The sequence below is a fragment of the Saccostrea echinata genome, unplaced genomic scaffold (assembly GCF_033153115.1).
Source record: "Saccostrea echinata isolate AGI-Se365-2 ecotype Australia unplaced genomic scaffold, CSIRO_AGI_Sech_v1 ptg000007l, whole genome shotgun sequence".
Classification (NCBI taxonomy): Eukaryota; Metazoa; Mollusca; class Bivalvia; order Ostreida; family Ostreidae; genus Saccostrea; species Saccostrea echinata.
In genome coordinates, this window is record NW_026889756.1 from 1,678,060 (window position 1) to 1,750,148 (window position 72,089).

The 72,089-nt window shown below is 33.0% G+C and overlaps 4 protein-coding genes and 2 pseudogenes across 4 annotated transcripts in view; 3 read left to right on the forward strand and 3 right to left on the reverse strand.

Moving 5' to 3' along the window:
• Positions 1-13,000: 13,000 nt before the first annotated feature.
• On the reverse strand, positions 13,001-22,051 carry LOC133180828 (von Willebrand factor D and EGF domain-containing protein-like). Its single transcript, XM_061315286.1, has 7 exons — positions 21,933-22,051; positions 21,547-21,762; positions 15,063-15,224; positions 14,762-14,776; positions 14,160-14,431; positions 13,938-14,024; positions 13,001-13,819 (listed from the first exon to the last, which is right to left on the reverse strand). The coding sequence occupies exons 1-7, from the start codon at positions 21,991-21,993 to the stop codon at positions 13,370-13,372; spliced, it is 1,263 nt and encodes a 420-aa protein (XP_061171270.1). The 5' UTR covers positions 21,994-22,051; the 3' UTR covers positions 13,001-13,369.
• Positions 22,052-26,343: 4,292 nt separating this feature from the next.
• LOC133180598 (uromodulin-like) lies at positions 26,344-28,465 on the reverse strand. The gene is made up of 5 exons (XM_061315075.1): positions 28,432-28,465; positions 27,888-27,914; positions 27,573-27,758; positions 26,581-26,745; positions 26,344-26,423 (listed from the first exon to the last, which is right to left on the reverse strand). Exons 1-5 carry the CDS (start codon positions 28,463-28,465, stop codon positions 26,344-26,346), a joined length of 492 nt encoding a protein of 163 aa, XP_061171059.1.
• A 1,153-nt stretch (positions 28,466-29,618) lies between these two features.
• On the forward strand, positions 29,619-38,726 carry LOC133180599 (oncoprotein-induced transcript 3 protein-like). Its single transcript, XM_061315076.1, has 7 exons — positions 29,619-29,673; positions 31,458-31,484; positions 32,304-32,495; positions 32,607-32,771; positions 34,730-34,855; positions 35,355-35,466; positions 38,555-38,726. The coding sequence occupies exons 1-7, from the start codon at positions 29,619-29,621 to the stop codon at positions 38,724-38,726; spliced, it is 849 nt and encodes a 282-aa protein (XP_061171060.1).
• An 8,757-nt stretch (positions 38,727-47,483) lies between these two features.
• Positions 47,484-49,421, forward strand: LOC133180829 (uncharacterized; annotated as a pseudogene).
• Positions 49,422-58,422: 9,001 nt separating this feature from the next.
• On the reverse strand, positions 58,423-62,364 carry LOC133180601 (uncharacterized; annotated as a pseudogene).
• A 6,879-nt stretch (positions 62,365-69,243) lies between these two features.
• The window catches only part of LOC133180831 (uromodulin-like), a 2,909-nt gene continuing 63 nt past the window's right edge, over positions 69,244-72,089 (forward strand). The window contains exons 1-8 of the mRNA XM_061315287.1: positions 69,244-69,303; positions 69,410-69,475; positions 69,611-69,640; positions 69,795-69,986; positions 70,142-70,312; positions 70,495-70,554; positions 71,656-71,764; positions 72,039-72,089. The exon at positions 72,039-72,089 is cut by the window's right edge and continues 63 nt beyond it. Coding sequence (XP_061171271.1) covers positions 69,415-69,475; positions 69,611-69,640; positions 69,795-69,986; positions 70,142-70,312; positions 70,495-70,554; positions 71,656-71,764; positions 72,039-72,063 — 648 coding nt within the window. The 5' untranslated portion in view covers positions 69,244-69,303; positions 69,410-69,414 and the 3' untranslated portion in view covers positions 72,064-72,089. The remainder of the gene's footprint in view (positions 69,304-69,409; positions 69,476-69,610; positions 69,641-69,794; positions 69,987-70,141; positions 70,313-70,494; positions 70,555-71,655; positions 71,765-72,038) is intronic.

Consider the following 72,089-nt stretch of genomic DNA (forward strand, 5'->3'; position numbering starts at 1 on the left):
ATATACATTTGTACCGAAAAAAATACGAGGTTAAATTAGCAACCTATTATTTTCTACCTTTCTGCGTTCGTTCACCGTTCGGTGTCGTTTGCTCAACATTCAAATGGGAAAGTAGAACGTTTCAGGGACTGTAATTATGCATCATACATACTATTATTTTAACATTTTTTTTTTACATATTTAGCGTCAATATTTATATAGAATTTCATTTACCATTTACTACATTTCATTCACTTGAAAATTTTTATATAAATCTGAAAAAAATATCTTCCTTTATACAAATAAAAAAATGATTGCTTTTTGTTGAATGTTTCTGCTTCGTTGTCTATAAATAATAAGAAAGAAAATAGTTGTAATACTTACGATTAATATAATTCAATAAGCTTAAAATGTGATGAAATTCAACTAATTTTCGGTTTACAGACCTTCATTAAATGACCAATGCATATTGCTTCTCTGGATATCACATATCATACAGTTATTGCTCATTTTCGTTTGGGAATTCCTTATACATTCCCCGTCAATAAAGCAGAAGCCAGCCTATAGAAGGAATGAAAACATTAATATATATATATATATATATTTCATATCTTCAATATGATCCAAAGCAACATAAAAATTGCTATCATCCATTTGTTCATTCTTTTGATTCTTTAATGAAAATGATTTTCTGAAAATTAACCAAATGATAATGGAAATTCAAATAGTTTTAGCATTCTTTTTACAGAGGGTCCAGGAACCCTGTTTTCCCTTCCTAGTACAAATTACTTACCGCTAAATAAAAACTGAATATCCCTGATTCATTCCTTGGTATCTGACACTCAGAATTATAAATATATACCCTAAAAGTCCTGCTGAATTTTTTACCATCATTGGAGATATTGAACGACAGCTCATTTATCCAGTTTGATATGCTCTTGTGGGGATTGGGATAAATCGCTTCATAAAGAGTCTGTTCATCAAGACGCTTTTCGTACGTAGCAGTGCTTTCTATTTGTCCATGTATAGATATCTGAATCAAAATAATTTTGATACGTAAGATAGTTAATCTCATGAACGTTTTCATTTCTTTGTACATTTTTTTAAAATTATAATTTCTTTATTATCGAATGAAAATCATAACAAAGACGAAAAAATCTACGAATATAAATTGATTTTATTACTAACGTCATTAACGTTGATATAGCATATAGAGTTCATTTTTTCCACAAAATATTGCCCAAATAAGGTGACAACATTGCAAGTTCCTAGACTTGTCACATAAAATACCACCAAGAATTTCATTTATTATTGGCGGTTCTGTGATGTCAAAAGAACAATCACTTCCACCAAACCCTTCATCACAGAAACAGCTTCCTAAAAATAGAAAACTATGTATATATATATATATATATATATATATATATATATATATATATATATATATATATATATATATATATATATATATATATATATATATATATATATATATATCAGAAGGAATGCCATCTATATATATATATATAGAGAGAGAGAGAGAGAGAGAGTTAACTTAAAACTAATCTTCGTGATTTTCTATCATCAACTTCCTCTATTTATGTTGCAATGTATCATTATCATCTGTATATGGAGTTTATTTTTCCCCTTTGATTCAATGCAAAGGGTCATGTACTACGTTCGATCAATTTCTAAAATGAGTCAAGCTATTGACAAATAAGTTAATGATACAAGGATATCAGCAAATTCCTTTGACTCAACATTTTGCAAATTCTACGGTCGACACAATCGCCTTGTTAGCAAATATAATCTATTTCCAAGTCCAATATTGACTGGAGACTTTGAATCAAATTAAGAGGACCTTTTTGTCACACATAATTGTCTACAGATTTTCCGTTTGTTCGACTTTGAGAAAGAGTACACGGCAGGTGTGACCGGTAGACAGGGGATGCTTACTCCTCCATGGAACCTGATACCACGTCTGATGTTAGAGGTCCATGTGTGTAAATTTGTTTTGGTCCAATGGACTTTTGAGCTTTATTTCTCTTTGTAGTCATCACAAAGATATGTTAAGGCTTCCCAAACATAATATTGCTTTGCAAGATCGGTTGTGATTTTAATATGTAAGCTTTGTACTTAACTGCAGCCAATTTATATTGAGGGTTCTCTAGGTAATATATACTGACACGCAAAAGAAACGCAACAAGCAATAATCTACAAATATTTGAATTTTCTATCTACATGTAATGATTTTCAAAAAAGAATACAGTAAGGTAAAAATCGATTTTAAAAAATCAGAGATTTGATAAAAATGTTCAATGATTATCTTTTAACTTTGGAAAGTAACACATAACTGTTAAAACACCCCCTCTCTCTTCCATTCATTTACAGCGTGCAAGACCGTAATGCACAACGATTGCAGCTTGATTTCTACAGTGCATTAGGTTCATTAATGTTGATTTCTGTGCGAAAGAAATAATCTTTGGCATTTTTAAGTGCCTGTTCTTCAGATTATGAGGTCGAATTTTCTTGAACCCAGTGCAATGAAGTAACCCTTCGACTTCGGTCCAGGGACTGTCATTCATGCTAATGATACGTATGAGCCTGTTAAGACGTGATGTAGTGCATATTTGCATCTGCAACTCTCCATCACCTTTATTTTGAGAATTTCCAGCTAGAGCAATTGAAATGCTTGTCTAAGTCATTTTCAGGAAGCCTTGGCATCGCTTCGGGAAAAGAAAGCAGAATTTATTTTTCGGAATATTGTTGCATTACAAATGAACAGATGAACAGAAACATACCCTTAAAACCCCATACTATTGCCAAATCTTTTGTTATGCATGCAATTTTTTATCTCTGTTAAGTGGATCCAAACTTAACTTCCGGTTATAGTATGAAAATCATTCAACCGTTAAAGTACCGATATTTCCAAAGCTGAAGATGTTCTTACTTTTTAGGTACAAAATTATATCCTATATATAATATTTCCCCCTAAAATAGGATGTTGCATTTCTTTTGCGTTTCAGTATATTAACATATTTGCTATGATATCACTTGAATCCGCAGATCACCTGACGGTTATTTATAATATTTTGAAGTGTTTCACGTAAATCGCTTCGGTGTAGCCTTTTAACAAAATTATTATAAACATTTTGTTATATAAAGCAAGTCATTTTCTTTGTGTACCCGAAATGTGCTTGAGAAAAGTCATAGTACTACTTGGTACAAATATTTCACGAGAAGTTCATCTTATCGACACATTTGAAGGATGTTGTCCACACGATATCGTAATCTGTATTAAAACAAAGTCATCACACATTTTTCCCAAGCAAGACTCGGTTAGAAAACAAACTCTTCTTACAGATTTGCACAAAAAATTTCAAATGAATCCTCATTAATCGCCTGCGCCAGACTCTTTTATACACACATAATAAATTCTACATCTAATCACGGGTATAAAACAGCGTACATTGCATAAGCATTAATTTTTCGTAGGCATTTTGAACACGCAGAATTTCGATCAAGGGTAATTAAATGAGTTATTTTAAAATATTCAGACATGAAATATATGGAGATAACGAACAGTATTCAAGCTCAAAAGTCAATTAAACAATACAAAACAGGAGCAGAGCAAACACGGACCTCCAAACATCAGAGGTGGGATCAGGTGCCATGGAGGAGACATATAAAATCTAAAAATACAATAAAGACATATTAATTTTGCAATAGCGTTTTGATATTTAACATGCAATTTGAAATAAGGTTTTAAGTTTATGACACTCTCCCCATCGTAATAGTTCAGGTTTGCAGTGACCATTATGACGTCAAATATTGGTAGTTCAGAGAAGTGCACTGCAAAATTCTATGGGAAGCCATAACGTACTTGTGCAAATAACCTTTCTAGATATGTTGTCATCAAAATAAATATTAAGCAGTGCTTTTCGATAGTATTTCTGAGCAAAATTCATCACAATTAACTGTTTGAAATATAATAACTTTACGACCATAGGTATAATTCTGTTATTTTTGTTTTTGAGATAAAAGTGTTGGAATGAAATTTAATTTTGCTTTCATAAGGATTCTCAAATGTAACAATAACCATTATTGCAAGATCCATGGTAGCTGCATTTATTCTGACAGATGCTTTCTATTTCTTTTGTAATTTCTGGTTGCTCAATTCGTAGAGTCTCATTCAAACCAATAAAGGCTTTACATTGGTCCATAGCACTCTCCATGTGTATAGATACCAAGGATGTATCCCCTGTTAACTGTAACGTATACAAAAAAACTCCTAATATAATAATATTATATATTTTCATTAAGTGTGTGGTTTTGAAGTGTACGATCAAGTGTTCTTACCGATACATCCAAAATGCAGCTCTGTACTGAATCGTTAGGAAAGTCAACGATAATGTCTCTACAGAATTTGTATGCATGCGATGCTTCGAAAGCGTTATTGCATATCATCGTTGCATTCTCAGTTATATAATCTGATTGTCGTTTAAATCTCTACAACATTAAGAAACATCAAAATGTTCAATACTTAAATATCATGGACGCTATTTCTTAGAGACAAATGAAAATATCAATAAAATTCTTACATTATGTAGATTGTATTCAACAGGATCTGGAGGAAAAGATTTCATAAAAACTGCGTGTCGCCTACGTCTGTTGTTACTACTATGCAGTATACACGGATATTCCTTCCCTTTCGTTATCCCTTCACAGTCAATAAATTTTTTATAGCTACAGTCTGTAACCTCATTGTCACAGGAGCAAAACTTCATCAACGTAGCCTTAAGAGATTCCAAAGTATCGAAGTCCATGGAGTGTGAAAAAAGGTCTTCCCCATTGCGGGCCCTAGTAAATACGATATAAGTTTTCATGGTTGGATGGATGGATTTTGGATTGATGGATGAGTTGGTGGATGGATGGATGAATGAATGGACGGATGGGTGGCTTCATGGATGGATGGATGAGTGGGTTGATGAATGGATAGGTGGATGGATGAATGAATGGAGGGAAGATGAGTAGGTGGGTGGTTGGATGGATGGATGGATGGATGGGTCGGTGGGTGGATAGAATAATAGAGAAATAGATACATAGGTATACCTCCATGAAATAGAAAAATCATCTGGAGGATTGTAGTAGTGAAAATCATCAGGATTGTCTTCTATGCCGGTTCTTCTTGTTAAGTCATTCCTGTAATTCCCATCCAAAATACCACACAAACCACCCGTTTTCCCAACATCAGCAACAGAAGGGAAGAAAATCTGAAATTACATTATTTAGACTACCTTAAAAATAATCAAGGGAACAGGAAAACATTGGTGAAGAAGGAGACATTTGTGAAATGATTACCTTGTACGATTTGTCCGTAACTTTTACAACTTTTAACGATTTGTCGTCACAGATTGGAAAATTTATGTACTGGCGTTTATTACAGGCATCAAACATAAACACGTCTTTCCCAGAGCGAACAGCTATTGCGCAGATACATCTAGCATTTGGATTGTAGCATTTGTGATGTCGACATGTACCTGAAAACAGTATTTCTAAGGCTTTAAGGAATGGAAAATGACATGAAAATTGAAGGGTTTTTTTTATTCTATTGCTGTGACAAATACCTGCTGATATTGTTCTTTGTTCTCAAAGAGGATGCTTGTGATTCCTTTGACACAACCAGTGTGTTGGCATTCATAGGCGCTGTGAATGAAGTTTTTTTAAGGTAGTATGAGTGTGAGATCAAAGAAAGGGAAAACAAATGATTTTGGTATCAATGGATACACATATGTATAAAGAATGCTTGATTATAAAATAAATAAAAAGAGTGTCATCTAGTGGTTGTCAAACTAAGGGAGGTAACTCTGTGTAATTTTTTTCCTTAAAAATATAGTCCGTATGTCAATTTAAATAAATAAGTCAAAGATGACGTAATTTTTTTAAATATTTATTTTTAGTAAACATGTAACATCTGTCCTAACATTTAAAACAATAAAAAAAATTGTAACAAATTCTACACTTTACTCGCAGCGCCACCTATGATGTCTAATTTTTAACAGCAAAATACATAAATTGTGGATCTTAATCAAATTGTAAAGCACAGACAGAGTAATGGAAATAGAAAAAGCAACTTATTTTCATAAAATATAATAACAATCAATCAATGTGTCCAAATGTCAGAAAAAAGAGTAGTGCCATTTTGAAAATATTCAGCCCGAATTTCCTCTGAACAGCTTTTCTCTGCAAAATGTTCATGTTTACGACTGCTCTAAATTTGTCTTTAATTACAATTCAATAAAAACAAATTAAATGGAAAATGACCTTGATACAATATTTCATGAACTATATATTACCTGAACAACTATCATTTGTAACATTTAAAAAAAGTTAATGTTTCATAATGTCCTCACAACGCCACCAATACCGTCCATTGACTCACAATGAAATATGGTAAATGTGAATCGTTATCACATATTTTACAACATACAGAATAATGGAAATAAAAAAGCATATTATTTTATGAAATATAACAACAATCAATCAATGTGTCCAAATTTCAGAAAAAAGAGTGGAGCCATTTTGAAAGTATTCAGCCCGAATTTCCTCTGAACAGCTATTCTCTGCAAAATTTTCATGTTTACGATTTACAGGAAAATGATTCCATTTATATTTCCAGATTATACATATATGTATTGAAAATGAACATGGAACAAATTGTATGAAAAATATATTATACCTAAACTTTCATTTCAAGCAATATAACAACTATTTCATGATGTATGATGAGCTTAGGCAGCATTAACTTTTTTCGAATATATTTCACAGCAAAATATAACAAGTGTGAGTCAAAACCAAGTTTGACAACAGAGTAGTGGAAACATTAAAAATAACTAATATCAGCAATTTCACATATGATACGTATCCCAAGCAACAAACTAAATCGGGTTAAAGAGGATAACAATTTAACAATTGCGCCAATTATTTAACATATTTGACAGACCACATTCCAATGAAAAGGGAAACAGTTCCGTAGCTCAGTTGGTAGAACGTCAGCTCGGTAAGTGAGAGGCCTGGGTTCGATCCCCGGAACGTGACGTACATAAGGCATGTATTGGATACATGTAGCTGCAGACACCAAGCATTTGAAGTGAACGTTGTGGGGTTGTTCGGATGAGACCATTATCCTCGAACATCTACATTATAAAAATAGGTCATGTGTCACGGTATATGTTGGCTCAAAGAAGAATTCGGAGAATATTTCACTCTAATGGAGATATGGATAAATATAAAAAAATAAAAATACCTTTAAAATGACAGAGAGATCGTATGTTTGAATTGTGGTTGAAAGCGCCAACTGAAGAGGGAGACACTTCTGGTAGGCTCGTAAGACACCAAGCTCCACAATTCTCCGACCCTCTGTCCATTCAGTACTTTTGCATGAGCTGGTACAATCTCTTCATGATCCAAAACTTGAAAACTGGGACTGCTACATCCTTCATCTATTGAATATTTATTTAAAACAAACTTGAAATTACTTTTTAAGATTTGAGATATTTTTTCAAATGTAATTTGTATAGAAAACAAAAATTGTATGCATTCCATTAGCTCAAGATTTGAGACTTAACCGATACTGATACAGAACTGATTATCTTTTTGTCATACTTGTATGTACAATTATCTGTAATGAATTTAATATATAAATATTTTAACATTTAGTATTTTGCCATTTGACCAAAAGTTTACTGATATGACCTCGAATGTGATCCTGACTTTCACTATCAATTGACTTTGATTTTTTTTTTTTACTTTCCATTCAAACTTTCCATGGAAGTTATTAATAAATTACAAGAAATTGTGTTGTCAAATGATCTTGAAATAAGACCCCTTAACGTAAAAAAATATATATATTAACTTTATGCAGAACAACATTTTTTTTCCACACCACAACCCAAACATTACTTTTTTCATATGTACATTTGTATCCCTTATCAATCCTTACAGTGTATATTAATAAAGATAAAGGAATTAATCTGAAATAAAATTACAGTATTAAAATCCTTTTCCAATGCAAGTTTAACTTTGATGGTCAATTAAAGTTTAACATTTCACTTGTCTACCAATTTTGCACTGCACTGCTGGACACTTTATTACTGGTGACGTAAATATATTTAATAATGAGGACCTTAGATCACTAATTTTAAAAGGTCCTAAATTTAGGGAACCCAGATCCTTCAACTGGAATTTCATAAATATTATGGATTCTGTAGAGGACTACGCCAAGCGATGGGCCAGACATGAAAAAGAAGACCTTGACACTTTGTCAGAATGGATTAAATGTATCAGATGTATGTTAAAATCGCGCATTAAAAGATTGAGGGGCAATATGAGAACCATCTATCCTTCTGTATTCAATAATCCAGAAGTCAAAAAAAGAATTAGATAGATTACATGATCAGTACGTACTGATCCCTGCTGACAAAGCTGGTAACAACATTGTTTGTAAGGTTCATTGTATTAAATGTATTTTAGAGGAACTTGGATTTAATTCTACAAGTGGTAATTCAACTTATACTCATAGTTCCCTTTCTAAGGAAGAAATTCTTCAAAATCATATATCAGTTTTGGATATTTTTAATATTCCAAACAACCAAAATGAATTTGAATTACCATATCTATATTGGATTCCGAAACTTCATAAAAATCCTTACAAACAAAGATACATAGCCTGTTCCAGTAAATGTTCAACCAAGCCTCTTTCTTTACTCCTCACTAAGATATTAACAGTGGTGAAGGAGAAACTTCAAGAGTACTGTGCAACAATATATTCGAGAAGTGGTGTAAATCAGACGTGGATACTTACAAATTCCAAGGAACTTTTGGAAAATTTGAAATCACAAGATTTTACCAAAATCAACAGGTTAAAAACAACTTTTCAACTTTATACACAACCATTCACCACGATAAAGTCCAGGCTTTTTGATACCATTGACAGCTGCTTTTTCAATAAAAATGGAACTCGTAAGTTTACTTACCTTGTCATTGGTCATTTGTAAAATTATTTTGTTAAAAAGCATTCTGATTGCACACACAAGTACTCTGAAGTTGACATTAAAAAGATGCTTGAGTTTCTGATAGACAATATCTATGTGGTTTTTGGAGACCAGGTCTTCCAACAATCTATTGCAATTCCCATGAGTACCAATTGCGCCCCGTTATTAGCAGACCTTTTTTTTGTATTCATATGAAGCAGAATTTGTCCAAAATCTTGAACGTGAAAAGAAGAAAACACTTGCTGTGGCCTTCAACTCGACATTTAGATATATCGACGACGTATTGTCAATTAACAATGGCTATTTCCTTTCTTATGTCAATACGATATATCCCGGTGAGCTTGATATAAAAGATACCACAGAGTCTGACACATCTGTTTTATATATGGATATTTTACTTGAAAAAGACGTTAATGGTAATTTAGCAACCAAGCTTTATGATAAACGTGATGACTTTAACTTTTCAATTGTCAACTTCCCTTACTTATGCATTAATATACCTTCATCACCTGCATACCGGGTATACATCTCTCAATTGATTCGATACACAAGAGCATGCTCTACGTATGTACAATTTCTAAAAAGAGGTAAATTATTGACAAACTAGTTGATAAACAAGAATATCAGCTGTCTCGTTTAAAGTCATCATTTCGTAAGTTCTATGGTCGATACAATGACCTTGTCAGCAAATACAATTTATCATTGAGTCAAATGCTGACTGACGTTTTTCATACTAATTGTTAGGCCATTATTTACACACTGAATTGTCGACGGATCTTTTCGTTATTTCCCGATCATGACAAGGAGCACACGGCGGGTGGGACCTGTCGGCAGGGGATGTTCACTCCTCCATGGCATCTGATCCCACCTCTGATGTTTGGAGGTCCATGTTTGCTCTGCTCCTATTTTGTATTGTTTAACGGATTTTTGAGCTTGAATACCGTTCGTTATCTCCATATATTTCATTCATATCTGGGTGTAAACTTACAAGTGTATGAGTTGACCGCTAGTGCTACCCACATTGGGGGGGGGGGGAGGGCAGATAGCTCAACGAAGAATCTTCGTTGCTGATGATATGACTTGGCGTTTAATACTTTATCAACTTGCACAAATATTGATTAATTCAATAAAAATATCTCCGAACTTTACAGATTACTTTCCTTGCAATCTCCGAGCATTTTTATTTACATACTTTCTATTTCACAACGGAGAATAACTCTAATCAAAAGAAAGGACCTCTTGAAGAAAAATGCTATCAACAAACCAACACGAATCACTTAATCGCTCAAAATATCTTGATACGGCTGATTTCTTTTTAATATATGAATTCCAACAACATTCTTATTATGGCTAGTAACATTTACACATGGTCTGAGATCGATTAGGGATATGCAATTTTTAGCCTTCGTAACCGTCGTTTGATGGACTAGGTCTACATTATGATTTGCCGCTTTTCTTACCGGTTTTTGAGCACATATGGTCGCTATGACACCACATTCATCTCTGCCTCTGGGCTTCTGACTGGTTTTTGTACAAAAATTTCCGTTTGCAGGTGGCAAAGGCACCCTTTGCATGTCCCATTTTCTCTCGTCTGTCAGTTCGGGAAATCGCGCGTTGTAGTTACTATGGAGATCGGAAACGGGTCAGTTGTCGTAATAAAAAAAAGACGTACTCGATGACAATGCAGATATTTTATTTCTTATTTTTTATCGAAATATTTTATACAGGAAAGCTAAATGCACAGCATAATTAATATTTTAATGTTTTACACACTTCAACTGACGTTACATTGAATGCAACTTTCATTCCACTTTGTGTTCAAAAATGCTCACACTCATACAACCTTAAGTAGCATAATGTTAAATATAAATTAGAGTGTTACAAGGAACACATGTGTCGCTTGCTTTTAACTTCATTAAGGATGAAAATAAATCTAAGGGTGGTACATGTAAGTTATATATTTTCTTCTTTAAAAAAACGTCCATGCATAGTAAGACAGCGATAGAATCTGACAATCAATTAGAAATATGATCCCCAAAACTCAAAGCTAAAATAGATAATGAAATTTAAAAATATTGACAAAATAAATATTTTTCATTTTATTAATACGTGTTTTCAACAATCCTTCAATGTCAGTCTGTCTTTTCTGCAATTTTAAGTCTACACCATCAATTCTGAATACCAATCCCGATTATTTTCGTAGTATAACAAATTCAGTTTTTGTGGTTACTGTATATGATACAGTTTCAAAGTAATTTTCCATGAGCTCATAATCATGTATGAATACTTATTATCAAAATTCATATTATTAGTTAAATTAAAATATCTGGAGTATATTTTGCACAGGTCAAAGGTAAAGGTCAAATGGACAGTAAAACTAGTATTTTTCAATATGTTTTATGACAAACAATGCACATGCTAAATAGCATAGACTTACTTCCTTCTTAAATGTCAAAAACATGCTATATATCGGCACTATGAACTATTTTTAAAGTAGGTCAAAGGTGAAGTTTAAGGGTCACGAGGTTAGTCACCATAGTATTTTACTAAAGCCATTGATATTACCAATATGCCATATGAACAAAGTATTAAATCCACACTTCTTACAGATCTTGAAATATAAAGTTTGACTGACAGAAAGACGGACAGATAGACAGAGAGCTAGAAGACGCCGGGTAAATGATCTCTAAGTGTCGCCCTACTCTGCAGGCGAAACAATTATGCAATACTTTATAATTCTATTATCTTGTATTTAGGAAATTATAATATTGTATTTTCTACTTACTATCCATCAAAAGTACGCATATGAGGATCAGCATGAGAATGACACTGCTTGCCTTTCCACTCTGTTACACTTTCAACTACATTTATCTATAGGGCGAAATGAATTTGATGCAATAAATTGAAAGAGAATTACACAAACCATTAAAATAGAAGACATGTTCATTTTATGCTCGATCGATAGCTCTTGAAATCACAAGATTTTACCAAAATCAACAACTTAAAAACTTATGACTTTTCAACTTTATACACAACCATTCCCTACGATAAATTAAAGTCCAGGCTTTTTGATATCATTGACAGCCTCTTTTTCAATAAAAATAGAACTCATAATGTTTACTTATTACCTTGTCATTGGTTATTTGTAAAATTATTTTGTTAAAAAACATTCTGATTGTACACAATCTATTGCAATTCCCATGAGTACCAATTGCGCCCCGTTATTAGCAGACCCTTTTTTGTATTCATATGAAGCAGAATTTGACCTAAAAAAAATTTACGTGAAAAGAAGAAAACACTTGCTGTGGCCTTCAACTCGACATTTAGATATATCGACGACGTATTGTCAATTAACAATGGTTATTTCCATTTTTATGTCGATACGATATATTCCGGTGAGCTTGAGATAAAAGATACCACAGAGTCTGACACATCTGTTTCATATTTGAATATTTTATTTGAAAAAGACGTTAATGGTAATCTAACAACCAAGCTTTATGATAAACATGATGACTTTAACCTTTCAATCGTCAACTTCCCTTCCTTACCACCTCTGATGTTTTGGAGGGCCGTGTTTACTCTGCTCCTATTTTGTAATGTTTAATGGACTTTTGAGCTTGAATACCGTTCGTTATCTCTCCATATCTATTTCACTTCACCTATTCAATAAATGCATTGTTCCTCAAGATGTCCCATGCAAGTCATTTTGAATACTTGTATTCCTCACAAAGTATTCAATTTAATCAGATATAACATAGCATACCCTTTCTCAACTTGATATCACTCAGGTGGAAAAAAATTACATCAAACACTTTGTACTCTAACGATCTGCGTTTTTAAATTTAAATGAATACATGCAAACATTTTCAAAACATTGAAGACAGGGTTAAAATTCTAATTATTTTAATTGATGGTATCAAATCCCTCTTTTATTTCAATAAAGGGTTGATTTTTAAACATCATGCAGCATTTAAAATTCGACGTAATTATTTAAAAAAAAGTTTCTAAAATGTGATTGATTTTTTAAAACATTTTTTGTTTGATTTGTTTCAGCACATTTCATATTTTTAACACATTTCATATTTTTCCTCCATCATTAAAAGTTAAGGTATACAGGAAAAACGGTTTGTTGGATAAAAAGCACACATCCAAAAACAATGAGAGATCCTACATACACTGACTGATTTTGTATACGATATTGCGAAAAAAAATGTCGATGTGTTTGAGTAAGTAAATTACTCCTTGTATTACATGTGTATGACTTGTCACCATATTCTCTATCGAGAAATTTGAAGTAAAATTAATACTTTACTGAAAAGACACCAAACTGTGAAATTTTAATCGCTGACTATACATAAAAACGCCAAGTGTGACCTTTTACTCACATGAATATCAGGCAGTGTCACATCATTGAAAATTTCTGCAGCATTAGCTCCACCCCCTCCAGTTTTCATCCTCAAAACAATTCGTCTGACATCGTTGTTGAAACCTATATTATCTGTGTTCTGAATTGTCAATTCGTATGTTTTATACCAAGATTTGTCAGCAAATATATGTCTTTTATCATATGTTATTTTTTCTAGGGTAATTTTGCAGCGATTTGAGCTACCAGCTGTTTGGCACTTTGCTGATATTTCACTTGGAAAAGACACCGATATATCTTGCGTTGAGGCATGATATTCATCATTATTTTTATCATAGAGCGTCTCTGTTGCAAATGGAATTGTTGGTCGTATTTTAACTGTTCCGCTTCCTTTCCTTTCTATTGATAAGGTAGGCGTTAATACCTAGAAGAAAATTAACTTCACTTCGTTTCAAGAAAACTAATCACATCTTTTTTTATCGTAATTTGAATCAAGAGTATTTGATTTTATATCAGATAGTCTGATTTAATTAAACGATTACCTCTATACCAGCAAAGAATAGAGGACTAGCAGTCGTGTTACATGGCACGTCTGTTACATATGGTATGGCTCCAATTACACACTGTATCTGAAAATATAATACTTTACATTAAAACAAACAAAATTAGGAACAAGTTAGAAACAAATACAATCCAAATGTGGCATGTAAAAATAACAAATCAGATTTTGATCATATAATAATTGATTGAAATTAAACTCTTACGTGACACCCTATTTTAACACCTTGATCTCTGAGACGTGCAGTTGAGAGCACTGCCTCGTTTAGTGATGAAGAATCGACAGTTTGTCCAGACAAAATAATTTTTGAATCTGCATACCAGTCTATATAGTAAAACACGTCCTGGTCTTTCAGTGGCTCAAATGTGCATATTACGTTTACAATTGGGTCATATTGTACAAAATTTCCAAATTCTTTTTCAGAATATACCACGTTGTAAAAAGATACGTTAGAACTTGTTGGAGTCTCTTCAATGCCTACAAGGTGAACATTACTCAGAGACTTGTATATTTATATTCTGTTGAAGATATTAAGGAAGGAGGTTTATTTGTTATAAACAAAACATGTAAACATTCTTCTTAAAAATAAATCAAATTACATCCTCATGACTAGCATTGTGTAAACAAAAATGCAACAGGGGTATCATTTTACACATCCTCTAAATGCATAGATATAAACACATTGTATTAAAAATAAACGTTTCAAACTGTGTTATATTGTTCTATTACATTGGGTTTTTTTAAACTTTACAGTCCAGGTTCTAAATGTGTTTTAAATTATAAAATTTCTTACAACATTATATTCACAGTTTTGTTTTTTCTCTGAAAAAAAAGGCAAATATTTTAGTTGTAGAGCTTTAAGGCATTCTTATATGAGCTCTTTTTATATTTTATCTCGTAAAATCATCGGCATTGATATATTTAATTTAATGAAAATAAGAGTCTAATGGATTTGTTTTCTGATAATTTCCCTATTCCAATGCTCAGAAAAATGCAGCAGATAGAAATAAAAGATATTTGGAATAGACTGTTTTCTCCGCTTTACAACTACCTCATTAATCCTATATTTGTTAAACATTTCTTTAATTCACTCAAATCTATCATTTACCAAAGCAGTAGGCCATGTTACATGATGGTAAAGGCTTAAGATAATATACGTTGAAATTTCCACAGTTCTTAATGTTTATAGAGTGACTTTGTTGACAATTTGAAGAAAATCCAACTTGACATGATTCTTTCCATTCAGTAGATCCAACCACAGGAAATGCCCCTGAAAGAGGAATTTAAAAAGGTATATACAGTAGATAATAATCTATATTAGGTCTTATATATATTTATTCATTCGGCACAAGCGCCTTCTGGATTACAATGTTACCCAGCAAAAGGAAACAATTCAAAAGTTATATACACCTGAAGATGGAAAATGAAATCCAGAAAGCGCTTGTGTTGAATGTTATTTGGAAACCGTGCATTTTCCTTTTCTTTTATGATTATTTTTACTGTGTGACATCATCTTTTGAATTTTATACATATAAATATTATATGCGAGGACTAACCCTTATTTCTAGGATAGATACGAGATTTACGTAATCGGTCGAAAAGTGTGTAAGAACTATAACCTAGATATATAACCCTTACATGTATAATCAAACGAATAGTGTGCTAGGACTAACCCTAAATCTCTCGGGTTGGTGCAAAGCTATTCCATAAGTCCAACAGTGTGCAAGTGATCATTCGAGTGGTATGCGAGGACTAATCCTAATATCTCTGGTGGGTGCAAGCAATTTAAACGCAGTAAAATTGTATGCGAGGACGAATACTGATTTGGTGGTTTTTGAATGCAGGACAACGGCGTCAAGGATTGACGTAGGAATACATGTCATAAATAATTATTATTTCTCCACATCACCGGACTTTGACGTATCGGACCATTGCACTTTAGTGCAGTGCGTCTCATGGGAAACGCATTGTTTATATATATATATATATATATATATATATATATATATATATATATATATATATATATATATATATATATATATATATATATATATATATATTAATGCCATATTATCGAATCTCGGGAGTTTATGGCCGAATTGACTAGGAACTTTTCGTTTTTTACATGAAAAAGGTGCAGATAACGAACTAACATCGATCTGATAAAACACAAACAATTTTTTAAAAAAAAAATCTGCGAACAGGGCAGAAAGAGCACGGCCACAAGAAATTACAGAGTTAGGATCAAGTCCCAGGAGATGTAAGTATCCCCTAGCAAACGATCACACCCGCCATTGGCCCAAAATAACAGATAAACAGAATAATCCGTGGTCAAATTTACTTGTATTAAGACATGAATTTATTAGCTACCCAAATTATACTGTAAGGCCTGGGTTGGGAAAGTATAGAGTTTTAATCAAAGTTATACAGGTATAACTTGGAAAGCTATTAAATTTGTACCTTATAATTTCATTTTCTATCATGAAGTTCAAAAAATAAGACAATTTTCCCAAAATGTCTTCGAATTGTACAAATGTTAAGTGTAACGTCAAGCGGATTGTTATGCTTTTGACGTGGGTAACACAGAGCATTCGATATAAATGATTTTTTTCATCTGATCAAATGCAATGTTACATCCAGAATTAAATCATAATACAATGATCTACAAATGAGTATGAAATATGTCAGTCAAAATACGACCCAATGATAGGTTGTATTTGCAAACAAGGTCCTTAAAACGACCATAGAATCTAAGAATTGATTACACTAACACAACTGTAATGATTTCCCCCTTAGATTCCAAAAAACCCTGACGTTCCACTGTCATACTCTGACATTTTCTCGTCTCTCCTGACTTTCTCCTATAATCTCCTGTCGTTGCCCCCTCAATACCCTGTTTAATCCCTGACGTCCCCTGACTTTGCCCCTGTTACCATTGTCTAACCGCTGATGTCCCCTGTCATTCTCTGACGTCCCTGTCAACTCCATGCTGTCCTCTGACTAAGTTCCTGACCACCCTGTCCACTCCCTGTCGTGTTGACATTCATTTTGATTAAAATATGTTATTGTTGCTATTAACTTGTGAGAAATATGTTACTCTTGACAATAATCAAGTTTTGTGAAAATATAGATTTAGTCAATAGTTATTTGTTTGAATATCTCTAGAAATTTTTTTTAATATGATTGTATTTGATTGTTTTAGCTTAGTACATGTAGCTTTTTGGATAAATCTAAAGGAGAATAAATGTCAGTTACATTGAAAAGAATAAATTACCAATTTATTGCGTCTTGTGTAGCATGAAAGGCATGTGAATATATTTTTACTAATTTATTTGTTAATCTATATGTGCACATGTATTTATTTATTCATTTATTTATTTACATTTATCTATATATTCATTTATTTATTCATTCATTTAATCTATTCATATACATTTTTAAAAATATCTGCTTTATTTAATTATTGAATAATTAATTAATTAATGTTATAGATTTATTTATTTTGTTAATTCATTTTATTTTAATTTATATATTAATTTTATTTCATTTAATTTATTTGTGTAGTTCTGCTTAAACAGTCGTTTGATTGTTTTTTGTTTTTTTTTTTATTGTTTAACGTCCCTCCCGAGAATTTTCCACTCATATGGAGACGCCACCACTTGCCGGTGGAGAGCTGCAAATTTTGACCTATACTCAGAGCCATTGAGCAGTGAGGGATTTTTTTCGTGCCAGCATCTACTGCGACACGGGACCTCAGTTTATACGGTCTTATCCAAAGGACCGGTCTCCACGTCCCACAGTGGGATTCGAACCCGCGACGTAAGGATCAACTTCTTACTCCGCGACTCTAGAGCGAACGTTCTAACCTAGCTCCACGCGGGCGACGCTTAAACAGTCGTAAGGTAAACAAACTATACTTCAAACAAGTTTTTAAGCATATTTTACATTTCTTTTAATTCTTTTAATTTCATGATGGGAATCAAAATCATCCTCTTATTACACACCGGAATTTGTTTTATTGCTACTTTTACTTTGGTACAAAAAAAGAAATGTTCCTCAAATACTGTCACGGTTGTGAAAGTTATTTCGAGCTGTTGATAGTTGACCAGCGACTTCGGATACACGAACCAGATACCTATTGTCCTTTTTACTGACCACTGTTTATTCTGTGGGCTTATTCCCGGGACAGCTACTCGCCAAAACCAACATCTAATTAACACATCCAATTAAGGGACCCTCTAAAGGAAACAGGTAGACTTACCTGTATGAATAATGAATTATACTGAATTTATTAATTTCTTCACAATTCTATATTTCTTCATAATTCTACCCAGATATATTTATATATATATATACATTGGTGACGCACTGAAGAAGAAATGTTATCATGCTAAAGCATAAGGATACACAAATGACAAAGCTACATGTAAAGATATATATGTATTCACTAGATCGGGGAGCACGTTTTAGTTATATATCTAATAAATGTACATAGTTTTCTTACAAAGAGTTGTTTTCTTAATTCATTATTTCTCTGAATGAAATAATATTTTAAACCGTAATTGCTTTGGTGATAAACATTTTTCCCTTTCGTCTATCAGTTAAATATGTAATGGAATCCATCGCCTAATTCATTTAAATGACGTTTCTTACATAATCTAGTTTCATTTTCTACGATATCTTTCAAAGCAAATAATTTTGGCTTGTAAATTTTGAGTACATTCAGTTATCAATAGTGTCATCAACAGTCATCGGCATATAAGAGTGCAAATACATGTAATTTAAAATACACATTCAAATTTTGCTCGAACATATCAGATATAGATGGGAAACCAATTGGCATATTGTGTTGAAAAAACTTCTGTAAGTCATTAAAATAAATTGAAAAATAAAAAAAAAAAAAGATGACAAAATTTTATCTTGTCTAACACCATTTTCAAATTAAATAGAAATCAGTAACCTATTATCATAAACTATTTTTGACTTGATTTGATTCTACATATTTGTAATTATTATAACATTGTACACATTTCCATTAAAATTGTTTGCACCTGAACTTAAGAGAATTGAAGCAAAAAAATCTATCATGAAAAATAATATTGAAAATACCAAATCATTACTATTTAACAACTTGAAAATATTGATAACAAGTAAGTAAATTTTGTCAGTGCCTTCTAATTTTTTCTTTTAAAATAATGTATTTATTTTATTCATTTATTTAATTGAAATTAAATTTAACGAATTTATCTGATTTATTAAATATTGCTTATCTAGGAAAACACATGTAAATCTACCTGTACCCCTTAGAGGTCCCCTTAATTGAGTGTGATAATTGCTTGTTATGTTGGGCGAGTAGCCGTACGGGGAACACACCATTCTGTGGCAGCATGACTGTATCCACACTGCAAGTGTTATTTCTTTCCAAACAATTAATACAACCATATTTTGAAAGAATATACTAAAGATACTTCAAACAAATAACTAGTGACGAAATCTATATTAATACAAAAGTACTTATTTATTTATTTATTTAATCTATTCATTTTTTTTTATATATTTGTTTTCTTCAATTATCAATTAATTAATTTTATTTATTTATTCATTTTGTTATTTCATTTTATTTTAATACATTCATTAATTTTATTCAATTCAATCCATTTGTGTAGTTCCACATAAACAGTCTTGAAAAAAAAAAAAACAAATTATGCTTCAACTATTTTCAAGTACATTTACGTTTCTTATAATTTTTTTAAATTTCACGAGTATCATAATTCATCGTCTTATTCCAGAAAAATGAAGAACTACACAAGCTGTATTCAATTAAATTAACCAATCAGTTAAACGTGAAATAAATAAATATTTTAACTAAATTTATTTATCTATTGATAATTGAATAAAACAAATATGTTAAAATAAATTAAATAGATAGATTAATGAATTATTTGGAGATAACGAGCAGCATTCGAGCTCAAAAATCCATTAAACATTACAAAATAGGGAACACGGACCACCAAGACATCAGAGGTTGGATAAGGTGCCATGGTGCCATTAAATAAACAAAATGAATAATTAAATTCAAAAAACAAATAAATAGATCAACAAAGAGACAAAAAATGGGGGGAAAAATAAATAAACAGATACATGAAGAAATTAAATAAAACAAATAAATAAATAAAAAGAAATAGTTAAATTAATTAATTAAACTAAATTTACATGCCATTCAAGCTACACAAGACGCGATAAAATAGTAATACATTCTTTTCAAAGTAACTGGCATTTATTCTCCTTAAGATTTATCTGAAAAGCTACCAAACAATCAATACAATCATATTTTCAAAGAATTTACTAAAGATATTTCAAACAAAAAAAAAAAAAAAACTAATGATTAAATCTATATTTTCACAAAACTTGAAAATTGTTGAAAGTGAGGTACATGTTTTCTCAGAAATGAATAGCAACAAGAACATATTTTAACCCTTTTCTGGGTCGAATTGAATGTCAGGAGGAGACAAGAAAATGTCAGGGACTGACAGGGGAACGTCAGGGGATTTGGGGGGAATCTAAGGGGAAATTCATTACAGTAGTGTAAAGGAGGTTGTTGAATTGCCTTTATCATCACCCTAGACCCCATCGCTTTAAAAATTGTTCGAACTCAGGTACGCCCTTGAGTATCGACTTAGTTTGGAAACATAATCACCATATGCAGGTTACTTCATCCTAATATATGTTTCAAAGTAAAACCTTATTTCAAATGTTTCCATATGTGTCCTAAAATATTTGGACAGGTAATGCTAAGGTAATTTTTTTTTCCTGCAAGAATCAACGGTCATTGTAAGATTAGGTTAACCGTTAATAACTTCACATTAAATGATAGGTTTTGATATCAACAGCATCTAATCAGTGTTAGATAAACGTTTCTCAAATAGTGTTTTTAAGCAAAAACAAAAAACAAAAACAAAAAAAAGCATATTTTGGTCTTATTCTAACACTTATTTAGAAAAAGCTATGTACTCCAGATGGGAATCCACGCATTTCTAAACATCGACTGTGGCCATGCTGCTCTTTAAAAAAAAAATTGAAAAGAAAAGAAAGCAATATATATATATTCTTATAGGAAAAATTAGCCCAATATTGTAGCCCTACGCTATCCCCATATTATTAACAAACCGGAATCTTATGTTTTTTCTAATTTCATCTTATGGTTCAGTGTTTCTTTAAAAGTTTAAGTGACAACAATTTGTATTCATTTTTTCTTGTTTATTTCTTCTTGCAGTGGGCTTCAACAACCTTTCAAAAACTCAGAATTTCGGTTATCCAAAGATCTATAGTTTAGGTTTGTACAGACGACTGAAAAAACCAGAAAAACAAACGTCATAAAACTCTAAACAATTTTTATTTTATAAAAAGAAGTTGATTTGAACCTTCTAAAGGTAAAAATTAAGGAATATAAAACGAATCTCTTTTACACATTACCAACTTTTTTTTCTAATTAATAAAAAAAGAACGATACTGAATGAAGCAAATTCATTTCAATTCTCCAACAACAATATACGTCCATAGTTAAATATTTGTTTAATATGCAGACTCACCCTTAAGCCAATACGGATAAAGAGTTCCACAATAGCCTATGCTAGGTTCTGTAGTTACCATTTCATGATATGGTGCTCTGTACCAACCTTCCATCAAGTAACGATCACATATTGGAACGGAGTCCTGTGCAAAACTAGGATTTCGTTTTGGTAAATCCGAAAGAATATTATGGTTGCCATCTTGGCATGGATCAGCCGGAAGTGCAACTGAAAAATCTGTTTTTATAAAAGTGGTAAATGATCTAGATGAACGTACGTTAAAATTTATTATAAGCATGCCTTTTTTCCAAGGAAACTTGTTAATTTTTACTTAACTAAAAATTTGAAAAAATCTAGATGGTAACAATCCGACCATTTTTGAAAGATTTCTAGAGTAGATTACTTACGTGTTATCATTAGGGTCACAAAGCGAGCCAAATAATTATAATAGCCCTGGTTGCGGGCCATTTTATGTAAAAAAAAAAACAACCTAAAACTGACAACACGTCTTTCGATGTGAATCCCTTGGATGGAATAAAAAGTCTTTCTCTCTTGGTATTTCCCTCTTTTCTAGAAAGCTATAGCCCCTTTCCTAACCATGTTATATAGTTTAACCACTTACGTAAAGGCAGATATAAATTTTATATGTCACATTTACGAACCACTTGAGTTTCCCTTTAAAGGTCTTACATCCTTCATGAAACCGAAACCTTTGAAAGGAATTGGAGATTTCTTAAGGTGGTTTCAGATATATATTTTTGCCTAATCTTTCACAGAAATGGATTATAAATCATGGTCTAGGAAGCTAATATTCTTCCGATTCAGGAAGCTTCAAAATCTCTTAGAAAAGATCTGTACTAAGTTTCATAGTAAATCAAAGTGTCAGCTAAATTAAGGCTTTTCAAGCTATAAAATGCGTTCATAAAATAATATTGCATTGCAAAATCGGATTTGATTTAATTTTTGTAAGATTTATACTTAACATACAGCCAATTTATATAGCCAAACGGTCCTCTTGGCTATATGTTAGCATATTTGGTATGATATCACATGACCTCGCTAACCACTTGACGGTCCTTTATATTTTTCAAGTGTTTTACATAAATCCCTTTGGCTCATTTACACAAGTGTTATTTACGTTTTGTTGTATACCTTAACTCATCGTATCCGTGTGTATCATAAATGTGCTTGGAAAAAAGTCATAGTCCCATTAAAGTACAAAATATTTCATGAGAAGTTCACCTTACAGAGACATTGCGGATATTTTCCGCTCTATTTCTAAATTTATACAAAAACAATCATGCATTAGAGAACAAACACATAAATATTTTACACGTAGTTTGAAATGAGGTGAAATGATTATGGCACCCTCCCCAACAGCTTCGAGCATTATCATTTTTCGTTATCTTCATATTTCAATGTACAAAATGTTACGGCAAAAAAGACGCACGTTTTGGGAAGTGATGTTTGTGCGTTCTCGCCAATATTTCAAAATATTCTTGATTCCTGGACCAAATCGGTTGATGAATTTTGTACCACAGTAAGGTCGAACATCATTGAACCAAGCCTCTTTGTTTTCTCCAAAGAAAATATTTACAAAAGTGAGGAAGGATCTTCAGAAGAACTGTTCAAAATATTCAAGAAGTGCCGTTAATGACATCTCAATACATAAAAACTCTAAGGAACTTTTAGAAAACTTTCAGACAACAGAAATTTTACATAACGTTCGACTTTTCAAAAATGTTGCCGTCATTCCTTGGGACACTAGAGATTTTGGACATTTTAGACAAGTGTCTCTTTGAAAAAGAAAACTGAACACGTATTTTTAAAAACAGTTTCATTGGTCTTCTGCAAACTTATGTCAAAACATTCTGATTCAACACACATGTACTCTGAGTATGATATTAGAAAGATGTTTGAGTTTTTATTGACAATATTAACTGTAGTTAGAGAGCAATAATAAATCACTTGACATGTTACACGGTTAAATTAACTACACGTTAAACTAATTTAATCTCTAATCAGAATAACCTGAATCGTCTGATTTGGTTCCTTGTTTACGATTTCCAAATAGCGTCTGCAAAAAACATAAGGTCGACAATAACTCAGTTAAACTCACTTCAAGCATCTCACAAATTTAGATTTTACAGGGTGAATGATGTGATCTCTTTCCTAATGTGATTAAATGGTATAGATGTTACTACAAGTGATAAAGTCTTTTGATCTGGAAGTATTCAATAGTAAAACATATGCCATGTCTATGTGTATTTCGGTGACTTTCTTTTTTTATGTATAGGAAATATTGTCAAAATTCAAAGATCTGCTCTTAATCCAGACCAAGTTGACAAATTTTTATTTTTATTTTCAATTTTTTCGATATATTCCTGTCTCTTTCACGAAACATTTTATAATAACAAACCTGCAGGACTTGTTTTCTAACATTTATAATAAATGTCAGTCACCGTAATATGTTTTGTATCGTGTACTGAATATCTTAATACCTATCGTATCGTGAATTTATTAAATTGGAAAAGTCATGGTAAAACATTTACTATTATTATCCATTATTCAGACTTCAATGTGTCTTAGACTAAACGAAGCACTCCACCACGACGTCATCATGTGACGTCTATAAATAGAAAAAAGATGTCTTAATGAAAAAGTTAAAAGTTCAAGACTACCCCAGGGATAATCAATTTCTATTTGTAAGAATAGTTATTTAAAGTTATCTCTGGACTATGAAAAGGGCTGCTAGAATCCTATACTCCTATCAAAGAAATAATTATTCCACACTCTCAAAATTTTTACATTTTGTACACAAGATCGAAAAAAAATCATCAATTTCCGTTACCCACGCGATTCTAGCTGCACTTTCCAAGAACTATAGAATAAGAGCTTTCGATAAAAACAAAAATTATGTTTCAAAGTATGCGTCGTAGTGTTGAACTTTTGCATTTTTGCTGTTACGAACGACAGAGGAAAGATAGATTGGGATGTAAAAATACTGTCTGCCTTCATTATACGAAGAAGTTGCAAAAATAAATCAGCGTTCCTTATTCATAAGCTTTAATTCCGCATGAATCACACATGATATTCACGTTAAATGCTTTTGAAATCCTATTTCATATGTTTGTTTACATGAATTCTCGTTACGTGTCATTTTTACTCTTTAACTTTTGATCGACAGTTATGACTCATGGGTTTGGTAATAAATCCTGTGACAAATGCATAGTTATCTATACAACCCAGAAACAGCAAGGTCTTATTTATATCAAGCTTCTGTATGTTTCCATTCATTTCTAGGACCTCAAATCAATTTATAAATGTAGATTTTTAAGAAATCGTTATCTCTAAAGTTCACGTCATATAGCTTACTATGACATCATATTTTTAGATAAGTAGAATATCTGAGTTTAGCCTTAACATACCCGCGCTATGTATGGATCAGATAGTCGGAACATTCCGTAGTCAAATTCAATATAAAAATAAAGGCCTAACAATAGGTATGAAACACGTCATTCAACATACGACCCAATGTCAGGTTATATTTGCTAACAAGCTGACAACGACCATAGAATTTACGAAATGATGACTTTAAACGAGGTAGTTGAAATCCCTGTAACATCAATTTATCTGTCAGTAGCTTACATCTGTTTAAAAAATAAATCGTAAAATTGATCGTACTTGAATCGATTGAGCATGCTCGTGTGTATCGAATTAGTTGCGAGATGTAAACACAATATACAGGTGAAAGTTGCATATTACAAAATAAATAAGGAAATGTTTTCGGTCAACTGGGGATGCCTACTCCTGCTAGGCACCAGATCACACCTCTGGAATTTCCAGGGGTCGGAGTTTCATGTCCTTTTCACATATTTGTATTGTTTATATATATTTTTTGAGATTGGTCATGGCTCGTTATCTTTATCTTTTCATGTATCATCAACAAATAATTTTTATAAAAGTTTATCTCTCTGCAAGCTTTTTTTTTTTTTTTTTTTTTTTTTTTTTTTTTTTTTTTTTTTTTTTTTTTTTTTAGTATTATGGCATTTAATATACTAAAAATAGTAAATATTCATTCAAAGTTTTGTGAAAGCTTTTGTTTTTCACTTTTTCATAGAAGATGATGATGCCAATTTTCTTCAAAAGTAAAATGTAAATTTCTAAAATTCTCAAGGTAAAATTGAAATGAATGAAACTTTTCTAAAACATCTAAACATGAGAGAGGTAGAAAAAAGTGTTTGAATGTATCCGATGTTTATTTATCAACAACATATAACAAAAATTAAAACACAAATAAAAATGTTCGGAGATCTCTCTCTCTCTCTCTCTCTCTCTCTCTCTCTCTCTCTCTCTCTCTCTCAGAGAGAGTCTATGCGCATTGTACTTTTGTAAAATGTGGTCACTGGAACCCTGATATTTTATTTTCTTGTCTCTGTTAATTGTGCTATGCTTTGTGACACCATTTTGGAAAGTTTCTTTTTCCTAAAAAAAAATAATGTATTTGTTACATAAAACACAAGAAAAATAAACACAATGTAATTTTCAAAGGTATTTGAAAAATGTAAAGGTATCTATTGAATTGATTTACCTTGCAATATACAGGATCAATGATAGTCCCAAGACTAACACTAAGACAATGGACAAAACACATATAACAGCGATGTATTTGGATTCCAAATCTGTTAATAACAAAGCAAATTGGCAGAATAACAGTCAAATGATTTCAATAAAGTATTCAAACCAAAACAAATGTATATACTTTTTAATTTTACAGAATGCAAGCAGATAATTAATGTTCTTTTGTTTTACTTTTGATTATATCCTCTTTAGTTTCCTTGCTATCTGTAACCGATGATGTAGTTTCACATCCGGATATTCACAGGAACCATTTCTTCCTATAATTAATTTTCTTGATGCTTTTGGAGAATATCAAAGCAGCTCAAAATCACAAACACTTCCTAATTAATGTTGAACATATCGTTTTTCACTATGAGCATATGACTAAACTCAAACTCATAAAACAAAAAAATACATGTATTCTAAACCCCTTACCAAAGCAAAAGCGTTCCGAACAGGAATCAAGAGATGGGAAACAAAAAGCGTAAAACGATCCACAAAGTTTGATTTTTATTTCGTACTCCTTAGAACAACAGTTGTTAAATCCTACTCGGCATGTTTTTCGTGAAACTGTTCCATCAGTGGCATTGGGAAGTGAAGCTGTATGAGAGGAGAAAACATTGTAAATGTTGCAATTGACATCTTTTAACTAGTCTTTTTAATCAGTTTATTCAGTTATGTAAAAGTTTGACTATCAATTAAAGGACAACGTTTACAGTATTTATTGTTAGTCGTAGCCATCTTGAATCCTGTGGAATATGATTGAGTAACTAAATAGACATGAATGTTTGTATCTAAAGGATGTTAAGAAAGTTCATTCCATATTTTCCCTTCATTTTCGGAAAGCAATACAATGAGAATATATTTAAAATTTGTGATATTTCATGTTCACAGTGTCCATTCTTGCTACTGATAAGGGTTTAACTGTTTTGTTGAAACAAAAAGGGGAGGGCAGGTATTGAAACAAATGATTTCTGTGCAGAAAAATCAGGGATGCAGCATATTTGTGAAATATCTTAAGCATACAGGTCAATATATCTTTTCAAATACCTATGCAAATTTATCAAGTTAGTATAGAACTCTGATATGACAAATCTATTCTATTGAGAAGTGACTAATCTTTCTATTTCCTAAGTTCATCAGTTTTGTATGATGCAAGATATGCTGTGAAGAAACAAAAGTAAATAATCCTACATTTTCACCAAAAAAAAACGACCATGACTTCTGCCATTTGGGTATTTTAAAGATGTTTATATATATTTATAATCCTGTAATTTCCTTCTAGAAATTAATTGCTATAAATAGCAAGCACACTCTGGCGATTTTGTCAGACTAGAAAATTAATCTCTTCAGTTCATCACTACTTAGAAATTTTCAAACATATTTTATTATGGAATGAACTTTCTTAACATTCCTTAGATATGTACCATTTAACCATACTGGGTACACTGCACCACATCTTAGTAAATCGGGGCATCGATCCAATAATGGTTCATCAGATTTGTACCATCCAGGCGTCAGATATCTATCACAGGGTGCATGCTGAGAGTTGAATACACATACTTCTGCACGGGCATAGGGTTGGTACATTTCTTTTGCAACAAAACATGGATCTACAATCAAACATTTGTATATGATGATACAAATGGAATTTGAATACTAGTATGCTTACTAATAAAAAAGTATGTTTGACTTTTAAGGAATTAGATAAACAATGAAATTCAGTTTATATCTTTAAATACCTCCATCGATACAGTGATGAGAAGCATCTGCAATAAGAATATACAATGTGGTTATAAATGTCAATATTCACATAATATCACAGAGGTACTCAACAATATCATATAAAAGATTTTTGCCCAGGCCATCATTAAAAATATCTTTGTTTCCCCTAACCCGACCCTAAAATCTGAAGTTGGGTAGGTAGGTAGGTAAATATTTATTTTTTTCTGACAGCAGCTTTGAAAATATATTCTGAATTTCTGATAAGAACGGGTTTTGATGAAATTGTATTTTATAAAAGTTGATAAACATAAAAAAAAATATTTGAATAATCTTTTTAAAAAAACTTTTCAGTCGGTGGGATTTAATTGGGTCGGTCGCGTTAGGGGAAACAAAGGTATTTTTTTTATTTTGGCCCAATCATAAATCATAAGGATTTTTCATGCAACGATTTTTAATTTTCATAAAAAGAAATGGTATTATTTTGTCTAATACAATGTATATCTAATACAAAATATGATTTCCCATGCTAGAAAAAAAGAATTATGAATCATTTTGATTTACCTTCTATTTCTATGAATACAACGAACAAAATCATGTAGGATGTTTTACTCATCTGAAAGTGAAATCAGTTTTATTGTTTCAAATTTATATAACTGCACTTTTGAAAGAGATATGACAAAATAATTTCTTAATCAATACTTTTATACAAACAAATTTAGTCTATTTTTGAGAATGAACTGCATATAATTTGAAGTTAAAACCGCTCAACATCTATAAGTCTCTGTAATCTATAACTATTTACAGTCATGTGAACCATCCACACGTTGAAAGTAATGGAAATGTATTATTAAATTATTTGATATGCATTAAGTTTATCCAGGTTTTTAAATTTTCTTTTATGAAAAACCGTTGAAATGACATCCCAAATTGAATGTCTTTATCAACAATATCTCACCTTTTGCAAATTAACAAATTATACCAAATACATAAAAAGAAATGGTACCCAATCAAAAATGCATTTTTACATTGAATACCAACAACAGTTCAATTTTTTCCTTACCAATAAAAAACTTTACCTTTTTGGAATATCATAAAAAGAATATCTGTACGCCAATTGTGGATATGTTTTTAAATGGATCCTTTAAGCAATGAAGATCTACATTCCTGGGTGATTTTATTTCTTGATATTGAAATTATATAGAACTGTCTTCAAACAAGCAAAAATCAACTTAATTTTCCCACAGCTGTTATGTTGAACTCACCTCATACCCTTATTTATTTTGAAAAAAGTGAAATCGAAATGAGAAATATCTTACCGTTAATAAAATCCCTATTTGCATAAAACCTAATCCAAAAATACATGTGTATATGAGTCACAAAAAATATGAAAGTCCGATAAAAAACGTAAGATTTATGATGCCATGTCAACGAATTGCTGTAAATAATCGATTAGAGTTAGCCATAAAACAATAAATACTTCCCGATTCTGTTTTGCAGAAACTAGATATCGTTTCCACGAAACAGGCAGGTATAAGTAAAAATGTACTGGAGTAAATGTCCAAGAGCTTGCTAAATATATATCCTTTTTATATCTCTTGCTGAAAGGATTTATGCAAGGTAAGATGCAATAATAAATTATATGTTAAAAGTGTTTTATTGTAATGATGTGTTGTAAATGTGCCATGAATTATTTGATTATATGGTAAATACTTGATTGTAAAATGTATCTCATTCTATCCTCTGTTTAGATGAATAGAAGAGAAATTCCATGGTTACAGATTTTATGCCTAGTTATTGCAACAGGTATATTCGGTTTAAAGCTCTCATTTTATTACATTTTCAACAGTGAAGTACTCTGCAATTATTGCTGGTTTTTTAGGTAAATACGATAATTTAGACCTGAAGGGTATAATATTCACCGAACCCGAAGGGCCAGGGTAATAATGTATTTCGATGGTAGCTAAATCATCGTATTGACCGAAAAAACAGCAATACTTGTTTTTTATATGATTCAATGATTAAATGACGCACACTCATTAAGTAATCCAAGCCATGTTACATGTACTTGTTCACATCTACTGAAGTACTAATCAAACATAATGAGAGAAACGGGGTAACAAAGCATAAACAGTAGTATTATTTGGAATTTTTAATTCTATTTTAGGTGCAATGTAGAAAAAATAAATGTCATGCACATATGAAGGATTGATTTTGAAAAGGGGGCATTATAAGGAAAATAATTAACAACTTACCTGTTAACAAATCTTTGACTAGCTTACCTCTCTCCAAAAAGAAAAGAATTCTCCCAACTCAAAATTTTATTTTTAAATTTTAAATTTTATTTGATGGGATGTTAAGGTCAGTAAATGAGGGAAGGGGGGTGGGGCTTTCATTGAAAATTTTTATCCTTAAACTTTAAATCAAAAATTTACATTCTCAAAAAAAGGTGGGGAGAGGCTAGAGGCAGGCCTCCTGCAACCTCCCCACCCGCACACCCACCCCTCACCCAAGAATCTATGTGCCTTAATGTTATGTTCATATGGGTGGACATCAGATGCAAGTGAAATAACTTTTCAAAACTATTTGTATCAATTTGGAATTTCTCAATCTATTTTTAGTCCAATGTGGAGGAAAATAAATCATTATATTCACCTGGAAAGTCACATGCAGGTGAATATAACGTAGTATTTTTTTCTACATTATTGGATCTCAACCAAACAGAGAAAAAAGGAAATATTCAGTCATATAATAATATCGTTTATCTATTGACTTAAAAGAAAGAAATATGATATTCTGTCACATTGTGAAAAGATACCAAACTGATATTCTGTCAGTGAGAAAGAATATCAGAACTGCTTAGCAGTCTTGAAAATATTTAAAAAAAAAAAAAAAAAAAAAAAAAACCTGTCCCACAAGTGACACAATCCATATCCAACTAAAATACATTGAATATACTCTATTCATATGCATTTTTCTATCAATTTATTTATTATTTCGCCTTTTATTGGATAACAGTCGTAATGTAGTCATAAGTTCGATGACAAATGCTTTATGTCCTATCGGCTGGAATAACTCTCGCTTGAAGAGGTAAACAGTTCTTTCCATGTGTCTAGTTCTTGGATGATAAATAAAACCATAGAATGAATATCATGAAATTAATAATAAAAAATTATGAAAATTTGTAATCAAACCTTTCTCAATCATAAAATTTCAGATATAGCCAGAGAGAGAGAAAAAAAAAATGAGAACGCTCACAGCGAAACTCACAATGCAAGAAAAAGCATTTTCATTGTCTCAACTAATGCTTAATGCGTTATTATGATGGACATTTTACGCTTTTCCCGCACTAGTAGTACATAATGTTAATTTAAAATTGTAATATAATGACATTATAATGAACTTTGATAAAGGTCAACACTTATTTAATGTTACACGACATCACAATTTACTTTGAAATGCTTGTATCTATACCAGTATGTCAAAACTTCAGATAATATTATTGAAACCGCTAGAGTTTGAATTGACGTTCTGTTACATTTAATTATATATATTCATGCCAGTGCAGTTTTCATATGTTATGCTTGTAGATGCCCAGTATCACTGTAACGTCGCAGGTAAGCATTCCCATTCACTTTACAGAAAAATTTGAAGTTTGTTAAATTTACAAGATTTATAAAATAAATGCAGAATTATCACAATATTTGGACAAATGTGCTTATAAATTATATTGTTTAAGTTTTGATCACCCATAAAAAAAAACATAAGTGAATTATAATTTATTGTTGTTGATTTAACGGAAGTTAACAAAGACAACAAATGGCCCCTGTCTTCCATCTTGAACTATGTTTGTTATTTTTTATCAATTTATTAATTTATTTTATTTCTTATTTTGTCATTGCTCTTTTTTTCTCTCTATTTTATAGCCATAACTGAAATATGTATTGAGAAACAAACCTTGGAAATAAATCGATAATTTATTTTTATTTATTTATTTATTTTTTTATTTTTATTTTTTTTTTAATTTTTTTTTTTATTTTTTGGTTTTCAATTATGTCATAAACATTGGCAAATCATAAAGATTCATAATGACGTTTACTAAATTATTCTATTGAGGTTCGACAGAGTGAACACTTGATTTCAATGTTATTCTTATACCAGTATTGCATTATCATTAAGAACTCATCAGTTACAGGAAAAGATTTGTTTGCATTAAAGGGTGTCATTCACAGAAATAATTATTGTGATTGTAACATTGAAAATGTAAGAGTTTGACATTGTTTAGAATGAAGAAAAAATACATTGAACGGTATCGTCATTTATTTAGAGAGAGAGAAAAAAAATACACAGTTTACCCCTCTTGACTCCGATTTGTCATTTAAAATCATCTATTAACGTTTATTTTATCCATTTTTCTTTTATAATAAATACATAAGACCCTTGCACCCAGGCCAATGTGTCCCGTTTCTTTGAACCGCATGCAAGATACAAGAACTGTCAGTATGACCCAAAGTATGGATTATGTGACCGTTACATAACACCACAGTGGTACCGGGTAGACGACAAGATGTTGACGGAATGTCCAGAATTGCTGAGCTGTGGAGCACTTTATCCTGTATGGCTTAGGGGTAATTTAATTTTTTCGGCGCATAAAACGATGTTTCTCCTTTTAAAGATTTTAATTTAGTATAGTGGTAAGAACATCCCCTTAATTTTGAAAATTTTCTATTGTAATTCAGGGTCTCTGCCATTGATTTCTGATGGAGTAGTTGGACGAAAGGCATGTAAAGTGGGTTTTAATGACTGCTGTAGAGAGGAAGTTGATGTTAAAATAAAACACTGTGGATTATTCTATGCCTACTGCTTGGGTGCAATGAGTGCATGTTCCGAACGCTATTGCTTTGGTAAGTTAGTAAGCACTTTTAGCTTATAACAGGCTTACTTACGGTTTTATCTTTTTCTTTTTGTATTTTTGGGTAAATTTATTTTTCTTAAACTGTCATTTATTAAAATAATATTTAATATGCCTTGAATCGTACTGGTAATACGAGACGTATTGCTACTGGTATTCATAGAGATATTCCCATAATATTAGTAGTCTTTAAATAAACACCTATGTAATGAAATACGAAGACAGCAAATAGTAATCCATATCAATAGTCCATTGAAACAATTCAAATTTGGAGCAGAGCAAACACGAACCTCTAAAAAACATCGGAGGTGGTATAAGGTGCCATGGAGGAATAAACATCCCCTGTCGACCGATCACACTCGCCGTGTGCTCATTGTCATGTCAGACAGTGCAAGCGGAAAAATGCGTAGACAATTCAGTGTTTAAATAATGGCCTAACAATTAGTATGAAAAAACTTAAGTCAGCATTCGACTTAATGATATATTGTATTTGCTGACAAGATCATTATATCGACCATAGAAAAGCAAAATGACGGCTCCAAATGAGACTATTGATATCCTTGTTTCATCAACTTGTTTGTCAGTGGTTTGTTTCGTTTTAGAAATCGTTTGAACGTAGAGCATGCTCTTGCTTATCGAATCAACTGGGAGATATAAACCCCATATGCAGGTGAAAAGGGTTTATTGCTAAGAAAATAAGGGAAGTTGACCATGGAAAAGTTGAAGTCATCAGGTTTATCAGAAAATTTTGTTGTAAGGTTACCATTAACGTATTTTTCTAGAAAAATATATAAATATGAAACAGATGTGTCAGACTCTATGGTATCCTTTATATCAAGTTCACTGTGATATATCGTCGACATACAGTATGAATGGAAGTAACAATTGTTAATTGATAATACGTCGTCGATATATCTAAATGTCGAGTTGAAAGCCACAGCAAGTGTCTTCTTCTTATATATAAGTTTTTGAATAAACTCTGCTTCATATGAATATAGAAATAGGTCTACTAATAACGGGCGCAATTAGTACCCATGGAAATTCCGACAGGTTGTTAAAAGACCTGATCCCCAAAAATACATAGATATTTTCAATCAGAAACTCAAGCATCTTTTTAATGTCTACTTCAGAGTACTTGTGTGTACAATCAGAATGAAGTTAACAAAATAATTTTGTAAATGACCAATGACCCATGACAAAAGTAAATAATTTACGAGTTCCATTTTTATTGAAAAAGCAGCTTTCTTCGATGTCAGAAAACCTGGATTATATTTTTCATCGTGGGAAATGGTTGTAAAAATTGTTGAAAAATCGTACATTGTGAAGTTATTTATTTTGGTACAACTGTGATTTCAAATTTTCTAAAAGTTCCTTGGAGTTTTTAAGTATCCACATCTGATTTACACCACTTCTCGAATATATACTGTTGTACAGTACTCCTGAAGTTTCTCCTTCACTACTGTTAGTATTTTAGTGAGGAGTAAAGAAAAAGGCTTTGTAGAACATTTACTGAAACCCGCTATGTATCTTTGTTTGTGGGCATTTTTAAGTAATTTAGGAATCCCATATAGGTATGGCAATTCAAATTCAGTTTGATTGTTGGCAATTTTAAAAATATTCAAAACTGACATATAATTTTGATGAATTTCCTACTTAGAAAGGAAGCAATGGATGTAAGTTGGATTTCCACCTGCAGAATTAAATTGCAGTTCCTCTAAAATACAATTAAAATAATGAGCCTTACAAACAAAGACTATGCTGTACCTGCTTTTTCAGTTGGGATCAGTACATACTGATCGTGTATGTTTTTTCTAGCAGTACCATAAAAATCATGAACATGTAAAAACATACGACCGTCGTATATATCTCACAATACCTAAGGTTCGTCAACCCATTGAAAAAAAAAAACCTTTAAGGATGCACATTTAGTTTATATTTCAAACAATTTAGGAGAAAATGGTTCTTGTGACGTTCCACAATCAACTACATCAACGGAAATAACAATAAATCCATTAACAACAATTAGACGACCATTTTCCTCTCAGATTCCACCATCAGAACATCCTTGCTCACAAGGTACAGTGTATGTCGCAACTAATAGGCAAAGAAAGTCGTCATTCAAAGGATTATCAAAACCATTATTTATATTGAATGGAATCTCATGCTCTGTTTCATTTATCAATAGTTTTGATATATTCATATGCAGAAAAATGAATACATGTACCATTAGTTTTTGGTGCGAATCATTTTTTGTTCTTTGACTGAAATTTTGTTCTTTTTTTTGAGAAAGCCAATCGAAGAATTTTTACCCAAGAATAAATTCTTCAAAAGAAAAAAAGAAAACATTGTATTAAAAATCATATGCTATTTTGATTCTTATTTGCTAAAAAATCTTTAATCTCTCTTGGCTACTTTATATGTGGAATTCACGATCTTTCATAATAGTAAAACTATGAAAATATCCTTTAAATGATATCAGCATAATTATTTACCAACTCTTTGAAGTTGATTTTGCTAATATGAGTCCCTGAAAAAGTAAGTAGTTTGAAAATTGACGATGCATTTTCTTTTTCAGACCCATGTATCGTTGGGCATGTTCATGATCTAAGTGATCCCAAAGAGCGAAGCATGAACTGTGAATACAATCAAAATATTGCTCTGTGTGATAAATTTCTTACTCCTGGATGGTTCAAATCCTCTATTCCAATGCTTAATAAATGCCCTAGTCTATTAAGTTGCGGAACAATGTTCCCAGTTTGGATGAATGGTTTGCATGAAAATACCAATTTTATGAATTGAATCTTTTTCTTTCTAGCAGTAAAGTTTATTTTAAACATATTGGGTTTTTTTTCTCTTTTGAGGTTCCCATCCTTAACATAGCGATGGCGTAGTACAAAGAAGAGCTTGTAAACGAGGGTTTGAAAGTTGCTGCAGCAAAATGTATGACATTAAAGTGAGGAATTGTGGTCGATATACTGCATATTGCCTGACAAATCTCGAGTCATGTCCAGAACGTTACTGTTTTGGTTAGTTACTAATTCTTTAAATGTTTTTATCAATGGGTTTAATGTAGTTAAATGATTTTTAAATGACTCAATGGAAGTATAGGATAAAAATTTACTTTGCATTTTTGTATTCATCTAAGTAAGAGAAGGGCGAAGAGACAAAATCACCCATGGGAATCTGAGAATCTGAATTTACTGCGGAGTGCAAGAAGAGGATTTTTGACATATTGTCATTCTGTACACATTGGTACATATTATCGTTGGCGTCAAAATGTACCTACACTCACTGCACATATTGTCGCTCATCTGCACATATTGTCGCCGGCCACAATATCTGCCGAGAAAAGCCTTTTTCATCCTGCAAAATGAAATAATGGTACAGTACTAGTCATGCATCGGTACATACTGTAGTTGGCGGCAATATGTACTGCGAATATTTACACATTTTGTCGCTGATATTATACATATATCACACGCGTTCGAGGATGTGTGAATGTACATTTTGTCGTTTTGTAAATACTACAATATGTACATACCCTCATTGCACACATTGTCGTCCGTCGGTACATACTGTCGCTGGCTATTTTTCTCCTGCATAATAGACGACAAATTTACAGTTAAGCAAATCTTCATCAAAGTTGATACAAAGCACCCCCAAGATCCTAAGATCCTAAATATTAGAATGAAAGGGCCATCCCCCCTTTCCAAGTGGGAATGATGAAGAAAAGGCAAAAATACGGTAGAGTCTTGAAAAAATCTTCTCAAGAACCACTGGGCCAGAAAAACTGAAACTTATATGGAAGCTATCTTCGGGAGTGTAGATGGTAAATTGTTCAAATCATGGCCCCGTGGGTAGGGTGGGGCCAAACTAGGGAATCAAAGTTAACCATTGAAATATATGGGAACAATCTTTTGAAATGTTCTTCTCAAGAACCACTGGACCAGATAAGATGATATTGAGAAGAAAGCTTCATGAGGTAGAATTGATTCTAATGTTATTCAGACCATGGTCCCCGGGAGAAGGGTGTGGGCACCATACCCAGCAGGCACACAACGTTGTTTAAACGTTGAATATTAGTTGAAAATGGGTTAGGACGTAGATAAATCTAGATTCAATATTGATTCAACGTTGACTTTTCAATGTTGAAAATGTAACGTTGATTCAATATTGAATTCAAATTGAGTTGAATTGCCAATATTGATTCAACGTCGGATCTTCGTCGAGCGGGAATCCTATTTTTCTCTGATAAATAATTCGGACTGTAATAATGTCGGACTATAACATTGCTGGACCATACCGAGGTCGGTCTTGACAAAGTCGCACTAGCGTATATCACTAATAACTGTTACAACAAACAAGAATGGTAAATATATGAATTTTACGAATTCAGTGATTAATATGAATTCAGTACGAATTTGCTAAAGTACGAATTAAGAGCATGCGCAGTAGGACATCCGGAAAATATTCAAAAAGACAGGATTATGAGGATAACAGTTATTGGTAAGTTTTGATAATTTTAAGATTTTATATATATACAGCTGTTTTAAGATTTCAAAAATATAACTCGATTTGTTATCTATCTTAATTGCTCGTGATAATGGATGCTTTCGAATTCCAACTGACGCCAATTTCAGTTCAATATTTTTTAAAGAATGCATGAAGACCACATTGAAGACTATTCAATTGTAGTTTAGTTGATTGATCTCCATAGTTTCAGAATATTACATCTTGTGTATGTTAAGTGTTAGGATATATAGCATAAACGGATCAAAGATTTTGTAACAAAAAAAAGAGGGGGGTGGCCACTTGAACATGTTGAAAGAGGAAGTCTACCATCTCCAACGAAGGCTTTTGGGCAGTTTTCACGGCACACCGAGTCCCGTTTACATCCCATTCTCACGTCTGTAATATCTTAATGAATCCTGAAGTTTATTTTCAGATTCTTATGGATCTGTCTTTGTATAGCTTTACTGGGGGGGGGGGGGTGCATTCAGGAATTCCCCGTCTGTTTTCCAGTATATCCCTTTCCCTCTTTTTTTTATTTGATGAGTATATGATAATTTTAAAAGTAATTTCCTCTTTGAATGATTTTGTTTTCATGTCTTGGATTTGAATTTTACTTGTAAATAATTGTTTTATGAAATATTGAACTGCTGCACAAGTTTAGGTTGAGAAATTCATGTTAAGTCTTTTGCTTTGATGGGACACAAACTTTTAATAATTTTTTTCTTTACTTTCCTGTTACACTTTCAATATACTTCATTTTATTTTGTGTTTTGTGAACAGTAGGCATGGCTTATATAGAGATGGAAGATATGTCATGCAAAAATAGATTTAATCTCACGGCCAAATAATGATATAGATGTACCTTGTAAATGAAGGACATTCCAGCACCTCACAGCCTCCAGCAAATTAAGCAGCTGATGAATGTTAACAGATAGAAATCAAATTCTACAGTGCATTAACCATTCTCGTTACACTTTAAACATTTGCATTTTAAAGTTTTATTAATAAATATCATTTGCAATGCCAAGAAATTAACTAATTTTTGCATATATGTATTTATTTAATAATCCATTTTTAATAATTATATTTGTCTTTGGGTTGATTATTCATAATTTGAAAAAAGCGAAAGATATTAATTGTTTATTAAAGTGTTCGTCAATTTTCACTGATAGACAATTTTGGAATAAAAAGATTATGAGATTGAACACAATTTTAACATATTTCATTGTACAAATATTTATTATATCAAATTGTACATTGTAGGGGTAATCAACTAAAACACTGCACCAATCTATCCACTCAGAAGACCAACATAATCCAGGAGAGAACACTAATCAGGAGATCAACAGCACCCCAGGAGTCCAACAGCACCCACGAAGACCAACACCACCCTCGGGATTCCGACACCAGGACTCTAACACCAAGATTTAATTAAAAATGTATTTTTTAAAAGAAATATTTATCGGATTTAGGATTTCCGACATTTTGGCATGAGCATCACTGAAGAGACATAATTTGTCGAAATGCGCATCTGGGGCATCGAAATGGTTAATGGTTACAGTATAAGATATACATCTTATCTTGGAATGTTTTCTTGTATTGAACTATTTCTTGACTACATGTGAAAATAGAAAACGTATGTAAAATGTTTCTGTTTTGTACTGATTACATGTAATTTATAAAATGTATTTTTGTGAAATTTATTGTAACTAATCTATTGATAGGAAGTTAATTAAATGTTTACAGTAAAGATTTATATATGTTTTCCTTTATATAATTATGAAGGCATCTTAGTTAATAAAAAATTGAAATTTGAAATAAGTAATCAACCACCTACCCACCCCCACCTCACCCCCACCCCCCGAAAAAAAACGTTGAATTAACTTTTATTTAATGTCTTATCAACTTTGATTTTCAACATTGAATCAACGTTAAGATTTCAACGTTGATCTCAATTTTCAAAATCTTACATAAACTAAACGTTGAATCAACATGTATAATCAACGTTGTTTCAAAGTTGTTTTCAATGTTGTGTGCCTGCTGGGAAAGGGAAGTTAAGTTGAAATATATAAGGAAAATATTTTAAAACCTCCTTTTCAAAAAGAGCTGGACCAGAAAAGATGAAATTTAGAATGAAGCTTTCTGAGGTAGTGTTGACTGCAAATTGTCCAGATCATGACACCAAGAATTAGGGTGGGTCCACAATAGGGGATGAAAGTTTTACACTGAAATATGTCCAAAAATCTTTTTATAAATTCTTCTCAAAAACCACTGGGCTAGAAAAGCTGAAAGTTATGTGGGAGCTTCCTAAGGTACTGTGGTTAGTTGTTCAGATCAAGAGTCCGGGGGGTAGGTTGGGCCACAAAAGGGAATCAAAGTTTTACATTGAAATATATATTAATAAAGAAAACTCTTTAAAACCTTCTTTTTGAGAACAACTGGACCAGAAAAGCTGACACTTGGGAAGCTAACTAAGGTAGTCTAGGTTATAAATTGATCAGAACATGGTCCTCAGGAATATGGTTGGTTGGGCCACAATAGGGATAACATAGAAAAACATCTTAAAACTCCTCTTCTTTGTTTGATTGATTGATTGTATGTTATTTTACGTCCTGTTCGTATAGAGCATATAGAGAGGTCACTATATACAGGTGAAGGGCTTAAAGACCTGTACTCGGCACTCAGGGCCATTGAGCAGTGAGGATTCTTTATCGTGCCAGCGCCTACCGTGACACGGGGCCTCGGTTTTTAAGGTCTCATCCGAAAGACCCGCAACTTTCACTTTAAAGTGCTGAGCGCTTGGCGAAGGAACAGTTGTTACCTATTTTTATCGACTAACGTCAGTTACGGCCGTGATTCGAACACACGACCTTCCGATCACGGAGAGAGCGCTCACCGACTGAGCTACCATGACGACCCTCTTCTTAAGAACAGCAAAGCCATGATGAATCATATTAAAGTGGAAGCATCTTCTAATAGAGTAGATTCATTTCTGTTCATTATTTTATTTATTTGTTTGTTCGTATTTTACATACGAATACATGTATATTGGGAAACAAACTTTTAGCAAAACAGCAGGGCCAAAGAGTCTCAGGTGAGCGTTGTAGCCCATGAGTCTCTTGTTTTAAAAATCTTCTCATTAAACCTGCTTCTATAGAAGTTATATGAAATTGGTCAAAACTGTTAGTGCACTGGATACTTTTTTGAGTTAAATTATATATAAGGCTGCAATTCGGATAAAGATATCTGTATATGTACAATTTGAGCAAGCTAGCCTCCTTAACTTTTATCATTATCATCATCGTCATTATTATCTCAATATGTGCAGTAAGAGTACGTAAATCTTGTCACCGGTGACAATATGTACATCCTGCGACAACATATACCGACGGACGACAATATGTGCAGTTATGGGAGGTATACAATTGCGACAATTGATTGATTGTATGTTGTTTTACGTCCCATTCGAGAATTTTTCACTCATAAGGGGACGTCACCTTATACCGGTGAAGGGCTTCAAATTTTGACACTCGGCACTCAGTGCCATTGAGCAGTGAGGGATCTTTATCGTGCCAACGCCTGCCGTGACACGGGGCCTCGGTTTTTAAGGTCTCATCCGAAGGACCCGCAACTTTCACTTCAAAGTGACGAGCGCATGGCGAAGGAACAGTTGCTACCTATTTTTTATCGACTTGGGTCTGTCGCGGCCGAGATTCGAACTCACGACCTCCCGATCGCGGAGCGAACGCTCTACCGACTGAGCTACCGTGAACGGTTCACAATTGCGACAATATGTATAGGACAACAATTTGTACCGTCACAAGTGTGCTGCATGAAATAGCCGAAGAGACACGACTGTGTGATTTACATACCAATTACATTCACAAAAGTACATAAAAGTCTTCATACAACTTTAACATTAGGGTGACAATATGTGCAGTGAGGGTGGGCACATAATGTCGTCGGCTACAATATGTACATGTGTAACTTTTCAGGCGGCGACAATATGTACCGATGGACGACAATATGTGCAGTAAGGGAAGGTACATATAGTCGCCGACGACATTATGTACAGAACAACAATATGTACCGTCACAGGGTGACATACCCGAATATTTACCCCAAGGTGACAGGAAAACCCTTGAGTGTTAAGACACCCGAAAAGCAATGTATTATATCATATTTAACATTTTTGAAATTAAAAAAAAATTAAAAGAACATTTAAGTTTAACGAATAATCCAAAAAGGCTTTCATGACATACGCTCCGTTGTTTCCGTTTGCTTAGCAACCGCTGTCATTAAATCTTGAGCCCGAGCTATAATGTGTAGCAAATGGTCGGGAGGGTGTTATAACTGTGTTAAGGTCGACATTTTTTAAAAGTCTTCTCTATAAACATGCATTAGAAGATAAATGAAACTGGTTAAACCTTAAAGTACACTGGATATCAGTGTATCTTTAAGAGTTAAGTTAACTCAGGAGGCAAATGCTTTGTTTGTCTGTTTATTATTGTTTAACGTCCCTCTCGAGAACGTTTCACTCATATGGACACGCCACCACTTGCCGGTGGAAAGCTGCAAATTTTGACCTATACTCGGCACTCAGGGACATTGCGCAGTGATAGATCTTTTTCGTGCCAGCAATTACAGCGACACAGGATCTCGGTTTGTACGGTCTAATCCTAAGGACCGGTCTCAATGTCCCACAGTGGGATTCGCGCCCGCGACGCAAGGATCAACTCCGTACTCCGCGACTCTAGAGCAGACGCTCTAACTACTGCGCCACGCGGGCAACGGCAAATGCTATAAATACGTATTTCAAATAAACGATATATGTACTTGTATGTACAATTTGTCTGCAATTGCCACCTAGCCTCTTAAACTATTATCATCATTATCATCTTTACCATGAAATGTGCATTAAGGGTATGCAAATATTGTTGCCAGCGACATATGTACAGGCACAATTTAGCAGCTTGAAACAATATATACGGACGACAATGTGTCCAGTTAGGGGAGTACACAATGTCCCCGGCGACAATATGTCCTGTACTGCCACAATCGCGCTGCATGAAATAGACATATCTATGTGATTTACACACCAATTACATGCACAAAAGTACAAAACAAGCAAATTCAAAGAATTGTGGTCCCCCGCTTTCGGTGTCTTAATGGATGGGATGCCATTAATTATGGCATATTTTTATTCTCTTGTTTGTGTGTACTGTCTTGTTTGTGCATCATACAAAAAAAGACATAAATTATTGAATTAATGACAGTTATGGCAAAGATTATGGCTTCTCAAAACTACATAAAAATTCAAGATCAAGATCATGAGATCAAATATCATAATACAATCCGAAAGGTCTTGCCACAATTAATGCACATGTGAAAAAATATCAAAAACAGAGTATAAAATCGGAATTGTCTTGAAACAGGTAATGCACATGTCAAATGTAAATGCAATATCTTCTGTCGATCAAAAGTTAACAGCAATGTTTAATTTTTTTGAAAATTAGATCAAAATACTTGTCACAGGTAATATACGTTTCAAATATGAATGCCCTATCTTCGCTCCTTCAAAAGTTAGTAACACTGATAAAATGTTTGAAAATTAGGTCAATCTTGAAGGTCAAGATCAACGGGTTAAATATCATTCGGAAGCATTTTGACACAGGAAATGCACTTGTCCAATATGAACGCCCTATCATATGTCATTCAAAAGTAATAACCAAAGTTAATTTTTCTCAAGTTAGTACAAACATGAAGGTCAAGGTCAAGGGGTCAAATATCATAGCATGCTCGGAAACATCTTGTCACAGGTAATACAATGTCAAACATGAAAGTCTAATCTTTTCTCAATCAAAAGTAATAAGAAATAAGAAACGATAAAATTTTTGAAAAGTAGGTCAAACTTCAAGTTCAAGGTAACAAGGTCAAAAATCATAGTCAATTTGGAAAGGACTTGTCAGAAGTAATATACATGTGTAATATAAAAGCTCTATATTTTCCTTATTCAAAAGTTATGACCAATTTAATATAAAGTTAATTTTTTTAAAAAGTAGGTCAAATTTCAAGGTCAAGGTCACAGGGTCAAAAACAAAGTATATTTGGAGCAGACTTGTCACAGTTAATGTACATGTGAAATCTGAAAGCTCTATCTCTTCACATTCAAAAGTTATTGGCCAAGGTTAAAGTTTTTTTGACAGACAGACTGAAAGACCGACAGATTGACAGACAGACGAAAGCGGGGACAAAAAATCCTTAAGCAATCCTAACTGTTGGCGACAACATGTACAGAGAGGGTAGGCACATAATATCGTCGGCAACAATATGTACCTGTGTAACTTTTTAGCCGGCGATAATATGTACCGATAGAGGACAATATGTGCAGTGAGGGTATAAACGTATATATTGTCGCCGATGACAATGTGTACAGAATTACAATACTTATCGTCACAGGGATATGTTTTCCATTTAGACTATTTCAAGCAGCTCTGTTTTTTTTTAATTCATACAATAATAAAACACTGCAGTTTGGAATCTAATCTACTTTAGGCGAAAATGAACCTTGCCAAATTCAAAGTAATAATGAGAATGGAGCAGATATTAAGGGTAAGAATTGCATTTATACCTGTATTTCCTCTCTTTTTCTTACTTTTGATAAATTTATTCAAAATAATATGCGGAACTTATTGGAGCTGCGATAATCATATTTGTATAAATAGATTCCTCTGCTTGGAACTCAAGAATAATTGAAATCAGTATAGGAGCAGGTTTTGCAATAGCTTCCACAATTCTTGGAATAATCATTGGATATGGTTTCAAAGCATTCAAAAGGTAAACAAGTTGAAAATCATCGACATTTTATAAGTACACTTCTCAATCGATCCCTTCAGATATTATAAATTGTCCTGTATATATTTAAGGGATATCGTTCCTAAGAAATTATTTTTTAAGAGTAATTCAAAACTGGTATTTTGTAACATTTCACCAAAAATACTGAACAATTTTTTTATAGTTGTCTTTATTTTACAGAAGAAAAAAGGTTCATTCAGTTGTGGACTTAAATATACAGGATCCACACTATGATGAAATAGAAACGCAAAGTATGTCACCTCCACTGTATGACACCCTTGTTTATACGAGAAATAATTAATGCTGAAACTCAGGTTTAGTTGACAGAACTACATACATATGACAAAAAAAAATAATTTTCAATTTTTATAATTACCATTCTTCCATATATGAACGAAATATCAATATCAATACTTTAATAAGTGTTCCGTTGATGTAAATTACATAGTTTTATCAACATAAATTAGGGATGAATTGTAGTGGTTAAGGTTAATTTGACACGAAATATTAGAAATGTTATGCTAAATTTTTAACGTTTAAAATAACATCAATAGAGCCTAAACAAGATTTTAACCACAAAAGTTTAAATTGTAAACTGTTATATTAACCTGTAAATGTTTCAACATTGATTTATTTTGGTTTTGTATAATAACCTTCACTAATTCCTTCTTCTTCTAAAATGTCAAATTTAGTGATGATATGACTGAATAACTACAAAGTTTCTTCCATCTTGTATTTCTCGCTTAAGTTTAATGAACTGTATTCGGTTGATCGACCTGCTTTATTTATTAATTTATTATTTATTCTTTTATTTATTTTTTATACTGAAGCTTATTCTTTTAATTTAACAGAATAGGCGAATATGATACACATGTATCGTGACGTCTCTGTAATACTGACCAAAAGAATTTGTATTTAAACTGTTACATCCCAAAACATGACTTTGCTATGTTTAAGTTCAAAACTATTTGAATAAAGAATATGTATCAAATGTTATGACTTTCTTTTCTTTACAACAAATGTAAACTCTTTTTCATGGCTATCTGAAAATAAAAATATATATACCTTGATTTTTTTTTTATACAAACATATACAAGTATTTATAAAATGACTGCAATTGCCTCATTAGTTTAATCATCAACAGATTACGATTAAAATCCTTTTCAATGCTAAAAATACAATTAACAAGCACTGGTTTGCAAGACAGACTTTCAAGTGATTAAAAAACAGATGTGTGAATACCACTATCTCTGGTACCTCTTAATGATCTACATCATTTCATCGCATGGTGTTATATCAAACATCTTTTGTATATTAGAAATTTTAACATAAGTCCTTGTCGATAAAACATCATCAATATTCAGCTAAGAATCAAATTAAACATAAAAGATCAATTCATTAAATAACAGTCATGCTTAAAGAAGCTCTGAACACCCAGGGAAAATGTTTTAAGGACTTTGAAAAATTGCATATGCTGTTTATTTTGGGCTTGTGTGGTTCATTTTCAAGATTTTCAAGATAAGGTTCCAGTCATATTTCTCCAGGAAATAATGTTCAAAGACAATGAAGAATCATTGTACAAAATAATATCACTGCTGTTTACTACACTGTACATTAGAAACATACATCAAATAATGTATTCAATTACGTTATCTAGGTTAAGAATACTTCAATCAATTTAAGATGATGTTTTATGTAAATCCACTGACAATAATTTGACTCTGTTTGATACGAAAAAACAAAATAAAATTGTTCAATTGAATAGAAAACTGCAATTTATTTACACAAAATGACGATATAAACAAAAACTTAATGAAAATAAACAATTCTTGCAATTGCAGAAAACCTGATAATCGAAAGATGTAATCAATGTTGTTTTAATAGGTACATGTACATCAGAGGTGGGATCAGGTACCATGGAGGAGTGAGCATCTATAAATAGATCAGTATGAACAATATTTACAACATATTTATGAAGTTATAATTTACAATAAGTATATGTTAAAAGTCTCTATCAATCCACGTCATCCTGGTGTTCGCTCACAACCACGTCCAGACACGCCCCGTTTCACGACGGACTAACACCAACTGGCTCCCAGTGGGTCTCCAGTCTGTTGAAAGTCATTGCCAACACACACATGACTAGATATTATCAGGATTATATCAGGGACCTTTAAATTAAATAACATTTTTTAAGTCACAGGTTACGTATACCTTAAATAAAACTAGTCACCATTGACTATCATTGCACTAATAGCACACCATACAAACAGTAAATCTAAAACACTGTTATATATGTAGACAGCGTTAAGGATACACAATTTCGTAACACAAGTGGTTTTAACAACTAAACCCACGACACCGACTTTATAAGAGGCAAAAACAAAATACACTGCGTGCGTACATAACTAAGTACATGCACAAAACCAGAACATTACACGCATGAGTAATTGGTTGTATTCTATTCGTAAACACTGAACCACGATGCGCATTCTGGTAGGCTTCAGCAAGCTCGATTATTTCCTCTGCTGATTTTGGTTGCCTCTCTTTCAATCATACCTGCAAATATTTGGATGAACTGTTGACCAGCTGTTCTCTCAAAACCACATATACCAACACATCAAATCTCTTAATAACTTTTTCCAATTGACACCAGTGTTCAAAATGGTTAAGAGCACGAGTATAAAACTCTCTGAAAGTTTCGTTCGGACAGGAACCTATATACTAACGGGATTGGCAACTTTCGCACGTCTCGCGTTCTCTCGCACAACCCTATTCATATTCAAATGAGCCACGCGAGATGTAAGATGGCGTAGTTCAGATGTTAACAAGAAGATACCGATTTTTTTTCTCATCCAGTTTCTGCAGGTATGGAATAATTATTGTATTGAGAATACAAGATTGGTAATGCAAATATTTAAAATAACTTCTTGCGCTATCAACAATTCGTTATAATGGTTTGATAGTACGTTAATTGGCCCTTTCATTTGACCAAAACGAAGGCATTTCATTTGCATTGTTATTACAGACAACACATTATTGTGTTGATATCACCCAATTACTAATTATAAATTAATTAAAGTAGTTTTGATAGCTCTAGAACTAGAGGACGATCAAGGGAATCTGGGGCTTACCTGTGTTTATTTAGCTCTCGTGTGGTAAATGTTGTTGTTTTTACGCTTGTTAAAAAAGATAATGAGGAGCACACAGTGGTGTACTTTGACAAACATTGTAAGGAATTGGTTGATCTGCAACCATTACTTTGACATTTTATGTGAACAAAATTTTCAAGCACCACGTGTAGTAAAGAGGATTTTCTGTCCTGGGATAATGATATTGATTTGGAGGAAAGTTTAGGTGACTATACAGACCATGAGTCTAAAGATTCAGCAGATAACCAGTGCCCAACAGAGATTCCAAAATACCAGTGCCCAGACTGCAAGAAGATTTTGAAATCCATTTCAGGATTTCGAGGGCATATGACCAAACAACACAAAAGAAGCAAAACAAAAGGTATGTAAACAGTGTGATATTTTTGATGAGATAGTCTTTGTAACAAAATAATTTAAACAAATTATTATATAATCTATTGTTTTAAAATTTACCGATTCAGTATACTAGTGCAAGATAATATAAACTGAAAAAAAAATTATGTGGAACATATAATTATTTTTATATTTTTCTTACAGCAAGTGATCATCGAGTAACCCAGAAGGCTAAAGAAGACCACAGATCACCTACTGCTGCAACATCAGTGGACTTCAAGAAAATTTTTCATGACGCTAGTCAGAAAACACTGGAGAAGATGTGCAACATCCAATGTACAAGTTGTTTGGGGACAATCGTATAGAGATGTTAGCTAGATTTTGCAGTGACGCAAACTTTCTGGATGGATTTTTCCTTGGCCAGCTCAAAGATATCTTCAGCCTCTCCTTGAATGATTCCAGTGAAAGGGAGCTCTTCTTTTCAAGAATTCATGAATTGAGACTGTCTTCCTGTGTGCAAAGTGATTGTGTTAAACTATTCATGGAAAAGGGATGTGACGAAAAGAGAGAAGACATTATAAACTTCCTCCAGGACTATATTCTCGAGATACCGAGTGAAATTCTTGGAAATCTATTGAAAGAAAACAAGAAATTATCAGATGAACTATCGTATCAGATATCCACCAATGACCAGACAATTCTGTTCTATATATCGGGATTCATTGTGGCAAACCTGAGGAAAAAGTGCTATCGAATGGCAAAAGAAAATCGAGTAGAGAGACTGGACCTACTTAACAAGCTGACCAGCAAGACCAGCAGTACAAACTTTGTTTCCAAGTACGATCAGTGGCTTACAAAGAACAGTCGTGGAGGCCTAGTGAGACCAGCAGATAACTTCTTTTTTCTGGTACGTGAACTTGAAATCTCCATCAGAAAGATTGTCGATTTCAATGACATTCAGTCCGAGACATTAAACAGCTGCAAGATGAAGGAGCACATGATGGATTCATTCATGGTGAATCATTATCTTAAGGAACTTTTCCAAGATTGTGTAAACAATGACCTCTCAGCACTTTTGGAGGATATTGTGAGTGTATTTTTGACTGTTCGGGGGTTTGCAGTGGCACGTGTGCTCCGAAACAAACTAAGTGTTAAACAAGCCAAACAGCCAGCCAAACAGAGTGAGTCTGCGGCAGGTGCTGAAGCAGAGCAGTACAAACTCTTCGTAAAAACTGAATACCTGTGTTAAGACATTATTTCTGATGGAATTATTTTCTAGTGCTTGAGTAATTAGCTATATTTCAGATGCATTATGTTTTAGTGCCAAAGACTGTGTCTGTGAATTTTTTTTAAAATATACAGTATGTTGTGCTGTTAATCTTAATAAGTAATTAATATGTTTTACTCTTTCATCTTCTGGATATATTGATCAATGCCAAAGAGTTGTGTATGTGAATATTTATTATGCTGTATTGTTTAACTTATGCTTCACCTGTTCACATTTTACTTATGCTGATTATTGCCAAAGACTTTATTTGTTGTGTTGTTCAACTATGACATCTTCCTTAATTCTAAAATGCATTAAGTGCACTTGCACTGAAGGAGGCTCTAAGCAATGTATTTTTTTTTACCTCTGTAAGAAAACCATGTCAAAACTCTTTAGTTTGCATTTTTGTCAATGACTCATGTTTGTGAATATTTATTTTGTTGTGTTGTTCATCTTATGAAATTGACCAAGTCTGCATCTGTTCACTTTCTTGATATGTTGATTAATAAAAAGAATAAACTATTATAGAATATTCAGTCTTATAGTAATGGAGTATTACCAACTCAGCTAGGAGAAAATGAAGGCTGCTGTGTTGACTTCCCCACAGAAAAAAGTATTTTAAACATGACAAATAAATTGACTTTGTCAATATTATACAACATAGAGGACTTGAAATAAATATACGGTAACACAGCAATGCTTTCATTGTTACAAGAGTAGTAGCCCTTTCCTGTTTTTGATTATGTCAGTGGAATGTACAACCATTTCTCAAATCGCACATTGCACTTAAAGATGCTCTTAATTTTTTAGACCTTGAGAAAACCATCACTAATGACCATAAACTGAGAACAGACTTAAGTCAACATTTCAAGCCATTGTAACTTTTGAAATAGTTTTTAAAATAAAACTGAATTTTCATCATATGTCTGATTTTAAGTGTTAATGAAAATACACACATTTTTAATTGATTAAAACTCAAGATATTAAAAATTCAATTTTTAACCAAAGTCTGTTCTCAGTTTATGGTCTTGGGGCCACGTCAAAACTCTTTAGTTTGCAATTTATAGAGCTCCCTAGAAGTAGCAGTCTCAACACTGAAAGTGAAAATCAACCTGTACAATATCTTGTATGCAGTACCTAAATTTCCATCCTTGCAGTTCATTTCTTCAAGTAAAAAGACCATTGTTCATGTCATACATTTATTGTTATATTTTCAAGAAACAAGTTAACTGGTACAAACAAGTAATTATTTAAAGGTATAAATTTAAATTATCCAAAAAAAAAAAATAGTTTCATAAAAAAGAATGACCCTCACACTTTCAATACATGTTGATTCATAAAGTCCATATTGTCATGTTTTACATCTATAGTATAAACTGCTTATCCAATATTATTCTTACTGTTCATGTTGATTCAAATAACAATATTGGTCACTGACAGTTAATTTTTGCACATCTAAAATGCTCAACGTCTCTTTGGTTTTCGCCTAGGAATGTCGGAATTGTCTATTACTTGTGGGGGCCTGTTTTCATCTCTACCACAGTTTCCTTATGTTGATGGAAGGGCTTGTGCCCCCACAGTACGAATCTGAGTCAATATATTTCTTACTTCGTACACTGTCGGATTGTTGTTATTGCCCACTTTGTGCCTATAATGGCCGAAATGTTGTTCTAAGGGATCCTGGTTGAAAAAACTGGTCAAAATATACTCTGATCCTTTCTCTAGCATGTATTTGACACAGGCAGTGATAGAGTGTGCCGAAATTCTCAGACCAAGGAGAGTCTGGTGACTTAGCTGCATGCTGGCTTTTTGAGCATCAGTAAATTCTCCCCTTTCCTCAATAGCCTGTTTTCAATCCTCAAAGTACTGTAGGAAATCATTGGTCACCAGTGCAGTCTGTTGTCATCAGACCTTGTGTAAGCCTCCAGGTTTGGATTTCGTTTGTTTCTTCCTTCATAGGGACTGCGTACATTCAGGCAATCGAAGAATTTATTCATTGTACGAATAAAGGTGACTGTCTCGCTTACAGAGTCATCAAAAAACATCTCTAGAGAATTGGTCACCGTTTCGCTTAAAACTTGAGCAGCCAGTCTGACCTTCATTCTGCTAAAAGCATTCAAGTCAATGTGTCCACGGGTTAGCTTTGGACAGGGTGTGTACAGTTTTTGGTCACAATGTTCTTCGTAAAGTCTCACAATGTGCATCCAAGATATATCTGTTCCACCATTCCAAAGGGTCCTAGACTTGGTGTGTGAGTAGGAATTGCTGAAGCAGTTCCGAGCAGTTTTTATTAGATGCGGAACATCAGAAATAAAGAATATCTCTCTTGTAGTGTCATGTGGATTGACTGTTTTGTGGGTGAAGTTTTCTCCATCTCTGGCATGCAGTTTAAAAAAACGTCTGTTTGCTGAAACACCATCACAGGTACAAAAGAGTACCTTTAATTTCACAATGACTTCCAGAATGGAAATAGCCTTCCAAATGATAGGATACAAAAAGTCTGCTGTTATTCCCATTGTTGAAAAGGCAGCTAATGGGAATTTCAAATCACTAGTAACCCCTCTGACCATGAGGACAAGGACAAATTTTGCTACACCATCCGAGCTGCATCTGGTTTTCTTCTTCAGGGCTCGTTCTAATTCACACAGTTGGTTTCCAACATTTCCCAAATCTACGTAGCCAACCAGTTCCCCGGAATGTTTGTCGTACACAAGGTCTTCTTTTATTTTCACTTCATCAAACAACAAGCCCACAAAACTTCTATGCTCAGCAGCAAACATGTCTTTTTTGCTACACTCTTCTTTTAACATCCGAACCACATCTGGCTGGAATCCTAAGTGGCTTTCAATGTAGTGGGAATAATCGTATAATGTGCGCATACTTGGCAGCTGCACAAATCCAGAGTCTCGAAGTGCCTCATATGCTTTGGAGGATTTGTGCCTAAGGTATAGGCATAACTTTATAATCATCGGATGCCATCGCATACCATGTTTCCCATGTGTCTCGTATTTCTTCTGCTGTTCCCAGAAGAGTCTTTGGTAGCACCCTTGATCCGGAAATTCTTCTTCCAGTTCATTCTGGCAGCTTCCCATCAAATCTTTCATTTCCCGATTTTGAATGTCGTTCAGTTTCACACCTTTCTCAATAGAAGAGTTCATTTCCCTCTTAAGGCGATCAACTTCTGTTTGTAATGATTTCATGTGGGATTTCTGGAGCGATAGTTTCTTGTAGAGCATATCACGTGTCATTTCAGAATGTTTGTATGTGCTTCCAATGGAGACATCTCTCTTCTTTTGTTCTTCTTTCCGATACTTTCTTTCTCTGAGAAGCCGCCTGTACCCAGAACAATTCACACACCTTGCTCCTTCAACAAGAAAATCACATTTGGACGATCGTATCGTTGAACTGTAGGTCAGATTTCCCTGGATGGCACCAAAATCCCCTTCTCTGAATGCCGAAATCTCTTCAGTTGTTGCATGTGATAATCCGCATCCTGTTGGTGTCAGATCCTGGAACTCAACATAAGGATTTCCCACACATAACTTTTAAGTTTTTCCAGTACTCTGCAAACATCCGCTGCTGTGGAGGTTTGTCTTGGAAGTCCAATCCAGAATTCATGAGAATATGGAATTAAAGTTCTGTGCACATAAATGTTCACTTGAAAGTCTCTCCCAATCATAACACTCAGCTTTACCGAGGAGCTTTGTTCTTGATGTCTGTAGAATTCAATAATTTCTATGGCATGCTGATGAAGATGGTACGTCACAGTATATGGTGAACAAACCAGGGGAATTAGTTCATCCTTAAGTAGTACCAGTGGGTCTTCATTTTCTTTACTTTCGTCAGGAGATTCTGGCAAGTTCTGTGAAACAGGGAAAGCAACTGGCATGTTCTCACCAACCAGTGTTTCTTGTTCTTGATCATTAATACCAGAGGTGACCTGACTGGACCAATAGTTGTGATCTGAAGGTATTTGAACTTGTTGATCATTGGCCTCAGAGATGACTGGACTGGAGCAATAGCTAAGATCTGGAGAATGCTGACTTGGAGGTGAAGAACTGTCAACAATACTGTAGTTGTGATCACTGCGTTCAACCGATACATCTGACACACTGTGACTCCGTTGTCTTTTTGAATGGTATTTCTTTCTTTGGCCGATGGACCCACTTCTCCTTTTCAAGACAGGCATTGCTCTGAAATATATATATATATATATATATATATATATATATATATATATATATATATATATATATATATATATATATATATATATATATATATATATATATATATATATATATATATATGTAAAAATATTTATAAGGTTTTTTACAAATGTACACAAGGAGAGGGTGTGCATAGGCTTTGCTTGTTGCCCAATCCTTATTGAATTACTCAATAAAATATGTTTAAAGTACAAATGTATACATATAGAGCATCTTATTAAGAATGACAAGGTTTTTTATGTCCTCTGCTTATGTTTTTAATTTCTTCATCCATGTCGCCTCTCTCTCTCATTCCTTGTTCAGTTTACTAATGTCAGGTTCAAGCTCTTTATTTCTTTGTTTCATATATAACACATCAGAGTACATAGTAATAACTAAATTTTAAGATATTAACAAACCATGAGTAAGCAAAAAATTAATAATAAATAGCAAATATATAGGAATGCCTAACCATGTTAACAGGTAATTGTAACTATGAAACACTCACAATTTCAAATGGTTCATTCTTTTAATGGGAGCTTGATATAAATATTTTCCAAGATTACAAGGTTCCTTTATATTTTGTACACTATCTCCATTTGCAAAGTTACATTTTAATTGTCCATACCATCAGAAGGTCCCAGCAATTAGTGCTGTACAGTGTCTTTTTATCATACCCCATTAATGAGAAACTTGAGAGACTGGAAATGAGCAGTAAGGAGATATATGACTGATCATGTGCCTGATATAGTATCTATATTTAAATGCTATATTAAAAACTTGAGAAAAGTGTTACAATAATGGTAGGTATATAGTCAATTTGCCATAATCTAGTGAATCTGTAGGTGTGTTTATCTAATCAAAAGATCAAGTATAGCAACCATCAACATCAGACTTTTTACATTTTTGTTAGTAATCATGGTAATATAGCTTCTTGTTTCTGAAAAGGTCACAGAAAAATATAAGAAATGTCTTTCAAAATTAATGCATGTAACACGGCATGATGTGAATATTAGTGTGTCCAGGGGTTGACCTTCATGACCTACCTAATCACAAGTTGTTATGATAATTTCTGACATGAATTTTAACAAACATGATCAATGGAAGAAAATACATGATCCATATTCAGATCTACAATTCTACACAAGCGAACCTGTCAATTTGCTGATGTAAAAGGTGGTTTGAAATGCTTCAAGGGGTCCTATGTCTTTCATATTTCTGTTTAACTTCATGTAATAATACATAATAATAACAGAGAATAGATCAGTTATTAAAACAAGCTGTAAGAATTTGTATACATCCATGTATTATGCTATTTTCAGGCTTTCTTATATAGCATAGGCTTCTCTTGGCCAGTAGTACACACATTTGAGGTGAACTTTTGTAACAAAACAATGAATTATCTTTGTTAAATTTCTTTAATTTCCATTTTTTATATATCTTTAGAGGTTTCTTATCCCCTCTTTCCTTTATTTTTTCATATGACCATGCTTTTTTAAACCTTCTTGAGTGAATATTTAACTTAGGTCACGTATCGTCAAGTTAGCTATCAAAAACTACATTTTTTAATAAATTTTCCAAAAATGAACTATTCTTCCCATTTTTAAGACTTTTATTGTTAACATTTCGAAAGTATTACCTCCCTTTTCCCCTCATGTTACGATTAATTTGAAGCACAAAATGGGCTAGGTCTCCTACTTTGTGTAAAAATGCTTCGTAAATACAACACATAAATAATAAAAGATTCTTCATTTTTCGATATCAAAAAATTGAATAGTTCTGATTCTTATAAGTTAGAAGTGCTTTCCGCTTGATAATATGGAGAAATAAAACCCGCAAGGCACCTCAATCACCAGCTGTGCTATGTAAACATACCCACGCGATCCCACGCTTGGGTAGTCATTCGTATCTGATCTTTAATTACTATGAAAACACCACCTGATTGGCTAAAACAGAGATCGTAATCACAAAGATAACACTACTTACCATGTCGTAAATATCTTTTCGATCGCAGATAAGACCAATTAAGGCAGTTAAAACAGTTAAAGTAATCAATCTGGGAGTCTTCTCGCTTTGAATTCAAAATGGCGCCACTGAAAATAAGCCGATCTCGCAAGATCTCGTGACGTTCGAGAGTTCAGCAGTTTTTGACAGTTTAGTGAAAGAGTTGCAAATCCCTTCTCACAACAACAAAATTCTACAGTATCTCCTTCCCTCCTGACCCATCACCACAAAATCCCACCGCTGCCACCATATGTAATGAGTTCTTTTGAATTTGTGTAAGTCCAGAAGAAAACGAAACAAAAAAAATTATTTACAGAACAAATAAATGAATTAACAAAAAAACAATATCACAAAAACTTACATGTACATACACCACACTCGCAAATACACACACGGAGAAAGAAAGAAAAGCAACGTAATACAGAAATAATTGACACGACACAAAAACAATGAACTTAATACTGTGTGTCAGAAACAAATATCTAAACAAAAGTTGTTTAATGAAAACAGCAACATTTGTATTAAACAACAATTAATTCCAAGTTGTTGGAATTCCAATTCCAAGCTGTTTAAAAAAAGTTCAAAGTAGAAATTATCCTTTAAATACTTTTCACTGTTATATAATTTTAGGAGAAGTTTATTTACTAAACCAAATTGGGAGTTTGTCCGACACCTGTTCACTTTATCAACACTCTTTATTAACACCACTGGGCTTCCGTACCCCACACAAAGTTCACTGACGTTCCGGGCATGAACTCACAGGTCTCCCCCCCCCCCCCCCGTCCTACCGGTATTCGTATACCCTTCAGTCAGACGGACATTATGGTTCTCCCATTAGTTGCAAGGACACAATTCCACCGTAGCGACACCACATGCACCGGTCCTCAACACAAACTGACCAATCACCGTCTGAAGTCCTTAGCCCCTGGTATACTCTATGCCCTATGCACTAAAATGAAATGACTTTTCTAGAATACTGACTACTAAAGTACAGAAATAACCAGACTACCTAATATAAAACAAATATACAGACATAAAGTAACGAACTCCTAAAAATAGTAACAAAAAACTAGCTAATCGACTGGAGAAAACACATCTGACCACACATAGAATTTCACCATTCCCCGGCTAGCGGTTCCAGACTAATTTATGAAATTCACCTTTAATGAGAATTAACGTCCATGGTGACCAAAACTGTTTACGTGGCACAACGCCTCTTTCACTGTCACAAGTCTCTATCGTTCTGATCCAACCAGTTTTCTAAATTTAACTTATATACCTACACTCAAAACTATGGAAACACCTAACGACAAAAGTCAAAGAGAAAACACAAAACCAAACATAATATTAGCTAAACAAAAGCCAACTTCATCACATACATGTACATGAAATATTAGGATTTTCTTGCAAATTCAGTGGGCCTAATTTACATCTAGGTCAGTCTTACTGCATGCATGTGTTCACAAATTGAACTTCATATTGCGCAATGACTTGCAGGGTCACTGCATTTTACGTATGAGAAATAGCATCATCGCAAACCACGGTCAAAATGTACGACCCTCTCCCAATCTGGAGAGAGCTTTATGCGGACTCCAAACCATGGCTTGAGACGATGGAGAAACAGAGGCTGAAAAATATTTTTTTTTTATTCTGTTCTTCTGTCCTTGTCTTTTCGAACAGTATATATCAAAGAAAAAACAAGACTTCTGTACAATTTTTGAAGTTTTTCAACCTTTAAGAAGTAAGTAAATTACAGCTAGGAAATTTGGCAAAGATGGGAATCCAAAGATAAAAACATTATCGGACAATATTTTACATTGTCCAATCTGTGAAACCCGTAGATGAAGCGACAAGGTCATGGTTAACAAAGAGGGAAAACGGAATAACTTCTTGATAAATTAAGGATTACTCATTGTCATGATCATGTGCCATTCATTCAAACACGTGATTTGAAATTTGAAATAAAATTGATGATCATCTACTTTAACGTTATTAAAAAAGTAAAGCTTTTACGCATTCAAAAGATGGCATTTTATTTATAATAAAAATTAGAACTGATTTTTTTTTTTAAGGTAAGGCAATTTGCACAAAATTACAATCCTACATTTATAAATAATAAAAATGCATTATCAATGCAAAAATTTGATCCTTAGATTAAGTTCAAGATTGATTCATAGTCACAAGTTTGATGTGATTTACAACGTCTTCCAACGAGGCATATCTTCCCTATGCAAATTTCACATTTATATATCAACGAAAGAAAAGATGGGGCAAACAACAAGTTATCGTAATTTTGACTCTAATCTGAATATTATTTCTCATATGAGCATCTTTCATCTTGTGCATTTATTGAATTGTTAAAGGTGTGAATTGATAGACTACACGTCCGCTTTTCGACAAATAAAGTTTGTTTGTACTCGTCTAGTTCTTTAAAACAATTTTGTTTATTGTGGCAGATAAGTAGAACTATGAATTACCAGTTTATTAGAGGGATTAAAAGATTCAATATAATCTATTAGTAAATAAGAAATGAATAAAGGAGAGACAAATATTTAAGACCTAGATGTAATCTGTTTAAAAAGATAAATGCTATACGGAAGTGTAATTTGTAGACACAACAAAATTAATATTTCGTGTTAATTTATTCTCTTATAAGCGATACTGAATCATCTATCGGTATGGGTCATAATTCCCTCAAAAATTATTTTGACTCAAGTCCTGTTACCAATCGAACAAGAAAGGGGCAAAAATTTTATTGACAAGAAAAGTACTTCATACAAACATATACACACAAAATATTTTTAAAGAATATGAGAAAAATAATAGTAACAAAAACCCCATACACACAACATACTAAAATTACTCTAAACATACAAAAGGCAGTGCAGGTACAAAGTAAATCTACTTTAAATGGAAGCAAAAAGGGTTGGGTAGGTGGGAGGAAAAAAGAGCTGCTTGCTGAACAGCTAGCAATAATGGCGCCAATACTTATTTGTACTACGCGTGACATCGCGCAAGGGACGATAACTCCCGCAAACCTGTGCATACAGGGACCATGTCAAAATTTATTTTATCATAATAAAAACCACTTTGACTCAAGTCCTGTTACCAATTGAACAAGAAACCAAAGAGGCGTAAATTTTATTGACAAGAAAAGTACTTCATACAAATATAAACACAAAAATATATTTAAAGAATACGAGAAAAATAATAGTAACAAAAACCCCCAATCCCAAGTTTTGTTTGGGATAAAAGGAAACTGATTTGTAACATATCTTGAATTGAAAGGTTAATAATTACAATAAATATAATCTATTGAGCACATGGAAGTGATCTACCAAAGTGTAGCATGGTATCTAGTATTTTTTAAAAGAGAGGGTCAATGTATCTTAACACCGCTTCACTCGACTTAACTTAACAAGGTGGCTCCACCCCGTTGAAAAGAATGACCCTTAATGTTATTGTCATCTATTCCTGCTTGTACAAGAATGGAATGTAGCTTTTGGCGGAAAATGCTGTAGGTAAAAACTGAACCTTTTCCTGTGAAAAGCAGGGGCGCAAAAAGATCCGCTCCTCTTGTAAGATGAAGGTAAGCCTGCAAGGCTGATGCTGGGCATAATTCCCCATGAACCTGAGGAAGGATAACATTACGCTCCCGTTCTCGGAATTGAATTGTCTTTGTATGTCGTAAGCAAAGTAGATAACCCCATGAACAAGGCATCAAATCCACCCTTCTGACATGTTTCGATGTCTTAAAAGGTCCTTTAATTGCAATGTTGCCCGGGCAAAGTAGACCAAAAAAGGCTATTAGACAAACACACCAAAAGGCCAAGTCTTCAACTGATGAAAAGTCTAGGAGTGCGATAGGTGGAAGCCGTCGAATTAGCCCATGCCTTTCTTTTCAAAGCGGATGCCTGGTCTTGTCAATCCACCTAGCAAAGTTAAATGGTAATGACATATGAGACTAATAGAATCATTCATTACTACGAGTGTGGGATAGTGAAATTCCACCGAGGGGACAAGATTCACCGTCTATGAATCTTGACATTGACATTGAATCTTGGCCCCGGGGTGGAATTTCACTATCCCACACGAGTATGTAATGAATGATTATTTTTCTCGCATTATTTTATTCAAAATAACGGCATGTCATCACCATTGAAAAATTCATATTTTTAATTTAGCATCCAATTAAAAATCTGAATACACCATCAAAGAAATCGTACCTGAAAATGGTTCACACAGTGTGTAAACTCGGAAAATAAATTTCAGTCCACTTAAATCATTCTGAATTTTATAAACTGGATTTAAAAAAAACGACAGCGTAACATTCTAGAAGAATCCTTTCGCGACCTAGAAATAGTGCCCTTTAGAAAGTGAAAATATTACAATCTTTTGAATGAAAATAAGTTTGATTAAATAAATTAAACAACAACATTTTAAGAATGTGATTTTTTAAACATTTTTTACAAGTATTTTATAAGAAGGAATGTTAACGTTACCTTTCACAGCGTAGTAATACACAGTGTAAGACAGAAAAATCTCACACTGCTGTCTCACACTGGACAGGTCTACCTAACACCGGTGATTATGCGAGAAAACAATGTCACAATAAAAAAAATATCATTTTGCAGGGAAGGCACTAACAAATACATTTTTGTAATTTGTTCCGGCTCATGAAGACGGGAACATGCATCCCCGACATTGTTTTGTATGCCCGGTAAGTATTTAGCACTGATAGCACAGTTATACAGGGCAGATATCCAGAACAGAATGCGGCACATGAACTGTACAAGGGGATTCCTGGAAGTTCCTTTGTTAATTCAAGAGACGGCAGAAGAGTTATCACTATGTATGATAACTTTACGATTCACAAAGTATTTACTCCACCTTAACACAGACAGAAATATAAAGATGAACTCTTGAACATTAATATGGGCCAATTAATGTAGAAGTAGTCTCCATTGTAGTATCCTCCACCTCCCTCTAAAGAAGCATCCGTCTGGAGTGAGGTGATGGGGCGTTGATCCTGTATACGACACGTGCCATTGAATATCGACATGAATGATATCCACCAATGGAGGTCTGCAAAGAAATCCTCTGTGAGCAACACTTTATGATGTCTCTCAGTCACTGCATTCTTCAAGTCCAACACTCTACGAAGAAATGTACGACCACCACATATCATTTGAGAAGCTCAAATGAGCTTTCCAATTAGAGTTTCTAACTGTCTAACATTAGCACGCTTTGTCCGAGAAAATGTCCCAGTAAGTTGTTAAAGTCTTGTAGCTTTGATGTTGGCAAGGCTAAAGTCACAGTCACTGAATCTACTACCACCACCAAAAATACAAGCTGCTGGGAGGGACCTTCAACCTTTGACCAGTTAAAAGCGAAACCTAGCTGTCTAAGTAGGTAAATAAGTGTATACAATGCTCTTGAACATTCATGAAATGTTTTTCCAAAAATCAAAAAATCATCAAGATAAGCAATGGCAGTATAACCATACACTTTCTTTAGAATTCTACAAGCTGCACTACTAAACCGTTGAAAAATTTGGGGGCTCTTAGCAGCGCCGAAGGGAAGTTTAGTGTCATACAAATATGTTGGTGACAAAGCATTTACAAATGGCCATTTTAACCCAGCTGTTAGTTAGAAGAGTGAATGGGGACTGATATATATGCAGACTGTAGATATATCTTTGCAAGGTAACAACCTTCACTAATAAGCTTGCTAACAACACGTAAATCCAGGTATGAATATGAAGTATCAGACTGTACATAATCATTAATAGACATACGCATGGACGATTCGCATCATGGATAAGTCTAACCTTAGAATTTGATTTAGTGATAGCTCCTAAAGCATCAACAATAGTAGGTTTGACACAAGTAGCCACATAGCTTCCATTTGACAATTCATACCTTATTATTTTGTGTCTCAACTTGTTCTGCATATTGAAAACATGACTAATAATTATCAACTTCACACGGGACAAGTCGCTGATCAGCTCCCTCATCAATAATTCTAAAGCCCTCTTTTATCCCCTTGCATAAGAAGTTGCGATCAAAATCATCTTCTAAATAAAATTCCCAAACCGAGTACTTTAGCACTGAAGAAGAGTCAGAACAGCGACCCGTCCCATTCCCTAGTTTTTTTGGGTGAGACAGAACATTATGAGTTTGTCAATAACAAACAAAACAACAATGCTGCAATTTACAGTTATTTAAGTCACACGTTTCCATATTGAATTTCCTGCATATCTCCTTGCCTTCAGGTGTGAATGGGCCACGTCGACTTCCTTTCTGCTTGAAGGTACCTTCCTTCTTAGCACGTGTTTCCATTGATCCCTGTAGGGTCTGCATAGTGAGCTGTTCCGTTTAGAAACCAGTTGAAAATCCTGAAGGTGAAGACGAGATACACCCCACCGAAACTTTTCCTTAAACTGCAGTTCCCTATTTTCACGGTCAAAGAGAAGGACACTGCCTTTGACGTACTTGCTGAATAAGCGATTTATGTATTTGGTGTATTCAAGGTAGTCGCGCACTCCTTGGTCATCCAATTCCTGATTAATGATCATTTCCTGCATAATGGCAGTGTTACCATAGCCCCACTGTTCAATGGACAGTTTATAATAGTCGTGATCAAGATTTTGTTAATCTTCACTCCAGTATTGGTAAGTGTTAGAAGATCATCTTTCTCTTGTTGCATAATGGGGTCAAGTCAAACGTAGTTGTGACCAAGTCTTACTTTCCCCTTATTACTGGATGTGCTTGGGGTAATAGCAGTAGAAACATGAGAAGGGAACAAGTTAATAAGATTACTGAGGTCAACTGTACCTTGCAGGGGGGTGTACATTTGGTGTAGTATCAACTCCAGTAGCAGTCGCAGGTGCGCAAATTGTACTCGGACTCGGGCCAGGGCTGTCTTTCTCTTGCATGGCCGCTAAAGTTTGTTTGCAAGCATCGATATTCTGAAGAAGTTGCATCTTTCGTTTGTGTAGTTCTAATGTCTGGAGCTCCTTCTCTAAAACGATTATTTCACTAGAGATAGATGGGGTCTTAGGACTCCATGTACCCGTGGAGTGGTTGCGACTCGCACTTCCTCTGTCATTTGAATTGCCGTTGTGCCCGAGCCGCCTGAGGCCACTAATTCTGCTTTGTCACTCGTTTCATCAGAAGAGTCGTCGCACGATCTCATAAGTTCAAGCACTGTCCGATCTCTTGGACAAAGATCGTATGGGTGACCCTCTTGCATGGAGGAAAAAAGGGCTGCTCGCTGAACAACTAGCAATAATGGCGCCAATACTTATTTGTACTACGCATGACATCGCGCAAGGGACGATAACTCCCGCAAACCTGTGAATACAGGGACCATGTCAAAATTTATTTTATCATTATAAAAACCACAAAAGAGAAACAAAATTGCAGAATTCATTTGTAATTTATCGGAAAGGAGTCACATTTTAAATTCTAGCTCAATATATACAGGCATAAAGAAAAAAGAATCTGGAAAATCGCGTGGAGCATACTGGCTGTCAGGGAGACTGCCTGACAGACAGACAGCTAGACAGACAGACAGAGAGACAGAGAGCGGTACCGGCAGTGTTCCAGCTAGGGTGAAATGGAGGGGCGCCGCGCCCCGCCCTCAAATCAGTGCGCCCCTCTGCCCCCCACAGCCGCCCCTGTGCTCCCTATTAGTGTCCTATAACATTCTGACTGTCCTTTTCCCGCATTAGAATAATTAGTGTGTTCTAAAGTAGATTACCTAAAGACAATCAGCAGTTCACACCTCCTGCCATGGGCGATTACGTAATGAAACTCGCATTACGATACCTATACAGGTACTATACAGGTGCCCATTTTCAATTACAGGTGATTAGGTAATTACTTTGACTACTTGACAGTCTGAATAGGGGTTAAAAGCTGAAATACTTTGATTATGTCCAAGCTATCTATTTAAATATAAAACAATAGTCTTTTCTAATAGCGTTCTAAAAATAAATCACAAAAGTGAAAGTAGATTAACTTTGACCTTTTATGGTACTAATTATAAATTGTTGACTTTTTTTCTGAAAAATGAAGGAATTTAATATCCAAATAGCACAGAAACAAGTATAAAATTTTTCAATTATTTTCTCCTTAATTAAGATTCTTGACACTCTGAAAGGAATTTTTAAAGATTACAGATAATATATAACTGTGTTCCATTTCATTGCAGAAGTTTAAAATTAATTCAGTTAATTAATTATCTGGCCACCAACGTAATCAATACGAAAAAAAAAACAAGCAATATAACCTACAAAAACTGAATCTATTTAATACATTTGCCAGAAACATGCATGCATACTCATTTAGCTATAGTACATGTATAGACCTACATGTACTGCAATAATATGAGACACCAGTTGTGGTGCTATTATTGAAAATAGGAATCAAGAATAGAAGATTATTTTAAAAAGAGAAAGAAAAGTAACATTTATCCTAAGATGATGTTTAAAATTCTTTTTTACATCTTTACATACTAGCTATAAATTAGTATGTGTTTATGTATCTTTCAAATCAATAAGGTTAAATAAATTAATAATATTTGAAGGAGTTCAGTAACAAAGTAAAATAAATAAATAATATTTGTAGGGGTTTATTATTATGAGGGTGAAGTAATGAGATACGAGTATGTAACAAAAGCTCGCGACAACGGTAAGTCGCAAAAAAGTGCCCTTCTCTTGCACCCCTCCATTTTCAGATCCTAGCTGGAACACTGTTAACCATCTAAGTGTCAACGGTAGGGGACTTATGAATGTAGACAGAAATTTATTGTTAGGTTAATGGAAATTGTATGTAACATTACTTTGATATACATGTAACAGCAATAATAAGACACTGGACAGTCTATTATTTAGCAAATAAACATATCCTTATATAAAATCGTTGTGTTATTTTAACGAGGTTCGTTCCTGAGCTTTTGAGCAGATTTTTGTGTAGACCTCTGTTTAAAAAATTATGCATAATGTTTTAGTTCTACAATAAATTTTGATTCTGAAATGCTAATTAAACTATATTCAATTAAAACCCCATGATTAAATTCCATACCGAAAGCATTACCGGTAAGTGAGGAACCATATTTTGTTGCGGAAGGTTTTACAGAAGAAAATGATCAATTTTTCTCTTTCGAAATATTTACAGTATTATTAAGTTTGGATTCATATTTTTACATGCAGCCTGCATGAGAGTTATTTTGTGTAGTGTAATGTTTTATGCTGGTCCTCCTAATCAATACATTAAATTAATCGGCATGAATTCTATTATCATATTGGACAAATATGGCAAATATATTGTGAAAGTCCTGGGGAAAAAATAGCCCATTTTAAGCTAGAAATTAACATATTTTAATTATATTTAAAAATTAACATCACAGACCCTCACTTTTAATTTTATTTTCTGAATATACGAGATAATTTTAACCATTCTGCTTAAATTCAGAAAAATGGCATTACTTTCAAATGAATTTATTGCTTGTTAAATTTTTTATGCCAGAAGAATGACATTTCTTGAGTGCAAAAAGGTCAAATACTTGACTATGCGAAGTAATTTGAAACTTTTTTGTTGTCACAAATTTTAAATAGACTATTGAAGACGAAAAAAGATTTTGTTTGTTCCCATAATTTATTTGGATAAATAATATTAAAGGAAAAACTTTGAAAACTTTATTTATTTATGTGTTAGACGTAATTGCAGTGCAAAAAGGTCATATTAAATGAAGCGCATTGACCCCCATTTTTGGTTTTAATTTTTAATAAAGCTATGTGTATAGATTCTAAAAATATATTTGATAAAAAAAATTTCAATACTTTTTATAACAGGATTCAACCTCCTTAAAGGACTCCAAAGACTTCAGAAAAAGTATCATTATGCACCGTAAAGGTATACAATAATAGAAGTTTGAAATAGTCTAAGAAACACTCCCTCAATCAAAACATATGGTTTCACAGAAACTTAATTTTTTAAACAGAGCCACATACTCGTGCATATTTAAATATTAACTTTAATGATTTCATATAAATCATATATGCTGCAAAATATACGAATACAGTACTCTTTCAGTAAAATATTCAAAGGGAAAGTGACCTTTTAATGAAAAAAAACCAAAGTCCTTAGATGAGGAAGACTGAGGTGGATTAGGGATAGAAGGCGAATGAATGATTGTGGTAAAAACAATGTTGCATTGACTGTATAAAATCACTAGTCTGATGATGTTAAGGAGTACTGTCAAAGTACATATGATATTTAACGTAGAATGAAGCTGAAAAATACAGAAAATGCCTTTATTTTAGGAAACAAATATTATAACATTCAATATAGGGTTAAATGATCAGAATATGACAAACACAAATGTTAACATATTATGTTCTTAAAGATGGGAAAAGACATAAATATTTTGCAGAATAAGTCTATGAACATTATCATTTTATGTTTTACAAAATATTTTAATACGAGGGTCGTTCAATAGATAATGCAAAAGGTCATCTTAAAATAGGAAAAGCAAGTAAAGTAAATTGTAAATACTTTCAATACCTCAAAGCATTCCATGTGAACATTACACATGCCTAATGTTTTTTACTCATGACCAGAAAACGTCAGCATACTCATCTTTAGGGATGTCATAAAGACACTGATGAATAGCACATTCCATGATATACATGAAATTGTAAAGTCTTCTTTTGATTGCTTTCATGTGTTTTTGGAAGAAAAATATCTCACAATGGCTGAGATCTAGCGAATATGAGGGATGGCTAAGCTCTGTAAATTTTCCTTTCTTCAAAATTTAATTTATTTCTCTATGCTTATTTGCAGCAGCGTTGTCAAATACAGGAAAAATACTCTAGGGACCGGTATTTGAACGTGCTTTGCAGGAAATCTGCTAAATTTTTTTGATTGAAATTTTATCATAAAAGTTTCCATTGATAGTCCTTCCTTTGGCTGTATGTACATGTTTTACTGGATTTCTTGAATAAAATGAAAATTAATAAAACATATTTGGAGCCCTTGCTTCTCTTTGCAATAATAGGACGACATCTTTCTCTTTGATATCACATTTTTTTTTCTTATTCTTCCTTTTCGGCTATAAAAAGTACACTCATGTTTCTTTATCCATCACTCAAGTTTATCAAATCTTCTTTTTTGTGAAAATGTTTATTTTTAAATAGACCATTGGCACATTTATCGTATGCTTTCTCTTAGGCATTTGCATGGAAATAAGGCACCCATCTGATAGAATTATTGTTAGATTCATTTCATTTCTCAGAACTCTATGAACTGTTGTGACGATGAAATGTTTCGTGTCTTAGCAATGTCTATCAATGTAAATCTGGCATTTTTAGATATCGTGTTGTTCACAGCATCGATATTTTTGGTGGACCTACAGATTTCGATCGACCAGCTTAACTGCGATCTTTTAATTGTACATTTTAACTTTTGAATTTCGTCGCCCGCGTGCTGCAGTGGTTAGAGCGTCTGTTCTAGAGTTGCGGAGTAAGGAGTTGATCCTTACGTCGCGGGTTCGAATCCCATTGTGGGACGTGGAGACCGGTCCTTCGGATGAGACCGTATATAGCGAGGTCCCTTGTCACAGTAGGTGCTGGCACGAAAAAGACCCCTCACTGCTCAATGGCCGTAAGTGCCGAGTATAGGACAAAATTTGCAGCTTTCCACCGGCAAGTGGTGGCGTCTCCATATGAGTGAAAAATTCTCGAGAGAGACGTTAAACAACAAACAAACAAAAAACTTTTGAATTTCCGAATCTATTTGAAAACTTAACAGCTTGAAAGACTAGTCTTTCCACATATCAAAATAATATCTTTAATACGGTTCCACAACTATTTATGTAATGAAGCACAGTTTTCAGAAACGCCCTCATTCTCATCTTCTTGGCAGAGATAATTTTTAAACAGTTTTCAGCGCAGTGTAGTGACCATGCTTACTTTAAAATTGAATTCCTTTGCGACAACAATAGGAAAAAGTATGGGTTTTTTCTGTGATTAGGCGTTCTTTAATAGAACTTTTCAACTTTTAAAAAAATAAAATTAATTACTTCTACATTTGTTATGATAAACTGTATGTTGCATTACTTATTGAATGACCCTCGTAATACTGGATATGTTATGTTTTTTAGCCTTACCGTGCTCTGAAATAAACAAGGACTATCTGAACAGTGCTAGAAAATCTTTTAAAAATCATTTTATTATACAGATTTGTTTTTTAACTACCGTATAAGCAGAAATTTTAGCGAGGATTCAATTTTGGCATTTTTAGCGAGGGAGTTGGGATCGTTAAAATTAAATATCGCTAACAATTTATTCCGCATTAGAGTTTACTGTTAACTTTCTATGCATTATAAAATCGCCAAAATTACTTCTCGCTAAAATTAAATACTGGTTTTTAAGGACAAATCGCTAAATTTGCGTCTTGCTAAAAATTCCACTTATACGGTATTTAAAATAGTAACTGTAGTTCGCTATGTTGAAAATTGACATTCAAGAACAATTAAAAATCGATCATTCAACTGATTTCTACATTGATTAGGAAAAACTTTTTAGGAATTTAATATCATTTTACTATTACATCATATACTACAGAAACATTTAAGTTTAATACGTTTTTCTACTTTTCAGAGAATAACATAATCATTTCATCGCATAAAACAGATATCGTGTCATTGTAAAGAATAAAATTAAAAATAAATATAAAATTCAATCGCCGTTTTTCTTCGCAGAAATAGTTCAAATAAGTAAAAATTTATGATATCATAATTTCTTCTTTTTTTTAAAAATATTTAATTAACTTGCATGCTCTGATAAGTGCAACATTAATTTCTTCTGTAGATTAGGAAACAAACTGATACAAGTACCAGTGAATACTTAGTTATAGTTATTGATCATAAAAGTTTAAGGTAATTACTGACATCATTAAAGCACATTTTTATGGTAACAAAAATTCAAATATGTTATATAATGTATGCTAAAGTGACAAGTATGTCCAAGGGGCCGGGTCTAGTGTAAATAGGATTCTTGTTGAAATTACATTCTATTATAAAATAATATTTTATATATCTAACTTCTACAGCAAAATTAATGTCTAAAAATTACAGCTTATTATAGTCTCCTAAATAGATATTACATTAATGAATGAAGTCATATCATTTAAATGATTGGGATAATAAACTTGCCACCTTATAAAAGAAACCTACAATTAAAAATTGGCAAAAAGGTAAATGCACATATTATCAACAGCATACAAGGATCTCAAAAATAAATTTGCAAGCAATACGATATTACCATGTATATCCAATGCTCTAATATATTGACATGTATGAAGTACATTTTAAAGTGATAGGAGCGCTTTAGCATTTCCCGTTTTGTAAATAGGAAGTGAGTTTTATCAAGTTATATATTGTGAATTGTGGCATTCAGAATTATATGACCAGGTATGATTTCCTCCGAAAAGTTTACTCACTTCAAGACAGATCCTAGTCTCTTAGATTAATTATTGTAAATATATTAATCCGATTATTTGAATTGATCTTTTATCGGCATGATACAAGTGTACACGTTGGAAAGTATTTGAATTTTTTGTGATAAATTTATTCTATATGTTTAGTACTTAATTGAAAAACAAAACAGCAATTATTAAAATTTATTTTGCTGTAATAAAATGTTCTTTATAATGATAACTCAGCTTGTAACTTAAGGCTATAATTATTATTTAAACTAAGAAGTGAACTCTATTAGAAGAAATAATACGGAACTATTATTATAATATAAGAAATCAGTTTTGTACAGGATGAATAATATGAATTTGCTACAATATGAAGAAAAAAGGTTTACAAACAGTAGAGATTTAACAATAGCAATAATTACTCATGTGGTTATAAACTAAGCAGAAAGCACAACATATGAATAAATAAATATAATGGATGTTTTATACAAGATTGAAATGATAGTGACAGGAGAAATCAGTCGACATTTCCCGATCCACGCTTCATTGGTATTTAAATCCACCTGTTATCAGTTCTGGCCAATACATGCCGATTGCTACTATAGTTACAGATCAATAACAGATCACTTTTATAAACAGGATGTAAATTCAACGATGTGGAATAACAGGATTTTAAGCGAAGGTTAACTATTGAATTTGTAACGTAAGATAAAATTTCTTTTTTGGGGGGTGGGGGTCTAAAGAAAGAGCTAGTTTCTATCATCTTTAAATCATGACATGAAAAGGGTAAAGTTCAACATCTTTTTTAGATCAAATGGCGACATTGAGAGTAGTTCCAGTATTGATGGTTATAACAACATTATGCAGAGCAGTTGGTATGTCTAATAATATTTTAAAGGATCATAATTCAAAATTTTAGTCTATGCTCACCATTTTTATTGTTCAAAGACTAGAAATGATTTTTACAAAGTGATTTGTCAAATGACTCCATTCAATATATCCTGTTTAAGGTTGTATGTCCCCATGCGATGAAGTCTCAGGTAAGAGTGATTTCATTGTTATATCTGAATATCTGTTGGACAACATAGAGATTGATATTTTCAAATAAAACTAACAAAAATTAAAATATATTGATGAATGTAAAAACAGAATTTAGATTATTAAATGTCTAATGGTCGTTTTTTTGTTGCATAGACATATGCTCAACTGCAAGTTCTTCGCCACTGTTTGAAGATTACTCACGTTCACAAAACTGCATTTATAACTCTACCTATAACTTAAGTGATCAAAACGTAATCCAAAAGTGGTACAAGTCTAATGTTAGCATGCTAACACACTGTCCAGAGCTACTGGAATGTGGGGCAGTGTATCCCTTATGGTTAAATGGTGAGTACAATATTCTTTCCTATTTTTAATGAATTAACATTTTTTGTGTGCATTTTGTGCTTGATGTCAATCATACGGACAGGATATTGTATCAACATATTGATTTGTTGAAAATACATATTATTTACCAATGATTTGTTTTAAATATGAATTAGGAACTATACCAATTGAATCAGATGGTGCTGTAAACAGAACCGTTTGTAGACGGGGAAGAAGAGTGACGCATTGCTGTGATAAAACCTATGATATTAGAATACAGAACTGCAGCACATTCATAGCCTACTGCCTATTACCTGCAACGGAAATTGACGAGAGATATTGCTTTGGTGATTCCTTGAAAAGAATTATACTTTTACTTATACCTGTTATAATATATTACCACAACTAAGTAACTATTTTTTAAAAGCAGTAAACTTACCTGCATTTCAATTCACCGAGTTTTTCGTCGCTTGTTTTCAAATGAAAGCAAAATTACAATCTTGTTTTAATAATAAATTTTAAACAATAGGAGAAAGTGGAACCTGTGTAGCTCCTCCCACTAAGAAATACAACAGCACAAGTCAAAAAGGTAAGTTATTAATTGTATTCTCTCCAGTAGAAAATTGTGTTGTTGTGTTCCATGGAATCATTTGAAGAACTGATGTTACATGTACAAGCAAACTTAAAAAAATCATGAAAATACTTCGGAAATATATGTTTATGTAAGTAAAATACTTGTATTACGTTTAGCTGCAAAGTTTTTTTAAGGTTCTCAATGACCGTCTTTATGGTGATAAAAAATGTTCAGATTTATAAGGGTGATTTGGAAAAGGAGAAATTTGAACATCAAAATAAGTCTATTTTAGAAATTGATTTTTAAAACGCATCATTTACAACTGAATTACATCCAAAAATTATACTAATCATCCATTTTTAAGCACGTGCCCTTGATAAATAAAGATCAATTTTCCCGATTTGCTTAGAAGTTAGATTTTTGGGGTACTTAAGTCCATGGCAGCATTTTTTAAAAATATAATAGTGACAAAATTGGGAAAAAAACGACCATCAGTGTTGTATATTTACATTAAGAGATAATGAACCACCCTTTAAGGGAGAAATTCATACTCCTAACAAACAAAATCTATGGTCGACAGAGCCCTTTTATCCTTGATGTAATTCATTATTTTCCCTAATAACATGTACATTTTGCAGTATTATATACAGAGGAAGGGACTGCAGTCAAACACACACGGACACCACGTCTGCATAAAAAAAAAATATATTAGTCTGATACTGTAGATCATTTTAGTAAATGAATTCCCATTATATAACTTTGGTACTGAAAAAACAAGAAGTAAAGAAAAGTAGTTTCCTCGCTAGACTTACTGACATGTGGTGGAAATTCATTAATTTGTTGAGACAACAATTCATTCATCTCCGACTGTTCTTCAGAAGATATAGAATAAAATATACGTATTTTACATATTCAAAGTACAAACAAAATGCAGAGGAGGAAAATATCATTCAGTTTTTGAACTGTGATATGTTTTTCATAGTACACTTTAAGGATGGATGGATGGATGGATGGATTAAAGACTTTAAGACTTTGACAAAATCATATTTATTCTTTTTTCTTTCAAGTAATTGAACAAAGCTGTCATTAATATGTTGCTTTCACTTTCACGTTCAGGAGAAGACAATATGGAGGACGATACGACTACTCTGGCTGTGGTTATCGTCTCCTTTAATTTGATCGGTGTCATATTGATAGTGGCCTTTTTACTGAAATATTTTACTTTGTGAGTTGTATGAAAAAATAGACAAAAATTCTTGACAAATCAATTTTTAGGGGAAAACATTAAATTTATTTCCTTCGTAATTGTCGAATGACTAAGAAAAAAAAAACGATTTATTTTAGATATTGCCTTTTAACAAATTTTAACAATATTAAACTCTTTCTTGTTAATTTATTTAGTATTTTTTTTTATAAACAATTAAAATCTGAAAACATGCAAAATAATGCCACGTATTATTTCAAAGCAATAAAATTGCCCTTACTTGGTTTCTTTGCAGACGGGAATTGCCATGTTCTTTTTAACAAAACGTCTTGCCCAGGAATAGATA

Excerpts from the sequence above, each read along its gene's own strand:
- LOC133180598 (XM_061315075.1), bottom strand. The coding sequence starts at position 28,465 with ATGATTTTGTTCGTTGTATTCATAGAAATAGAAG. Across the intron at positions 27,915-28,431 it reads TGTATTCATAGAAATAGAAG|ATGCTTCTCATCACTGTATC; the intron begins GTAAATCAAAAT and ends TTCTTATTGCAG. Across the intron at positions 26,746-27,572 it reads GTACCCAGTATGGTTAAATG|CTTCACTTCCCAATGCCACT; the intron begins GTACATATCTAA and ends CCTCTCATACAG.
- LOC133180599 (XM_061315076.1), top strand. The coding sequence starts at position 29,619 with ATGAATAGAAGAGAAATTCCATGGTTACAGATTTTATGCCTAGTTATT. Across the intron at positions 29,674-31,457 it reads ATGCCTAGTTATTGCAACAG|ATGCCCAGTATCACTGTAAC; the intron begins GTATATTCGGTT and ends TTATGCTTGTAG. Across the intron at positions 32,496-32,606 it reads TTATCCTGTATGGCTTAGGG|GGTCTCTGCCATTGATTTCT; the intron begins GTAATTTAATTT and ends ATTGTAATTCAG.
- LOC133180828 (XM_061315286.1), bottom strand. The coding sequence starts at position 21,993 with ATGGCCCGCAACCAGGGCTATTATAATTATTTGGCTCGCTTTGTGACC. Across the intron at positions 15,225-21,546 it reads TTATCCGTATTGGCTTAAGG|GGGCATTTCCTGTGGTTGGA; the intron begins GTGAGTCTGCAT and ends TTCCTCTTTCAG. Across the intron at positions 13,820-13,937 it reads TATTCTTTGCTGGTATAGAG|GTATTAACGCCTACCTTATC; the intron begins GTAATCGTTTAA and ends ATTTTCTTCTAG.